Genomic DNA, 72,089 nt, shown 5'->3' with positions numbered 1-72,089 from the left:
TTCTTATTTATACCAAAAACATTACCAATTATTTGTATTGGTAGTCATGTTGCATTTTCAATGATTGGATTTTTAACATTACCATGGGTAACATTTAATGATGATGAATCACACCCATCATCAATTTTTTTTATTTACATATATTTATTTTATTTATTTACATATATTAGATGCACATAGGTTACCCTATAAGCTAGTACCAAATCCATTTATAATAATTGTATTGAATAATGTTAAAGTTGCACGTACTAAAATTAAAACTGGTACACAACCATTATGGGATGAAGAATTTATACTTGAAGATATACCATCAGATGTTATGAGTTTTTCATTGACATTATATAATCATGGCAAAAGAAGTAAAGATACTGAAGTTGCTGAGGTAATTGTTGAATTAACAAATTTACCAAATGGTGAAGAAATTGATGGATGGTATCCACTAGTTGGTGCAACACCAATTGGTGAATGGGGTGCATTACATTTACGTATACGTTATAGAAATGATTTAGCAATGCCACTAGAAGAATATAGTCCATTACAACAATTATTGCTAGATCCTGAATTACAATTTTTTTTATGTAGAAAATAGTGCAGTTGGTGGAAATTAAATTTTCATAACATTATGTATCAAAGGGGACGTGATGTAGCACTTCATCATCAATGTACTTGAAAATTTATAAATATATGTAATGAAAAATAAAAAACGACGAAATGTTTATTTTTCAATTAAAGTGTTTCCAGTCCTATATTAATCTTTTTAAGTTATCTTATTTTTCTTCTTGTTCTTGAAATTTAATTTTGAAAATTTGCCAATAGTTATTGTCTTCAGGTTGATCAACTAAAAGTAGTGTTGCAAGATTTTCAACAGAACGACATTGAAACAATCGTGCTGTGCCAGCTTTGGTATTTTTTATTGGATATTTATTGTTGATATCTACACAATGTGTATAAAACATCCAAAATTGGTTCTTCTGGTTTAATTTAAAAGAAAAAACTTTGCCATGACCAACAAAAATAAAAATATTTTTGGTAGACTCGTTGTCACCTCGAAGACATTCTCTTATACCATTAGATAGATTTGTTATCGGTTTTTGTTTAACAAAATGACCAGTCTTACCATCTTCAACTGTTATTTTAATTTTTTTTCCATGGACAGATAAACTTGTTATTAAATCATCAACATTGAGATGATCTTTTGATGCATCTTGTTGGTTATCTCTACACAAGTTACATATCGTGACATTTTAAATACTGTCTAAGAACATGCTAAAAATATTTGGGAAAAAATTTAAAATAAACACATTAGGCGAATATTCTGATTTATATTTGAAAACCGATGTACTTTTGTTGGCAGATATTTTTGGAAATTTTCGTCTCAGCTGCTTTTCTACCTATAGTCGAGACGCATTTCATTATATTACCGCCTCGGGTCTAGCATTTGATGCAATGTTAGAATATACAGGTGTAAAACTTGAACTTTTAACAGACCCAGCACTGCATCTATTTATTGAGAAAGGAATTCGAGGGGGTGTTCCACAATGTATGAATAGGTATTCCAAAGCCAATAACCGATATATGGGTGATAAATATAATCCAAATGAAGAAGAATCATACATCATGTATTTTGATGTAAATAGTTTATATGGTGCAGGCATGAGTCAATATCTTCCATATGGTGACTTTCAGTGGGAAAATAATTTAAGCATTGACGTAACAAAAATATCTGATGAATCTGAGATTGGTTATATTTTAGAGGTTGACTTGGATTATCCAAAAAATTTACATCAATATCATAAAGGTTTACCATTATGTCCAGAACACTTTACAGCACTAAATTCGGAACAATCAAAATTAATAACAACATTATATCCAAACAAAAACTTTGTGATACATTATAGAAATTTAAAATTATATTTAGAGCTCGGTATAAAATTAATGAATATCCATCGAGTGTTTAAACAAAGTCCATGACTCACAAAAATATATAGATCTCAATACTGGTATGCGTCAACAAGCGACCACAGACCTTGGCAAAATTTTTTTCAAATTAATGAACAACAGTGTATATGGAAAAACAATGCAAAATGTAAGAAAAGAAAAAGATGTAAAGTTGGTGACAAAATGGGAAGGTTGCTATGGAGCCAAGTCATTAATTGCAAAACCGAATTTTTACAGCTGCTTAATTGATAAAGATGACATTGCAATTATTGAAATGTCAAGAGTAAATATAGTCTTTAATAAACCAATTTATTCAGAGTTTACAATACTAGATCTTTCAAAAATTTGGATTTATGACTTTTACTATAATTATATGAAAAAAAATTTTAAAAACAATGACGCCAAAGCATTATACATGATACAGATTCACTCATTCTAAGTTTTAATGTTCCTGACATTTATGAGAAAATGAAGGAGCATTTAGAAAGATTTGACACATCTGATTATCCAGCAAACAATATTTATAATATGCCTCGAGTCAACAAAAAAGTTATTGGTCTCATGAAAGACGAAAATAATAGCAAAATTATGTCTGAGTTTGCTGGATTAAGAGCCAAATTATATAGCTATAAAGTCATGAATATTGATAATGATAAAATTTATAAGAAAGCAAAAGGTGTGAAAATTGGGGTTTTGAAAGACATAAATTTCGATAATTATATGTCTTGCCCTTTGAATCATCAAATATTGAAAAAAAATCGATATTTAATCAGAAGTAAAGATCATCAAGTAAGAACAATTGTACAAAGTAAAATTGCACTCAGCTGGGCCGATGATAAACGAGAACTTGATAATATTGGTGGAACAGATACTTTGCCTTGGGGTTATGATCCTGAATAAATATGAATAATCTTAGTTATAAATAATACTAAATAAATGGATAGAATATAATTATAATAATAGGTATGTTATGATAAAAAAAAAAAAGAGCACGTTAGCAATATTTATCAAAACTCATAGAAAAAGTGCATACGTCATATTTTTCAATTATTATATATTGTAACCGATTTTCTGACCTGCGCGGCGAGAACTATCGGCCAAGGTTAACAACGAGGATTTCTCACCATCCTCCTCAAAATCACCGGGGGGAGCCATGTTGGTTATCTCGGAACCCAACAACCGTGGGAGTCACGAGAATTAATTCGGGAGCCTAACTCAGTCTTAGAAATGGTAGAAGGGCGCGGTCCACCTGATTGGATTATGAAATACGTAACCAAACCTGAGGGAACTATCGTGAACCAAGCACAGTGTGTTACATACGCCTATATTACATTGCGACTATACTATAGCAAAATACCTACGTCACAAGTATCGTAAGTGTGGAAGCAAATAGTTTACATGTGAGATATGTATTTTGTATAGGGATCCATCCGTGACCAGGTCTTACACATACGTTGCCATTGCAATAATAATATATCTCAATATTATTATTATTGTTATTATTTACAGCGATCCATTCGTGACTCACATTTATGTGTGATGATGGTCTTACCATCACATACACATTATGTAGCGATAATATAATAATTATTATTATTATAATAAGAGAACCATATAACGTGATTGACGAGTCCGTCATTAGAAATTCAAGCAGAGTTTCACCAGGACTTAACGTCTGATACCCAGAGAACCTTTACGAGAGATCCAAACGATGTCGAGAGAACCAGTAGTGCAACGAGAGAGCCAGTCAAGAGAAGGTAGTGATCGGTTCAAGAGCCAGACAAGTTGTGTCGTCTCACGACGACGTTGAGTACTCAGCTGCTGTCAGCTTTCCCCCCACTCAGTAGCACTCTCCTACCTATCGCCTCGGACATGCGCTGCACGCATTCGGAACACGAATAGGTGTACGATCCGGCTTTGTACACAGCCTTCGTTGAGTTCATCGCGTCGATGGAGGAGTGGGGAAATCGCCACAATAAGGTTTGGTGTATCAAGACATCTATTATAAACATCGAACAGGCGCCCCATTGATGTCGATATAATAGTCTCGACCCTGTACATAGTTTCTGACCCCGTGATCGGAATTGTTTATAACTAACTCCCATTAGTTATTAACAACGCAAGCGATAGCAATAAATAACAATCAGAACTCATCCTGATAGTTATTCATTTCGAGAACCTACGAAATAATAAATTTCGTTACAAAATATATATAAATTGAAATTTGATACCAAAGTGCGCGCGTCTTTATTTTTTCGTATAAGAGTACCAAAGAAATAAAATTCAGCCTTGAATAAAATTTCAGTTATAATGGTTGAATATATTGTTGATGTTCAAGAATTTTATGATGTTGATCAAGGTTTTATTGTTAAAAATTTGCAATAGCAAATTTAAATCAAGAAGATGATATCAAGTCAATGGTATTCAAGCCTCCATGTGCCATGGGTACATTATCATCTGTTTGCAAACACACAAATAATTGGTTGACGAACAATCATCATGGACTGTTATGGAACTCGGGAGATATTGATTATAATGAACATGGAAAAATTATAAATGATAGCCTTGAGTCATCAATTTACGTATATGTAAAAGGTTATGAGAGAAAAAAATGGCTCAGCAATATTTTAAAAGACGATAAAACTATTATCGATTTGATTGATATGGATTGTCCAGAGCATGTCAAACTACCAACTAAAGTATGTCAAAAAAACTATGTTCACCATCTGAGTTATCATCTCAATTTATGGACTCAGACTTGTGCATTGGATAATGTACAAAAATTGAGAGCATGGTTCCGAACTAAGTGGGGATCAGTTTCATTATTGAAAAAATCGATTCAGCTATTTTGTCATCTCGAGAGTCTGGAAAAAATGTCAACAGCAGATATTGCGCATTTACCAGAGATAACTTTTTCTGCTCACACGAAACTCAATAAATTCCGTGTGGGGCAAATTGCCAGAAAAATTTGAAACAAAAAAAGATTTCATTCAATATAAACGCTGCATTGAACATTATCATCTTCAAGACGGAAAATCAGATAAATTTGACGGACCATCACCCATGATAAAAGATCGTAAAGAATGTCAAAATAAAAATAAATAAATGAAAAAATTTTTTAACGTACATTATTTGTTTATTTATTTGAATAATAATTTTGATTTTTCAGTAATATATAAAATAAGGCGAAAATAATATATACAACAATTTTTTTTTTTTTCATGTACATTATTTGATTTATTTATTTTGTTTTCATATTGATATGAGATAAATATAGGATTAGTAAGTTTACAGGTTAATTGAATATATAAATCAAGAGGCACGGTAGTGCCTCGCGTCAAGTATGAGAAAAAAAAAAGTGGGAGAAACGAGATTAACTACCATGCCTATATATAATCGGCATAGAGCTTACCCTAACCCTCCAATTCCTTGAGAAATTATTGCAAAATATGATTGATCAGATAAAAATGATATGTCTTCTGATCATTTCATTGAATCAATATCACACTTTTTTATAAAAAAAAAAACAAATTTTTTAGATGTATACTTTTTTTTTAAACTTTAAAATCAATTTCGGAGATTGCGTTTTTCTTGATATTTCTTTAAAACCTTACTGCACTCTAACAAACATTAGAAACCGAAATTGAATCAAAGCAATATGGCTTCCAAGTCCAGAGCAATTTAACAACATTATAAAATAAAATTGAGCAAGAATAGTAGAATGGTGTGAAAGAACCTTCATTTTTATGAGTACAGTATTCAATATTGCATCAATGGTGCGCGCGCCATATATCGTTGGGATATAGGCGCGAATCCTGTTCATCAGATGTGCTTATGTTACTAATCAAGAGGCACGGTAGTGCCTCTCGTCAAGTATGAGGAAAAAAAATAGGGGGAACGAGATTAACTACGGTGCCTATATATTATCGGCATAGAGCTTACCCTCCAATTCCTTGGGAATTTATTTTAAAATATGATTGGATATATAAAAATATATTGTCTTCTGATCATCCTATTAAATCAATATGAAGCTTTTTAATAAAAAAAAAAAGACAGATTTTTTAGATGTATACTTTTTTTTTAAACTTTAAAATCAATTTCAGGAATTGCGTTTTTTTGATATTCCTATTAAAAGTTAGGGCACTCTGACAAACATCAGAAACCGAAATTGAATCAAAGCAATATGGCTTCCAAGTCCAGAGAAATTTGACAACATTATAAAATAAAATTGAGCAAGAATAGTTGAATGGTCTGGAAGAACCTTTATATAAGTACAGTATTCAATATCGCATCGATGGTGCGCGCGCCATATGTTGTTGGGGATATTACAGTTTTAGAAATTGCGCTTTTTCTGAAATTTCTCTCGAAAATTAGGGCACTCTGACAAACATAAAATCAAATCAAAGTAACACAAAGCATAATTGCTTCCAGGTCCAGAGTGATTTAAAATAAAAATAAAATTGATTAAGAATAGTAAATGGTGTGAAAAAATCTTTAGGTATATTTACAGTATCCAATTTCGCATCGATAGCGCCAATTCAATAATAATACTATAAGCTATAACTTAACTGCTTTAAGCTATGTTTTTTAGTCGCATGTTGTTGTTATTGTTTCTTTTTCTTTTCATCAAGTTTAATGAGTTTTTGTTTTCACATTAAGTTATATGTAAAAGGATTTATTTTTGAATATCTAAATCACTTGCCAGAAGCATCTGCCTATATAGAACAAAAAAGCTATCATATTTTTAAATACTATTTTTGACTTGTTCATCTTTTTGTGATGCACAACTATTTAGTAAGTTTAAGTAACAAATGTTATTAATAATAAAATGTCAGATAAAGTGAATAATATTTAAAACAATGATGCCCAAGACATCATTATCAACGAATTTCTCAATGGTATAATTAATATATCACATGTTAATTTTGATGATGACAATGAAAGATAGTTGCTGTCAGCGAAGTAAAAAAAAAATCATTATCAAGTGTCGAAGATCTTCACGCTTGGTTAAGAAAAAATTTAACAGTAAGTTAATTTAATGATTTGTCGAATGATACAAATTATGCCACATTCACTGAACTAGTTGATGTTATATCAACAAAATATAACAAAATTGTTGATACATTTTATTATCAAATAATATGTCAATAGATAATAATGAGACATTTTCGTTATCATTAGATAGTTTATCAAAAAAAAAACACCATCAGTTAGAAAATCATTAATTTTTAATGCTACATATAATACTGATTAACCCAATCATTTAAGCTATACATTGTAACAACGGATTCAGACTCATATTATTATTTAGAAGAAAATGTAAACATTAATGATAGTATTTATTTACAACTATCTTCAAACTCAACATTCAACTGTCCTAAAAATCAAGATGATGATGAATGTGATGATAAAAATACGTCATTTAGATTTTTTTAGATGTTACATCAATAAATAGTTGACATTCAGCCTACATTTTATTGGAAAATTGAAATAATTATTGATCGACAATCAAAACAATAATTTAAATTTAAAAATTAAAATGAATCAATGAATTAATTCAACTATAATTAATTGTATATATATATAAACGCAAAAAAAAAAAAAAAAAAACTTATTGAACTTGATGGAAAGAAAATAAACAGAAACAACATGTGACTTTGTGCATTCGACTTACTAGCGCCGTTACTGGTGATAATATGCACTAATTTGCTCCGATTGCTTCATTCCACGAGCTTCAACAGCTGCCTATGGTAAAAGCTAATACACAATGTGACGTCACCGATTACTCTCCTTATAAAACTCCATGAGAATATATAATAAATTAATTCGTCAACGTATGAAAGAAAATATATTATTATTAAAACTTTACAAAAAGATGTGATATCATAACAAAAAAAAAACCTAGTTTTTTTCACAAAAAGAAGCGTCAAGTATTCGAAATCGTTTAGCTACTTTATTTTTTGAATACAAAAAGATGTGGTACCAAAAAACGTCAAGAATTAAATATATTTTTAATGCATATAATTAAGTCTTGACTGTTGACAAAATTTTAAACTTGACCCCACCTTTTTTTCCAAATTTGAATTTCATATTTATATATAATATATATTGAACCAGGTAGGGTTAAGTTTAAAATTTTGTTGACAGTTAAGACTTAATTATATGCATTGAAAATATATTTAATTTTTGACTTTTTTTGGTACCACATCTTTTTGTATTAAAAAAATAAAATAGCTAAACGATTTCGAATACTTGACGCTTCTTTTCGTAAAAAAAACTAGGTTTTTTCTTTGTTATGATATATATATATTGAATATATATTGAACGGGCTTGCGTACTGAACCACTAATTGGATTACATTCAACAATTCGATCATGTAAAATCAAACAATTAGCTGATGTTTGAGCTGGAAATTGTGTTGTTGATTCAAATTCAAGTCGAATATCTACTGGTCCAGATTTTAAAAATTCATTTTGCTTTGAACAATCTATGACAATAAGTGGATCTTCTTCCAAAAATTTTCGTCTCGTAAATAATGGTTGTGGTGTTTCTGTGTAATAGGAGGAAGCTTGGAAATATGCAAACATATCATATAATAATGAAAATTGATTATGAGCAAAATCAATATTTAAATTTCCATAAGGATATGATTGTGAATTTAAAAACAGCTTAACATCACGCAAGTTACAATGATCGAAAACACTTGAATTGTTTGTTACAGAGTTTTTCGTCCTACTTGAAAGCCTAAAATTATGTATCTCGGTTTTTCCAATTGTGTTGATGTTTTGACACTCCAATTTTGCTTTGTAGTTGCAGGTAATAGTGGATACTCATACAATTCCCATGTACGAAAACTGATTGCTATGGATGGATCATTGGCAATGTAATTTAAAAGTTGAATTTTCTGCTTATCAGACACTTTGATATATGGAACGATCCATTCCACCTTTTGGAGTTTAATTTGTATTTTTTCGCCACTTCCGCAGGTTGTTCTTGTAGACAGGCATTCACATCACTATTTGCTCTTATTAGGATGAGTTCATGTTTTGCATTGATAATTATTTTTTTGTAATCTTCAGCAAATCCTAACAGCAAGCTCAGTGGTACTGATATATCAAAATAACCTTTCGAATCGAATAATGATTCTTCATCAGACATTAACTATCCGGCATTCTCCAATGATGATTTTTGATTTGAACTTAAGAAAATGTATAAGTATAATAATTACTAATGTATATATGAATATTATTAAATTGCTTTCTTACCTTTTCTGACAGTCTTGATATTTAAATGATAAAATTTCACAAAAACTTCTCGTTTATATAGGGATAAATACAATAGTGTTCCATCGGAACATGTACAAAAAAAGGAAAAAGTCCGCCTGTCACGCAAGACGAAAGAGGACAGAGTTAATCCTCAGTAAACTCCAAGGGTGGCATTGCAAGGCCATGTGGTGTAGTCTATTCAGATGAATACCTAGACTTGGCCATTGCAATGTTACTTGAATTTACTGAGGAAGACGCTCGCCCCATACTCTTCTGTGTGTGAGATGGCCGCGCACACAGATGGGAATCAAGGGGCAACACTACCTCGAGGTCAAGCACAACTAATTAAGCAATTCTTCACGTTCACCAAGTTGAAACGTGAAAATGCCACACAAAAAAAAACATCTTGCTACAACCTTATTGTCAAACATTTGGCAATGGGTCCTACGGGGGTTCAATGAAACCTCCGACAAACATGTGAAAACAAGTTTATATCTTTCCGTCTAAAATTCAAGGAAAGAATAGGGAAAGTTTGGGGGAGTACACAGAATAAATATTTTGAAAGGAAAATAAATATATGCGACCCAAAACCTCGACATCCTCTGACTCTACCTCACTTCTTGTGCAACAGCCAAGACTGCAACAACATAAAAATTACACTTCAACATATTCAATTACATAATATCTAATAAACCAGTAAACAAATTAAATCAAATCAATTGTTTGTGTGTATCAGTTATTCATTCACCTTCACAAAATAATTAAGAGTTTGAATTTAATTATTCAAAATCTAAAAACCTATACAACATTTTGGTGCCTCCTGTGAGGTAGTGCTAAGTGCATTACACACATTATAAAAAAGTGCTTGTGAGCAACAAAGAACGAGAGAAACGTGTGCAGATCATCCACGCTCAACATTACAACTGGATAAACGTTAAAACAAGTAAGGAAAAATCTGTAATTTGACCAATTAAAAAGCTTTAATCATATACCGCCTCACCTTTGCCTAAAATCCACATCATGTCTCCAGAAGAAAGAGAAATATTTCTAACGACTAAAATCAAGTCCTTTGAAACTAAGTTAAAACGAGCCGAAGAAATAATTGCCTCACGTGATTATGAAATTCTAAGTCTAACAAAGAGAATTGACGATTTGAAAATAATATTTGAGGATTATCAAAATTATATCGATGAATTGTCAGTTCTACAACCATTTCATATGTGCGTCACCGAAACAAACAAAATTATTGACCAATATTATAATTTATATGGTGAATTCGATTCAGTTGCTAGACATCACGATGAGACGCGATCCCTCCATATGAGCAATAGTTTTAACGGACAAATTACTGAGCCGCGAGTAACACAATCATTAAAATTAGAGCGCGTCAAGATTCCGACATTCAGCGGGAATTACGAAGATTGGATATTATTTAAAAATGCATTCGAGTCAGTAGTAGACAAACAACCAATTCCCGACATAGAAAAATTCCAACATTTACAAACAGCTTTAAGAAACGGTAAAGCCAAAGGCAAAATCAGCGGGTTTGCTACCACCGGGGAGAACTATAGAAAGGTATGGGAATTACTGATTAAATCATATGAAGTAAAACGTCTATTACTCAATCGTCATTTATACTTACTTCGTGAATTACCAACACAAAAAGAAGAGAGCAGTGAGGGGCTTGATCAATTAGCGGATTTAGTGCAACAGCACAGTGCGACATTAACAAAACTGGGTCACCCTATTGATTCAGCCATGCTCGTGAACATCGTAGAGAGTGAATTACATAAAAAAACAGCCGAAAAATGGGAAGATTCTCTAACAAGAAATCAGGTCCCAACGATTGATGAGATGTGTGAATTTTTGTACAAGACAGCAGCCATTTTAGCTGGACGTAGTAAATTACAATCGTCAAAACGTGAAGCAATTCATGATCAAAATAATACATTTAAAAAACGTAGAGTTGAATCAGGACATACACTGGTTACGTCCACCAGAAACAACACCCAGCTAAAGTATCGCAACTGCGTCGTGTGCAAAAATGCACAACATCAAATATATCATTGTCCAAAGTTCGTAGAATTAAGCATACCTCAAAGAATCGAGTTAGTAAAAAAAGAGAAATTATGTTATAATTGCATGCAAGACCATCGTGGGCGTGAGTGTGTGTATGGTGGGTGTAGGAAGTGTGCAAAGAGACATAACACCATGATACATTATGACATGATCCCTCAAGAAAAGAAAGAGACAGAAAACAGCTTAGCTCCCGCTGCTCAAACGTCAATCACTCCAACAGCATGACTAAATTCCAAATCTATTTGTCTCACCGCTTCCCACCAATTTTCATCACAACTTATGGCCAGTGCCGTCACCATGGTACGAAATAGATACAATAAATTAATAAAGGGAAGGGTAGTGTTGGACACGGGTTCGACGGTAAATCTCATTACAGACGACTTTGCACGATATCTAGATCTACTAATGAAACCACTTTCTTTATCCATAATCGGTATTAATACAGATTGTGTAACTACCAGTAAAATCATGAAAGTAACAATTTATTCAGCTCATAACGCATATCAAAAAACCTTTACATTTATCACAATCTCCAAAATCACAGTAACACCATCTGAACCTGTTCCACGAAATTTGATTGAAATTCCGAAAAATATTAAATTGGCTGACCCCGCGTTTCATACACCAGCTCCTGTTGATCTATTACTGGGTGCTGGGGTCAGTCTTTCACTATTTTCCGTCAGACAAATAAAAATGTCAAAGTGGGATGATGATTTAATACTACAAAAAACTAGATTAGGTTGGATTTTGGTGGGTAGTACTCCTCAACTTATAAATCCAAATCGAGTCACTTGCAATCTAATTGATACTGATGATCAATCCGTCGACGTCAATCAAGATACTCGCGAATTAATTGATTTAGACGATCGAATTGATAAATTTTGGGAAATTGAAGAGGTAAACTTGGAAAGGGTAAAGTCACGTGAAGATATCGAGTGCGAGAAACATTACATACAAAATGTATCACGAGACTCGAGTGGGCGTTACACCGTTCGTTTGGCTTTTAAACCAAGTAGTGTCGATCCTGGAGAAATCCTCGGCAATTCTTACACGACTGCTATGCGACGGCTTCAATCTCTTGAAAGAAAATTCGAAATTGATAATCAGTTGCAAATTGAATATGACAAGATTATACAAGAATACCTCGAGCTTGGACACATGTCTCTTTGTGTTAATCCGAGAGAAAATGGTTATTATATGCCGCACCATGCGGTCTATAAAGAAACGAGTGCGACGACAAAGGTGCGAGTGGTCTTTGATGCATCAGCTAAGACGACCAATCGTACTTCATTGAACGAATTGTTATATGTGGGCCCGACGATACAAGACAAATTATTCATTCAGTTAATTAAATTTCGTTTACATAGATATGTTTTGACAGCAGACATCGAAAAGATGTACCGACAAATTTGGCTTCACAAAAATGATAGTAAATATCAACGGATATTGTGGCGAGTTAATGGCCAAGTTAAAGTATTTGAAATGAACACAGTAACGTTTGGAGTGTCGTCGTCACCATATCTAGCAATTCGTACAATACATCAATTAGCGCGCGATGAACAAACAAATTTCCCTATAGCAGCACGGGCATTGTTAAATGATTTATATGTTGACGATTTATTGAGCGGAGCAAGTACATTAGACGACGCAGAAACATTACGGGACCAGATTATTGCATTATTGTCTCGTGGAGGTTTCCATATAAGACAATGGGCTTCAAATAATGAAAAAATTCTGAAAAATGTGTCAGACAAAAATATTAATTCACATTTTTTATTAGACAAAACATGCACTTTGAAAACGCTTGGGATATCCTGGAAACCTCAGGAAGACTCGTTTAATTATCACGTGAAGCTCATTGTCATGAAGGAGACTCCCACGAAACGAAATGTATTGTCCGAAATAGCAAAAATTTTTGATCCACTAGGCCTCTTAGCGCCAATAATATTTCATGCGAAATTACTCATGCAAAAATTGTGGCAGCATAAATTAGATTGGGATGAATCTTTGCCAAATGATTTACACACGTGTTGGTCTGAATTCGTAAGTCAACTAACACATTTGAAAAATATCGAGTTCCCACGGAGATTAGTAGTCAATGAGCCAACAGAAATCCACATTCATGGATTCTGTGATGCTAGTAAATCCGGGTACGGGGCGTGCTTATACCTGCGTTCGACCACCCGGCAGGGAAACACAATATGCCGATTGATCTGTGCGAAAAGTAAAGTTGCTCCTTTGAAACCCACTACCATCCCTCGTCTTGAACTCTGTGGTGCTTTGTTACTAACACGCTTGTATAACGAAGTAATTCCATCACTAAACTTTCAATATAACAAAAAAATATTTTGGAGCGATTCCACTATTGTATTGTGCTGGCTAAAAACAGAAGCGTCGTCGTTAAATGTATACGTAGCCAATAGAATAAATGAAATCCAGAACTCCACTAAAAATATAGAATGGCGACATGTACGATCAGAATCAAATCCTGCCGATGCGGTATCAAGAGGCCAAACGCCTGAAGCGTTCATTCAAAATAAACAATGGTCAAACGGACCAACATGGTTGCGACTTAATGAAGAAAATTGGCCAAACGAAAATTTAATCACACACAAAATACCAGAATTGAGAAAATCTGTATGTTTAATCACGCAAGATACAAACACTCCATGCAACACATTAATTGACTGGTTTGGCCGATTTTCGTCATACGAAGTCTTAAAACACGTCACAGCACGTATCATGAGAATAATGCCCAGTAACGCTAAAGGTACTCAGATTGTACATGAGTTAAGTATTCGAGAAATTGACCGGGCTGAAATAAAAATATTAAAGGCCTTACAGGCACAATCGTTTGCAAGGGAATTAAAAGATCTTTTGACTCCACCTTACAAAAATAAATTATCCGCTCTGTGTCCATATGTTGACGACCAGGGCGTTTTGCGCGTAGGAGGTCGTTTAACTCATTCAAGTTTATCATATGCTCAAAAACATCCGATTATTTTACCTACAAGACACGCAGTGACTGACCTCATTATTCGCGAAATTCATGAACGAAATCATCATTCCGGTATCCAAACCACTTTGTATAATATGAGAAAAAAATATTGTGTGCTAGATGGGCGTAACCAAGTGCGAGGGGTGATCAGAAAATGTGTAACTTGTTTTCGTTTTGATCCGACGGCAGTCAAGTATAAAATGGGAGATCTCCCGGCTGTCAGAGTCCAACGAGCAATAGCTTTCGCAAACACCGGTGTAGATTTTTGCGGACCATTCTACATAAAAGAAAAGAAATTTCGTAATCGGGCCCAAATTAAGGTGTATGTATGTGTATTTGTGTGTATGGTGATAAAGGCGGTACATTTGGAAGTGGTCAGCGAACTGACGACTGAGGGTTTTCTTGCCGCTTTTCGAGGCTTTACCGCTCGCAGAGGGTGTCCGGCTCACGTGTATTCTGACAATGGTACGAATTTTGTTGGAGCAAATAACCAACTAAAAGAAATATACGAGTTATTTAATTCACAAAAACACAAAGACACAGTAAATAGGTACGCAAATATGAGAAAGGTGGTATGGCATTTCATCCCTCCTCTGTCCCCTCATCAGGGGGGTCTTTGGGAATCTACAGTCAAACTCTTCAAACATCATTTTAAAAGAGTAATCGGTCAAACATTATTTACTTTTGAGGCTTTTAATACGTTTGTAATTGAAATTGAAGGAATACTTAATTCAAGACCTCTAACTGCATTATCCTCAGATCCAAATGATAACCTAGCTCTCTCCCCCTTCCACTATTTAATTGGTCATCCAGCTGGCAACATATCACCAAAATACGTCAACATTTCTGGAACCGATGGATCCAGGAATATTTGAACGAACAAATCAAACGACTAAAATGGACCAAAGACGAGATCAATATTCAACCAGGAATGGTCGTGTTGGTCAAGAATAAAACAATTCCATGTCTACAATGGCCACTGGGTCAGGTTGTCCAAGTTCATCCAGGAAGCGATGGGGTCGTCAGGACAGCCACCGTCAAGACAGCGAGCGGGGAGTATCAACGACCAGTCAACGTCATGTGCCCCTTACCCTTTGCTCAGAATTAAAAAAAAAAAAAAATCATTCATAAATCCTATTTATCTCAAAAATGTATTAAAAAAAAAAAATATTTATATGTATGTAATTGATATTATAACCTAATCCTTGTAATTATGATCCGAATACATGCATTGCGACGACACACTTTTCAATAATGCGACGACATATGCATAGTTGTTGATCGATGACTCTCTCAACGGGGGGAGTTTGTTCCATCGGAACATGTACAAAAAAAGGAAAAAGTCCGCCTGTCACACAAGACGAAAGAGGACAGAGTTAATTCTCAGTAAACTCCAAGGGTGGCATTGCAAGGCCATGTGGTGTAGTCTATTCAGATGAATACCTAGACTTGGCCATTGCAATGTTACTTGAATTTACTGAGGAAGACGCTCGCCCCATACTCTTCTGTGTGTGAGATGGCCGCGCACACAGATGGGAATCAAGGGGCAACACTACCTCGAGGTCAAGCATAACTAATTAAGCAATTCTTCACGTTCACCAAGTTGAAACGTGAAAATGCCACACAAAAAAAAACATCTTGCTACAACCTTATTGCCAAACATTTGGCAATGGGTCCTACGGGGGTTCAATGAAACCTCCGACAAACATGTGAAAACAAGTTTATATCTTTCCGTCTAAAATTCAAGGAAAGAATAGGAAAAGTTTGGGGGAGTACACAGAATAAATATTTTGAAAGGAAAATAAATATATGCGACCCAAAACCTCGACATCCTCTGGCTCTACCTCACTTCTTGTGCAACAGCCAAGACTGCAACAACATAAAAATTACACTTCAACATATTCAATTACATAATATCTAATAAACCAGTAAACAAATTAAATCAAATCAATTGTTTGTGTGTATCAGTTATTCATTCACCTTCACAAAATAATTAAGAGTTTGAATTTAATTATTCAAAATCTAAAAACCTATACAACAAATAGAATAGTAGAAGGAGTACCGATTTGAATGACACGTATTTAGAGTCAGCAAATTCTCACATGTATATTAATTTTCTGCAATTAATATTTATTCTTTATCATAAACATTTATATACTACTACAGCATTTTATCAGTTTATATTTAAAAAATTACACATATAAAGAGTCAGCTAATTTTTTTGCAAAATTGTATTTATATATACATAGGTCGATTTGAAAAATAACACGTATAGAAAGTCAGCAAAATTTTTTTCTTTTTATTTCTTTCATGGTTATAAATAATGAAAAAAATTGGTCATGATTTGTTTTATTATAATGTAAAATATATTTTATTCTAATATAAATAAGTATCAAATATAATTCTAATATATATATTTCAAATATATATTTGTTCATAGGTCGCTGGTTCGAATCTAGCTTGGAATTTTTCTTTTCTTTTCTTCAAATGTATAATATACAGATACAACATAAAATTCTCCTATACCGGCTGATAATAAAAATAAATTATACTATTTTACCATCTCTGTTTTAGAGAGAAAGAGAGAGGTAGAGACACTACTGGCGTGTTGCTGTAATTTAAAAAAATAATAATAATTGGAATTAATAATGCTTGCCATTTATTTTCTTTGGCGACTTTGTATTCAAATGAATTGCATTAATTCTATTTGTTGAATAGATCAAATACCTAGGAAAAGCAGTAGCTAAGGAAAAGATAAAGCTAAGGAATCAATGCAGCCAAAGAAATTCAATGAGGTGTTCTAATTCATTTATTTGAGCCATATTTTTCCGGAAAAATCCATTGATAGATTGAAATAGGAAAGTCTGTATATTATTCAAATTTTTTTAAACCAGAAGAGAAGATTTTATAACAAAAAAAGGTAAAAACTACTCACAAAAAATGTGAATTTAAAAATGTGAATTTAAAAATGTGAATGTTTATTTAAAAAAATTAAAAGGTAAGCTACATTAATTCCTTAGCTTCATCTATTCCTTAGCTACTGCTTTTTCTTTGTAATTCATTTATTTATTTGACAAACAAAACTATTACAAATTGTTTTAATAAATTAAAATACTAAGGAAAAGCAGTAGCTTCGAAAAAAATGAAGCTAAGGAATCAATGTAGCCGGAAAAATTAAAACGTAAGCTACATTAATTGCTTAGCTTTATCTTTTTCTCCTTTTAGATGTAAGATTTACATATAATTCTTGTATTCCGACTAAAAGAAATTAACAACGAATTTCGAGTGATATTTACAATTATCTGATGTTCTGTTTACATTTTTTTTTGTTATTATATTATAAAAAATCGAGTTTTCAAACCCTAGAAATTTTAAGTAAAAATTAACATTTTTTTTTTGCAATACAAATTTTTGGTAACATTTACAATTTATTAATATTATAATTTTTTTGTTATTTGTGAATGTCAAGAAACTAGATTATTCAATAAAGGTTACAGATCAAAAAATTTTAAAAACATCAAGAAATTGTAATAAAGCTGCAGATTTTACCGAAAAAATTCAAATTCTTATTATGTTGTTTTTTTTTTTTTAATATTTAATAGTATTTTTCCGGCATTTATTTATAAAATTCGCTTTTCTAAAAAACATGATTCCAAGTTATTTGAAGTAAAATAAAAAAATTACTTTATGTTACAAGGGCAGTGGGAATAATGTGTGAATTTCCAAAGCGTAAGAGGGGTAGTGCGCTTTTTGGAAATTCACACATTATTACCACTGTCCCTAGTAACATAAAATATAGTTCGTTACATGTGCCCAATCAGAGAGCCCGCTCGCAACTCATTTGAAGGAGAAACACTCGCCAAGGCTCGTGCTTGCCTCTCCAAATTCGTTGAGAGCACACTCTCTGAGTGGGCACTTGTAACGAAATATTTTAACGTTATAACACGAAGAAAATGTCACCTTTTTTAGATGAATATATATGACATCTGTTTTATATTGAATTTTCCTGATAGCAAAATAGTACTTTTTTTATATAATCTCGTTAGTTTTTGAATATTGGTATATAAATTTTATTTTAGGGATATATTGTTTTTGTCCGCGAAAACCAGTCCATATTGGATCAAGGTGGGAAATCTTTTTTTAAAATCGGTGATTTTTACCAGTGTGAGGAATCAATCGAGTTTACTCTGTTCTTTCTGACAGGGTCTATGTAAGTTCTTATTCTTTGCAGTTTAATTATAAGGCACGTATCTTTTGATTAAAAACGATACAAAAAAATTATCACCAAAGAAATTTTCTAAAGAATCCACAATAGTTTGAAAGGCAATTGCTGAAATCGCTCCATTTTCCACGGAATATCCGGATTAATTTCAGACGGCGAGGCATGTTCATCCGAGTTCGCTCCCGTGTAAAAAAAATGAAAAATCCGAGTTCGCTCCAATCGTTTCCCCTACCACTCCCTCTTCACTTTCCCAGCTCACTCTTTCCATTTTTATACTTAGGACCCAAGTCGGACTATCACGAAAAAAATGCTGTCGTGATAAGTCGTTAGTTTTTTTACTTAGCCTTAATAGAGGACAAACAATTAATATCTTGCTTGTTTTTAGAAATAGTTGAAATTAATTTTAAAAAAATATAAAAACTAAATTTGAAAAGAAAAAACTTGAAAAAAAAAACTTTTCGGAAGGGAAATGTGAAGAGAGAAGGTACTTAAAACTGGAAAAGGAGTATATTATAAAGAAAGTGATTGGAGTGAACTCGGATGCAATAATAACGCCCTTTGGAGTATACTGGGATTTTTTTGTACCTCAATCCAGCTTTGAAGTGAACTCGGTACCAGCCTAAGATCCTCCAAAACTCTGTGAGAGCTAACATTATGGAGGACACGAATCTGAACAAAAGTTGAATATTTTTCGAATATTTTTTGAATTTTCAACGGAAGTATCTAAGATTGTTCTTCTTTTCAAGTAACAATAAGAAATTCCTGATAGTTTGAAATCCTTAAAGATCCTGTGGAGACTAAAACTATGAAAAAAGTCAACCTAGAAAAAATTTATCTCTTCACTTCCTCGCAGGGTCTCTGAAGGTTTTTAGGTTTCATAAAAGAACAAAAAAAAAATCGAATACTTAGTTGTCGTAGATTAGTTTTCACAATAAAAGGTGTAAAATAGTATAAAAGCAATTATCACTCACCCTTCAGATCGTTTTCGGTAATATCAATCTGTTCGAAAAAAGAACTATATCACAAAATTATCAAATATTTATGTAGTCAAGGAAATGATTACACTGAAAAAAAAACTTCTGTAAAATAGAAGTTTTCTTCTTGCAAATAATTTTCTTGAATCATGAACAATCTGTTCTTGATTTGTGAAGAATACTTCTTATTTTGAGAAAAAAAAATTTCTTGACAGATTGTTCATGATTCAAGAAAATTATTTGCAAGAAGAAAACTTCTATTTCACAGAAGTTTTGTTCTTGGTTTTAGAATTTTTTTTTTCAGTGTTTATAGATAATAAAATAATAAGTAAAAAATGAAAAGATTTTTCAGTAACATTTGATTTTTGATTTTATCTAATTACTGTAGAGTAACGGTTTCGTGTGTCATTTCCAGTTATTATTATTATTATTAATTGAAAAAAAATATTTTCCCTATCCGGGATTCAAACCCGGACCTTTCGCACGAATGACTAGCACGTTATCCTCTAAAACGAACAAGACATTATTCTATATCCTTTTAGTAAAAGAATATTTCTTGGTATATTACGGATTCTCGAATTGTTTTTATATTTTTCTTTATAAATTGTTTTAAAGGAAAAATTTAAAAAGTACTGATTGTTTATAAAAAAAATTTTTGTGAGCCATCTAGACTCGCGGGTTTATCATGTGTAAACATCTTCGGCGTGTTGTTGTAATTGTACAAAATAATAATAAGTACACATTTGAAAAAATTTTTTTCATTCATTTATGAAAATATTGTTTGTTTTTATTTTTCTTTTTGAAGTGAAACTTCTTTACGGAGGGTAGCGACAAAATTCGAGGCCCTGCTAGCGTTACGCGCTCGCGTTTACTCTCTCGTATGCTCTCTTGTAGATACTCTGTCGTATATTCTCTCGTATACTCTCTGCTATACTCTCTGCTATACGCTCGGTCACAAGCGGATAAAGTGAGAAGAATTACATAGAGAGAAGGGAAGCCGGCAAGCAGTATACATGCACTATATATAGCGTATAAAGTCGGAGCGTCATCCGAGTGGAAATTTCAGTCCGATTCGGATCCAGGACGGATCCGGTTTACCTGATTACATATCCGAATCGGATCAGGCTGGCCGGATCCGATTCGGACTGAAAATGTAACGCCGGCTAGGCTCCGAATCGGATCCGGTTACAATAAGGACACCGTGGCTAAATCGGATACCAAATTATGTATCCGAAATTACATTTAAATCGGATCCGATTTTACATCCAAGTCGGATCCGATTTTATATTTAAACCGGATCCGAATTTTGTTTTAAAAAAATTTTGATTTAAAAAAAAAAATATATTTGCTTTTTTCAATTATTTTTTTCAACAATCATTATTAACAATATTTTTATCTTAGAAAACTCAACCTAAACTAAACTAAAATTCCGGATTTTGCGGGGATCGATCTTGGGGCTATTCTGTTCAAAGTCGGCAACTCAATCCTATTGACCACGGCGGCGTACGTGGAATCTATAAAATCAAAAGTCCTTTACAAGTGTAGAAAGTTATTTCAAAATTACAATAGGAAAACTTGATATGATTAATACTATATATATGCAACAATGTATTTATTATTATCAAAAAATAAAACGACATTCTGAAATTAATTTTTTTTTTTTTTTTTTCAAATACTTCTAAGTTGGATCTGTTTCAAATCAGGGAAACCGGATCCGGCTTACCTTAGCCAAGCCTGACCAAATCCGGAAGTTAACTTTGACAAAAAAAACAAACTTCAATTAAAGTCCGGCATTCCGGATCCGATTCGGATCAGGATAGGGTAAGGAAGACCGGATCCGGTTAGCCTTAGCCAAACCTGACTAAACCCGGAGATAACTTTGAAAAAAAAAATAAAGTCCGATTAAAGTCCGGCAATCTGGATCTGATTCGGATCAGGAAAGAGTGAGGAAAGCCGGATCTGGTTAGCCTTAGCCAAACCTGACTGAACCCGGAGATAACTTTGAAAAAAAAAATAAGGTCCGATTAAAGTCCGGCATTCCGGATCCGATTCGGATCAGGATAGAGTAAGGAAAACCAGATCCGGTTAGCCTTAGCCAAACCTGACTGAACCCGGAAATAACTTTGAAAAAAAAAATAAGGTCCGATTAAAGTCCGGCAATCTGGATCCAATTCGGATCAGGATAGAGTAAGGATAACCGGATCCGGTTAGCCTTAGCCAAACCTGACTGAACCCGGAGATAACTTTGAAAAAAAAAATAAAGTCCGATTAAAGTCCGGCAATCTGGATCCGATTCGGATCAGGAAAGAGTGAGGAAAGCCGGATCCGGTTAGCCTTAGCCAAACCTGACTGAACCCGGAGATAACTTTGAAAAAAAAAAAAAAGGTCCGATTAAAGTCCGGCAATCTGGATCCGATTCGGATCAGGAAAGAGTAAGGAAAGAAGGATCCGGTTAGCCTTAGCCATAACGGATCCGAAAAGGGTCAGCAAACCCGGATCCGGATTACCTTAGCCATACTGGATCCGATTCGGATCAGGATCCGGCCAAGCCGGATTCAATTTCCACTCGGGGCAGCTGCTATGTGTGTATGCGTGTGCGACTTTTTTCAATTTAAATATTATCAAACAGTATAACTGAATATTGATCATATTCAAAATATTAATATTGATAATATTATCAATATTATATCGTAATCAATATTATCATTTATAAAATTATCTTTATTATTATTATTTATACTATAAATATATATAAATGATGATAATTATAACAACAATAATTTCGATAATATTATCAATTATTCACAATAGTATTGATATTAATAATAATATCTATAATAATAATATTTTGATATTATGAATAATATTATTATAAATAATAATAACTCCAATAATATTATGATATTAACAATAATATCAATATAATATTAGTAATAATATCGTTGGTATCAATTGAGGGTCCGGATGCAATAACCGGCCGCACGCTCGAAGCCCAAGAAAACACGACGTTGCTCTGGGTGAAAAATCAAACGTAAAAAATTCAAAAAAAAAAAATACCATCATTCATAGAATTAAAAAATACATACTTTCGTTCAAATAAATTTTTTGTCATGATTATTAGTTAACGAGTTAAAAATTAAAAACAAAATTATTTTTTTTGAAAAAAATACTTTTTTTTCAATATATAACTTGGGATAACTTTCCTAAAAATCAATAAATCAATTTAAAAATTTAACAGTAGCTTTTTAATAATCTAGCGATGCCAACAGCATTATTAAAAAAATTATATATTTATATTGTTCAATTTTTTTTATTGATTGATTCATGTCCACGGAAAATTCCAATTTGTCTAACTTCCAACGAAAAAAGAGTCGGAGAAATTTGAAAATGTCAGTATTAATATTATTATTATTATTATTATTATTATTCAGCGTGACATGCAACTATTCCGAAAGAAGTTTCACTTCCCCCGCGCGTACTCGCAACACGCTAATTTTTTCTATTTCCATACAATTATTGTTGTTCAGTAATTTTCAATAATCAATGATTTTAAAATTTCGATATATTGGTTTTTTTTTTCCTTATTTTATATTAACGATTGATAAAACTCATCAAGTAGAAAAAAAAGTTCAAAAAAAAATTTCTTAATATATTTCGAATATTTTTCGAGTTATCGATATTTTTCTGGTATTGGTGGTAATTTGATTTGTAATTGATAATATAATAGAGCTAAGAAAAATATGTAGCTAAGTAAAATATTCTGGCTGGTAAAAATATGTAGGTATTTTTTATTTGGCTATAAATGAGACTGAGTAAAAAATATAGCTAATGAATAGATGTAGCTGAGGGAAAAATAAAGCTGGTATAAAATTATGTAGATATTGTGTGTTTAGCTATAGTTGAGACTAAGTAAAAGATTAAGCGGCTAAGTAAAAAATCTAGTTAAACAAAAAATCTAACTGAGGAGAAGATGTAGCTGAGGGGAAAATAAAGTCGGTAAATTGTAAAGATATTGTGTGTTTGGCTATAATTAAGACTAAGTAAAAGATCAAGCGGCTAGGTAAAAAATGCAGCTAAGTAAAAAATCTAGCTAAGGAAAAAATTTAGCTAAGGAAAAGATGTAGCTGAAGGAAAAATTAAGCTGATAAAAATATGTTTGGCTATAACGGAGACTAAGTAAAAAGTCTAGCGGCTAAGTAAAAAATCTTGTGGCTCAGTTAAACATCTAGCGGTTTAAAAAAAAAAAAAAAAATTGAATATATCAAAATTTTTATTTTGACGTTCTTTTTACTCGAAGAGTTTTGTTATTAGCCATTATTATATTTGCAAAAAAAATATATATATTGAAATTTATAAATTATTATCCAAATTTTCATCGAAACATTTTTTTTCTTTGACGAGCTTCATTGATTGATATTAATAAATTTTAGAATTTTGATTATTTTAATAACTATACGCTATATAACCGATAAATAGCCGTTTTTTTCATACTTCAACTCTATTTTTAACCGCTTTGCGCATGTATAGAAATTTTTCCCGTAATCGTGAGAAAATTTTCTATAAAAACCGAATAAAAAAACATGTTGTCTGGGTTATGATAATATCCTCTGAAAGTGTCGATATAATAGATTTGTATTTGTTTTATTAATATTTTTTTATTTTTATTTATATTAATACATCTTTACTCTTATACGCCGTGTAACATACATTACAGCACCTTGATAGTTCAGTTCCCAAACTATATTTTACAAACACTATTTCGCGTTTAGTATGTTCAACGAACTTGAATAATTTAAAATCAATAAATATCGACAGATGAAATATCATATGTAGTTGAATCCTAATAATATCCTAATAAATCAAAAATTATTTTTTAAACTAAAAAGTCCTTTTTTATTAATACACTATAAAAAACATAGTAATTATGAATATACATATTCATCAAATATACCTTTTTTCATTTACTCACTTTTCATTATGTAGACTGACAAAAAACGGATTCCTTTCCAGATCCGTTACCGGTCTAAACTTTATGTTTTTTCCTTTTACTCCATACCCAACCCGCGCCCAAAGATGTTTACACATCAAAAAATTTGTCTTGATGATAGTTTGAACTGAAGATCAATCAGTTTGATGGTTCGAACCTTAGCACTTGCATTATCAAGACGAATTCATCTAAACTTTGAGGGTTTTATTTTCTAAAGTAATAAAAAAAATATAGGTAAATTGTAGGCCCAGAAATGGCCCAACCAACCACTGTATGACGATTCAGAACAATCAACAATTCGAGAGACATTTCTTAATTGATAATTATTTTTTTTTTAATAATTATAATTATAATCGCTTAATACACATTTTATAATATGAACTTTTCTTCTAAAGATATTGCTCAGAGACTCGGAGACAGTTTAATGAAAATAAAGTTTTGAAAATAAGAATGTCCAAGGAAAAGTAGTAGCTAAGAAAAAGATGTAGCCCGTGTAGGAATCGCCAAGCATGGAAACATGGCCATACACTGGCCGATAAACGGCAGCCCATGATTGGTAGCCAAGCAAGGGCCATTAATGGGATATACTTGGCAAACGATCGGTCCATTATTGTGTTGCCAAGATTGGCAGTCTTGTCTTGGCCAACGTCTGGCCATTTAATGGTTACCATTCATCGGCCAATTCATGGTAAATGCATTGCTGGCCATTTAATGGCTGCCGTTCATTGGCCGATCCTTGGCAAATTCATGGCTGGCCATTTAATGGCTACCGTTCATCGGCCAATTCATGGCATATTCATGGCCGGCCATTTAATGGCTGCCGTTCATCGGCCAATTCATGGCAAATTCATGACTGGCCATTAATGGCTGCCGTTCATTGGCCGATCCTTGGCAAATTCATGGCTGGCCACTTAATGGCTACCGTTCATCGGCCAATTCATGGCATATTCATGGCTGGCCATTTAATGGCTGCCGTTTATGGAGCATTAAAATTAAATAAATAAATAAATATATTTGTATTTGAATAATCATCTTCAAAAAAGTCTACCAAGTCTACGAGTGAACTTAATTACTACAAGAGAACAAAAAACTTCAGAAATATATATATCGCGCTCGTGGCTCAGTTAGTTAAAGCATCGGTTTAGTGTAGGTTTAGGTTTTCGGTCGAGAGTTCGCGCCCGGCGAGAGGCAGGAAAAAAAAAACATTTATTATAAAAAAAAACAGAGTTGGACTCGATAATCTATATATGCAATTGAAAAAAAAAATATTTTTTTTATTTTTATTTATAAAAAAATTGATTTCGCAAGTAATGGGCCAATCTTGGCAAGTGTTAATGCGCCAATCTTGGCAAATGTTAATGGGACAATCTTGGCAAATTTTAATGGGCCAATCTTGGCAAATGTTAATGGGCCAATAATGGCAGCCAATATTAGAATGGTGTAACGCGCCAGGCCCGGCGTATGAGTGGCCCATTAATGGCAGCCCATTAATGGCAAAATTTCGCCATGCATCGGCCGTTGCATGGCCGTGTTGTAGTCTCCTACACGGGAGCCAAGGAATTAATGTTGCTTACCACATAAGTTTTTTGGAAACATTGATTCCTTACCTACATCTTTTTCTTATCTACTGCTTGTCTTTGGTATTTTCATGTATTTAATTCATAAAATACATGTAATTTATTTTTTTGAAAATAAAAATGTCCAAGGAAAAGATGTAGCCAAAGAATTAATGTTGCTTACCACATAATTTTTTTGGCCACATTGATTCTTTAGCTACTGCTTGTTCTTGTTTTTCTGTCATTCAATAAATAAAACACGTCATTTATTTTTTTTGAAATAAAAATGACCAAGGAGAAGCAGTAGCTAAGGAAAAGATGTAGCTAAGGAATTAATGTTGCCAATACATGTTATTTATCTATTAAATAAATAAAAGTACCGAGATAATTTTTACGTTCTTTTGTAGTAAATTTTCGAAAAAGCAAAATTTACTTTTTACATCCGTCGTCACGAAAGGTGCCTTCAAAAACGTTGAATGTTAAATTTTTCTTTTTTTCAATCTTCTTTTTTTCCGTTATTATTTATTGTTATAACGGTACATGATAAAATTAGAAATACCGACATAACCATCAAATAATTAAACCACAATAATCATTAGACAAAAATTTAGAGTATAAAAAAAGAAAGAATTTCTTAGATATACCTGTCGTTAAAGTCACTTCACATCACCTAGTAACTTTTTTTTTCAATATTTGTATTCTAGGCTAGAATTTTCAATGACATTTGATATAAAAAATTCGAAAAAACAAATTTAACAATGTTATCAAGAAAAGAAAGAATGATACTAATAATCGTATTGTAATATAATTATTTATAATTTTTTACACTTATAATTCTCTCGTATATGCAAATATTTTTATGTTTTTTACTTTTTACAATGTCGATATTAAGGCGATATCGACGTCGCATCGACCGTAAACCCGACTCATTAGAGATAGCTTATGTCGATTCTTTACCGCGAATTTCTACCTAGGCAGGCCAAACGAAAAAACTGTTAACGACGAGAGACTAAAAACTTTTATTTCGGGCGACAATGAGTTAACTTGAATGAGAATGATTGTCTGAGAATCTCTAGCTGAAGAAAATTCACAGAAATGACATCGTAGAAATTATTGGAGGGAGTGTTAAACAATCACATGGAAATTTTCGTTATCCAAATGTTCATATATTGGAATTCCACCTTCAGTTACCAAGTACAATAACGATTTTGAAGACCCATACTGCAAATGATTGATGTCATATCATTAATTCCAACGTATAAGTCAATCAATCTTTCACAAGTCATTTTCATTGAATGTCAATATTACAACGAATCAATAAATTTAAGAATTTCTATCATAATTATTAATGATTAAATAAACAAATTAGTTGACTCGAAAGGGAACCGAAAAAAAAAGCTAGCTTGAAATATATTTATGCAACGAGGGATCCTTCAAGTACTCTTTGTAAGAAGTACTCAAGAAATTTCACTTCCCTGTACGTACAGTAACACTCAAGTTTTACGTAAGCGAAGCCTATAGTATTGAATTCACTCGCGTTTTTTAAAAAATGATCATATCTTGCAAAGTAATAAAGGTAGAAGAATCGTGTAAGGACCAAATTATTCGTCTATGAAAATACTAAAACCGGAAACTTACAAAAAGTAATTTCAATTGTCAGTTAATTTATTATTAACAAAAAACGATCACCGTATAATTTTCAAAGTCAAATAATAAAAAAACTAAGAACAAATCATGGATGCGATTTTTCGCCAGGATATTAGGAATGACAGAATTTAAAATAATCGAATTGAAAATTGTTTTTAATGTCGTTAGAAAATTGTTAATAAACAAAAAAACGAAATTGCTGTTTTTTTATATTTTCCATAACTCTTTAAAATTTCAACTTACAAGCTTTCTTTATGGCTCAAATTAATTGTCTTTTTGATATCAAGGGGATACCCTTTCTTGATAAAATTTGCTCTGGTCATTTGTTAATTAGATATCAGCAATTGTTTATAACAATCACTATCATCCTTTATGTTACAATTGAAAATGGTAACGAAGGAGTGATTTCAGCGAATTTTATCAAGGCAGGGTGGCTCTCAGGAATTTAATATCAAATTTTTTAAGCTCAATAAAACTTTTTTGTGTTAATTTGTTTCAAAGTTATCCAAAATATAAACAATTACCGATTTTTATTTTAAAAAATTTTTCTCCAAAAAAGAGTTTAAAGCGCATGCGTAAAACTTTCTTTACTGTGGTTATAATTTGCTTCATCGATAAAATAGTTATTTAAATTATCATGTTATTGAAAAGAAAAAAGAAAACTACCATGGACAAATTTTTATAAATAAAAGTAATAAACAAGATGGTTCTAAAAAAAATTTGTTTAGATAAAAAAAAAGTAAATTGAACGATTTATTTTTTTTATATTTGTATTGATTTCATTTTGAACGAATCTAATAAAATCATTAATTACATGTGGAATTACCTCAAATTTTTTTCATCTGTATTTTGATTCATGTACATAATTTGATAGGTGAAAAACAGCGCGAAAAAAACAAAAAATATTCAATCATATAATTTGAAATTATTAATAAAAAAAAAAACTATAATGAATTTGGAATTATTAAGAGGAACCACACGGGCTTTCGCCGGAGTTTTGAAAATTTTCAATTTTTAATAGAACGAATCCGTTACTAAAATTTTTTTTTTTTAATTTTTTGTTGAAGCCGATTTTATGTCAGGAAAACGAAAAAATTGACGAAGAATCAAAATATTAATCGCTTTTCTTAGGTGATATGAACATTGATTTGACAGAGTATTGCTACCAGGGATAGATAGTTACATGTAATATGATACGGATGATATGTATAATAAAACTTAAATTATATGTTTACATATTCTTAAACATAGCAATCATGTCAGCAACAACTATAAGCTAGTTATTCTACTGCAGATATAAAAAAAGTAACTATTGAGATCACGATAACGGAATGAATGTGAAAAGAACAAAATCCCTGAAGTATTAAAATTTACAAAAACACTAGTTGTATATGATAAATACTTGAAAAGATAAGAAGCCCTGTGGTCTAGTGGTCAAGGCGTTTGCCCGGAAAGCAAAAGACCCGGATTCGATTCCCGGCGGGGGAACTTCGTTATTTTTTCTAAGTTTCTGGTTTTTTTTTTCTTATAGAAAAAATTACTTTATAGAATAGGTAAAGAAATTTGATATTATTAAAACAAGGAGTGCTTATTTCTAATGATTTTTTTTATAAAGAAAACATTTCCTACGCTGATTTTAAAAAATGTTATGAAATTTATCAGTATTATTGAGAAGTTTATTCTTTTACTTTTTCAACTATTGATTCAACGCAAACTTGAAGACTTGGTGTTCATTTGTTAATCACATTCAAGATAGTGGCATTTCTTATAAAACATTCAAAATGATCAAATGGAAAGATAAATTTAGCACATTTGTCTCTTTCAGTCAATAATAATAATAAACTTGTTTTACCAATTGGATAAACAACTGTTTATCATATAAATTAAAAAGGTAAACCGGTTAATTTTTATTAAAAAACTTCAGGAATTTTGTTTTTCTCATTCGTTCCAGCATACTCATTTCAAGTGTTTCTGTAATCATCATTTGATTCTCAATAAAATGGAAGGCAGCTTGAAGGTATGTTTTCTCAAATACTGTTATAAGAAAATTAACTATTAATTCAGTTTTCAATGCAGTATCTCAAAGGTTTTGGCAATGAGTTTGCCAGTGAAGACTCTAGATGTACTGGTGCCCTACCTGATGGTCAAAATACGCCGCAGAAGTGTCCATATGGTTTATACGCTGAGCAATTGTCTGGCACGGCATTTACTGCTCCCAGAAGTGTCAACAGGAGGACATGGTTTTACAGAATAAAACCATCAGTTTGTCATGGACCTTATAAGTCTTTTGGAGATAGTGGGCTCACTCACGAATTTACGAAAATAGATCCCAATCCAGTAAGTAGAATTGTTATAATAGTTTTTCTTATTGGTGATTTGTGTGATTTTAACTCCTGAATGTTTGAAGCTACGATGGGGAGCATTCGATTTACCATTAAGTGAGAACGTTAACTTTATCCAAGGCATGAATACTGTCTGTGGCGCGGGAAATCTCAATACAAGAAATGGACTTGCAATTCATGTCTACCTGTGCAATTCCTCTATGATCAATTCAGCTTTCTACAATTCCGATGGCGATTTTCTTATTGGTAGTTATATGAATTGATGGCATTCAAAAGATATTGAGTAAATTGTTAATCAACGTTCTATATTTGTTAACAGTGCCACAACATGGAAAGATACATATCACGACTGAATTCGGCAAAATGAATGTAATACCTGATGAGATTTGTGTCATTCAGCAGGGAATGAAGTTTTCAGTTAATGTTGAAGGTACAGCGAGAGGATATATCCTTGAGGTTTTCGATAATCATTTTGAGCTACCGAATCTGGGACCTATTGGTATGTTAAAATATTGTCAATGATCTTTAATAATTCTGCAAGGTCACAAAGCTCATTTTGAAGTATATAATATTTGGGCAAAAATGATCAAACGAAAAGTTTTATCAATGAATAGCCGTGCTCTACAGAAAATAAAGAAAATATCAGTTGGAGTTTAATTTTGAAACTGATATATTTATTGGGAACGTTTTTATTTTATAACAGAGTACCTGGGTTGACGGAACTTTTGTAGTTTTAATATGAAAATTACTTGTTAAAAAAAAAGTTAATTTATACTTGGTTAAATCATTCTTGTATTTGAACACTGATAAATTTTTGAGATTAATATATATGAGAAAAAATAGTCTTGACAATAGAAGTCAACTTCTTGGAAAAAAAGTAAAATAATAAAAAAAAAAAACAGCAATACAGTGTATAAAAAAAAATTATTTTAATTTCTCGACTAAACTATTTTTTTCTTAAAACTACATAATTACTGAGTTCAGAAAATTATTTTTTTTAATATAGCTGTATTTTTTTTTTCGCGAATTAGAAATTTGAGTTCGTCATTGTCAACTAGAAAATACTCATGTAGTTTTTTAAGCACAAAGCTGGTTCTTTTATCCAGACGCTCAAACAGACCAGACTCTTCTCGAAATTATTATTTTGTTTATTATATCTTTTTTTTGTTAAGGTGACTTTTTAAAATTTTTTCGTCGATAAATGCCTTGAATAAACTTTTATCTGAATATGTCTGAAGACAATACGGTTTTTTTGGGCAATCGCCGAATTAGTTTTGGCTTCCAAGAATTGGCCGGATTAAGTTTGGGGACTGGAGCAGCCATACCCGAATTGGGTCCCATGAAATAATTCAACATATCCGAATGAGACCCATTCGATTTTCTTACGGCGTTCCTTTCTATTTCGTGTCTCACTATTGAAATTTTCAGTGGCTGATATTTTAAATTATCAGTAGAAAACATATGGATAAAATTTATATATGGAATATACATATATATATATAATATATATGTATATGGATTTTGACGTAGATTTCCAAATTGTATTTTATATGTATTTAAGATGTATATATGTTTTTGTTGGTAACCTGATGTCGCAATGTGATTTAGTTTTTCAAAACATTATGTCTCACCTTTTTTTTTTAAAGGAAGACAATAAAAACAAAAAACCTGAATCAAAAATATCTAACTCTATCACTCGGCTCGTCGTCAAGTCCCCGAGTGAAAATTCAAGTCAAGTTCTGATTCGTATCAGATTAGGAAACCTGGTCAGGAACGGATCAGTATGTGACGCTAAATCTTAAGGATCGGGTTTGAATAGGGTCAGGATACTTGACCAGATTGTAAGCTTAGAATAAGGATACCTGGTCAAGAACGGACCAGGAACTATGTTCAGAAACGGATCAGGAAACCTGAACCAAAAATGATTATTAAAAAAAATTATAAATCAAGGAAAAAACTATTTTTTCCATTTGTTTGTTTACTTATTTATTAAATATCAAATCAATGCAAACTAATGGAGGGAAAACTGTTTACCGAAACGACCTAAATTATTACCAGAAGTGGGGTGCGATCCCTTTAATTTCTGATTACTACCGATGGGTCTTAGTGCGCTTGGCTATTTCGACATTCGATGATTGGTAATATTTTTCCATGTAGGAACTACGTCAGTTAAAATGGACGTTGAGTTCTTGAAATTTTTAATTTATCGATAAAAGTGTTTCTACGGAAATCAAAAAAAAAAAATATACAAAATTATTCAATTGTTTATTTTTAACTTTTTTTTGAATAATAATAGTAAATAATTATTTGAAATGATGATAATGATGATAATAATAATTTGATTTAAAAAAAAAAAAATTATAACATAGTAAACTTAAAAAAAGAAAGCCATTTGACTAATTTATCCTGATTATATTGTAGTCAGGATAGGATCAGGTAATCCTATTCAGGATGAGTTAAGGCATTCAAATCTTTTCCTGAACAGAAAACTTCAATGAAACATAAAATTTTTAAAATAATTCATCCTGATGGGATTCATCGGTCGTGATTGAGTCGGGCAACACTTTTTAGGATGAGTTAAGGCACCCTAATCCTTTCTTGAATAGTGAAACCTTAATAAAAAATTAAAAATTCTTAGAATAATTAATTCTGATAGGATTCTGGTCATTATTGGGCCAGGCAACCTTATTCGGGATGAAGTCAGGTTACCTGATTTATTTTTGAACAGAAAACCTTAATGATCAATTCATAATTTTTCAAATATTTTATCCTGATATAATTTGGTCAGGATTAGATCAGGCAATCTTATCCAGGATGTGGTCAGCTTCCTTGATCAATTTCTGAACAGGAAACGTTCATGACGAATTTGAAATATTTAAAATAATCTATCTTGACAGTCTGGTCTAGTTTGGATCAAGCGACCCTATTCAGGATGTGGTCAGGTTTCCTGATCTGGTTCGGATCAGAATTCAACGAGAAGTACGGAAATAGGGCAATCTGATCTGTCAAATTGAGAAACCTGAACATTTTTCCACTTGGTTCGTAGTCATGGTGTAGTCAATCTCGTAACCGAAAATTTTTATCTATGATTTTTCGGAGTCACTTTCGTTGTCATTTAGAGTAGTCGGGCGTAGTCAACCGTAGTCCGCTGTCGAAAGTGGTAGCCAATTAAAGCAGTATGTAAATCCTAAGGTAGGATAATTCTTTGGGTTCAAAGAGGCACCCTTGTAACCATAGCTTAAAAAAATAATAAGTGCCCTCTAATGTCTAAAATTTGTATACTTTACTGACGCGTCTTTAGAAGTATGAGTGAGGGCGCCTCGTATGTACACACACTAATACTACTTCAGCAGATTTTCAATGCTTTGCCTGGTACTTTTTGGCTGTTTTCGACCCTAAATTTTCGTCTTAAATAATTAATAACTTTTGAAATTCGTGGTAGAAATCGATGATTTTTTAAAATTATTTTTGTAATTAAAAGAAGTATAAGCTGTAGTGAAATAAAGGTTTTCTGTGAGAACGTTTTTTCAATAGAAGTGAAAACGTGCCGATGCTTCCTATGCTTGTGTGTCAAAGTGTTAAATTGTTGTCAACTTCGACCCTAATTATCTCGGTCAAATCGTGGTAGAAAATTACAAAAAAAATTTGTTAAAATAGATCTTTATTTCATTTAAAAAATGGGCCTACTCTGATCAAAATCTGTGAGAGGGATTTTTTTTTCAATATTTTGACATACCGCCTTAATGATTTTTTATACTTGATGAGTGTTTTCTCAACTTATTATTGGTAGGCATATACTATAGCTTTTATCAAAATTCTTTTTTACCATGTATTTTTAACTGTGTCTCATAATCAAAGCTGTCAATATACGTCTTAATTAGTACTTAGTTCATTTAAACAATTCCAAAATTTTTAATAGTTTAAATATTGTCAGATCTCAAATTCTCAATATAATAAATACTAATGTAGCTAGCTTTTGTACCCAGCAAAGACGTCAGTCCCACCAGATTCTGCCTTTATCGAGTGCCCTCTGATACCAATCTTTAGGTAGAAAGTTATCTCCTGACCAGGACCAAGAAAGCAAGACAGTTTATCCCAAATAAAGTCAGGTTTAGGGATAGTCAAATCGAATGTACTTCCCTGCCTTGAGGTGACATCAACGGTTGATACGACAGGCTGCTTTACACGACTGTTTTTGCTTTTCCCAAATTTCAACGGGAGCAATCGGGTTTTACACACAGGTAACAAAAGAATGTCAGACGCTCTAGACGGAATTCAAACATGTGACTACTGCACTATGTTAACACATCATCGATGATTCCTCTGTCATCTAAAAGTTCATATTTCTCGTGAGTGTTAGCTTAATGTCAAGGTATTTATCTATAACCTAGGCTTATTGACTTAAATTTTAATGAAAAATAAAATAGAAAATAAATCTTTCATTGTGATTCAAACCCGGGCGTTTCTGGTTGGGAGGCAAGTACTTTACCATACGAATCCAGAAATCTTATGACAGATACTTATAAAAATATACAGAAGAATTTTCAATCCATGATAATCAATCCGTTTCAGTACTTTTTCTCCGAGAACGAGTTAAGAAATTGAACTAGTTATACATTTTTAAAACATGCATATCATTTTGGAAAGTCAGAGCTGAATTTTTTTTTCCCTATCAGTTAAACATAACAAAAAAAAGCCCCAAGTATTGGAAATCGTCAACAATTTTGTTTAGACTAATTTTTTAGCTAGTTTATTCTTTAAATACAGAAAGAGATGATATCAAAAAAGTCGAGAAATAAATATATTTTCGATGCATAGAATTAAGTTTCAACTGTTGACAAAATTTTCTTGACCCCACCTAGTCCAACATATAGATTAGACCTATTCATTTAAAAAAAAAATTAGTTTTTTTTCCTCCTACCCACTCAAATTGTTGTTTTCTTTAAAATTAAAAATTTCACATACGGATTTTCTTTTTTCGATTTTTTTTTAGTAGTAACCAACGACATTTTCTATTTTGCATTCAAATAACATTCGTTTGTATGCCATATATCGGCCTAAATTATATATGCCTAAAATTCAATACAATAAATTATTTCACTAAACAATAATAATGAGTAGTGATTTTCTAAAAATTTCTTCATTTTAAATATTGTTCAAAGAATTTCTAGTGTTTAAATAAATGATTTTATGTACGACTAAGGACGATATAATGGAGCAACTGTGTTAATTGAAAAAGAGTTACACAGAGAGTTGTTTTACTTACCCTGTCACCATCATATCCGAGAAATTCTTTTGCAAAATTTATTTTTTTTTTAAGTTTTTTCTATTCAATAAATTTCAAAAAAAAAATGAAAACTCATCGACCAATCAAAGTATGACACTGGTATAAAAGAGAAAAAAATAGTTGAAATGTTAGGCAATGTTGAAGATGAAATAATAAGTTTTGTAACTAAATAATTTCAGGTGCAAAAAATAATTTATTCTAATCGATTTACATCGTTATTTCAGATTACTTTTCATTTTTTCATTAGTTACTCATTATATGATTATTTTATTTATTTATTTATTTATTTATTTATTTATTTACATATTTATTTATTTATTCGTTCCGTGATTTATTTATTTATTCATTTATTTATTTATTTATCCAACATTATGGCTATCATTCTATTTAGATTGATAATCAACCACGGGGAGATTATCGTGAATTGCTAGCGTTTGCCTATATTTTTTTAAGAGGCATTCCACTCCGTGGTATGATGAATAATTGAATACTGATTAATCATTAAAAATATGAAAGGTTTTATACCAAATATCTGAAACAGTACAAATTAAGATGATAAGGCATTTGTGGTACTGCTCTGAAGATCTTATTGCTTTGGCCCTTTTCGATGAGAACGTAACGTCTTAGGTAAAAAAAAAAAATTAGCGTGTTGCGAGTACGCGCGGGGGAAGTGAAACTTCTTTCAGAGTAGTTTCATGTCACGCTGAATATTATTAATAATAATAATAATAATAATAATAATATTAATCCTGACAATAATATTCGAATATAAATATTATTAGTTAATAAAAATTATTAGTATTTATATTTCGAATATTATTATTATAAATATTATTATATATATCGACACATTAATGGAAGAAGGGCGTAAGTGCCATTTTTAGGAATTTTTTTTTTCTAAAAGGAAAAGGGCGTGAGTTCGGGCTTTGCATCTAATTTTATGGCTTAAAGAAAAATAAAGGTGCGTATGTTCAGGGACTTACGCCTTTTTTCCATTCTCAAAATCATTTTTAATAAGAGATGAAGATTTGCAATTATTTTTATGTTTTTCGTATTGATAATAAATTATGTATAATTATCAGTAAACAATCAATAATTTAAAAAATCCTGCCATTAAATAAATTTCATATAAAATTGAAAATATGCCTTTCATCTTTTATCAAAAATTATTTTGATAACGGGAAAAAAGGCGTAAATCCTTGGACATACGCCCTTTATCCTTTATCAAAGGTTGTTACGCCCATTTTTCCTTTTTTTTAAGTATTAAAATTAGATGAAAAACCCGAAAATTTATAAATTTGCACTTACGCCCTTTTTCCTTTAAAATTGACGTTTTTGGCACTTCATTCTTTAATGCGACAATATAATTGATACCATCGATATTATTACTAATATTATATTGATATTATTGTTAATCATAATATTATTGGAGTTATTATTATTTATAATAATATTGTTCATATATAACCATAGTATAAATAAAATAATAATTTCAAAAATATCATCGATGATAATAATATCAATATAATATTAGTAATAATAACAATAATATTATCGATTTATAATAATATCAGTGATATTAATAATATAAATAATAACATTGACAATAACATTTATATATAAATATTGATAATTATTAGTATTTATATTCAAAATATTATTATTATAGATATTATTATTAATATCAATATTATTGTGAATAATTGGTAATATTATCAAAATTATTGTTGTTATAATTATCATCATTTATATATATTTATAATAATTTTATTGTTATTATAATAATGATTCTTCAAACCCGCGAGATAACTATTGCTTAATACGTTTAAATGAATTTTTTTTAAAAATCAATTATTTAAGTATTAAACTCAGTTGAACTGTTTAATAATATTTAAATAAAAAAAAAAAAAGTCGCTCACGCATACACACATAGCAGCTGACGTTCCGAGTTTATCCGCTTGTGGCCGAGCGTATACCAGAGAGAGTATACCAGAAAGAGTATACCAGAAAGAGTATACGTGACAGAGAGTATAGGAGAGCGTGTGACAGAGAGTAAACGCGAGCGCGTAACGCTAGAAGGGCCTCGAATTTTTTTGCTACCCTCCGTAAAGAAGTTTCACTTCAAAAAAAAATGGTGATAGCAATGACGAGTCAAAACAATGTTAGTGAATACTCGAAAACATTTATAATTGATGAAAATGATTACAAAGAATTAATGTCTAAAGATTTAAGTTATTTTACATCTAAAAAATCAATTAAACTTTTTCAGTAACTTGGTTTGATGCATGATTTTATCGATTTCGATCCTGATGAATGGAAAAATAATATAAATTACAAACATGCCAAAACCATATTATCAAGTTTACAGGTGGTAAAAAACATTGCTGAAAGGAGAATTAGCTTGGTAGAAAGAATTAATTAATGCTTGACTCAATCAGAAGAACAATTGCAATTTATTCTACAAGTCAATCAAATGCATTGTATAAAATTCCCGAAGACAGACAAAAAAACACTTTCATCAGTTGATTCTTCTGATCGATTGTGGTTTTTATAAATTTTTTTGCTGAATGAAAAATATAAATTATGTTTACTATTTTAGTTATTTTTTTTTAAATTTTTATATTCGTTTTTTTCGTGTGAATAAATATAAACAATTAATGACAAAGATTTTGGATTTATTCTATGTGACTTACGCCCTTTTTATATATAAAAAAAACAATTAAATATTGAATGGAAATGTAGTTCCAATATTAGTATTTACTGTTTTATATAATATAATGCAAAATTCTATTTTTATTCAATTTAAACAAGATGAAAAAAATCTATAAGTATAAGAATTTAATAAATAAACAATTACGTCATGATTAAAAAATATTTTCCTTAACTTTTGTTTGAAGCATATTTAATAAGCTTTAGAATGAATCTAATATGAAGTGTCGACCTATAAAATTGATAAAGTTATTAAAATTTTACCGATATATGGCTTACAAACGTATGTTATTTTGATGCAAAATAGAAATTGTCATTGGTGACTACGAAAAAAATGACAAAAAAAACCCATATGTTTCATTTTTAATTCCATAGAAAACAACAATTTAAGTGGGTGAGAGGAATAAAAATAAATTTTTTTTTCAAAATAAATGGGTCCAATATACAGAGTGATACATTTTAATTTATCAATAGATTTTTTTCGAAAAATAAAGCTTAAATTGTAAAATGTTTCAAGTAAAAGTTGTAGGGTTTGGAGGGGGACGAAGAAAAAAAAAAAAAAAAAAATTCGAAAAATCCAAAATGGTGGAGTTTCTGGTGCAAACATAGTTTTTTTAAATGGATACTGCATTTTTTTTTTTGCACCAAAACGTTTTCTACATCAAAACTAACACTTTTTATTTGAAAAATTTTTCGATAAAATCACTTTTTTTTTCGGCCCTATTTTCTCGGTTTATGGATTTTCCTGAAAAAATATGACTTTAATTAAAAAATATTATTTAGAAAAGTTGTAGCGCTCAAGAAGACGAAAACAAAAAGAAAAAAAAAAAATTTAATATAAAAATGGCAGAGTTTCCGGTATGAACATTTTTTTTTTCGAGGTTAGGTGTAATTTTTTTTTATTTAAAAATTGTTCACATCAAGGCTCACACTTTTTCTCAATAAATTTTTCCGGAAAAATCGATTTTTTTTTTCAAAACTTTGTTAATGCTTCTAACTTTGCCATTTTGATTTTTTTTCGAAAGTTTTTTTTTTTTTTCGTTTTCGTTTTTTTGGGCGCTACAACTTTTCTAATTATCATTTTTTAATTAAGGCCATATTTTTTCAGGAAAATCCATAAACAGATAAAATCGGCACAAAAAAAAAGTGATTTTATCGAAAAATTTTTTAAATAAAAAGTGTTAGTTTGGATGTAAAAAACATTTCGGTGCAAAAAAAAAATGCAGTATCCATTTAAAAAAACTATGTTTTTACCGGAAACTCCGCCATTTTGGATTTTTCGAATATTTTTTTTTTTTTTTTAAAGTCCTCTTCCAAACCGTACAACTTTTGCTTGAAACATTTTACAATTTAAGCTATACTTTTCGAAAAAAATCCATTGATAAATTAAAATTGGACACTCTGTATATATGTTTTCTCCTTGATGAGTTTAATCGACTTCCATTATTAAATGAATAAATAAAAAAAAATCGATATATCGAAATTTTAAAAAATATTATAACTTGAAAACTATTCGAGATATTGAAATTTTTTTAAAAACATTTTCTTCTCCCCGACGATCTCTATTGATTGCCATTATTAAATTTGAGAATAATTCGTTATTTCAATAACTATACGACATATAACCGATAAATAGCCGTTTTTTTCATATTTCAACTTCATTTTTAACCACTTTGCGCATTCGTAGGAATTTTTCGTAGAAACACGCCGAAGATGTTTACACATAATAAACCCGCGAGTCTAGATGGCTCACAAAATTTTTTTTTTTTTTTTGTCATTATTTTCGGAGTTATTCTATGGGGAATTCCATCACATTCATATTTTTTTTTTTTTTCAAATCATTTTTTCAGACTTTGAGAACAAAATAAAAGTTTAATCAATAATATTTTTTTACGAAGAATTTCCTTAGCTTTTCATAGGAAATATTAGTTTTCTTGTATATTTATAAAAAAACTTTGAAATTAGAGTTCAAAATATAAAATGCAATTTTTGTGGGCTTGCCCATATATTGATTTTTTTGAAAATATTTTTTTTGAAAAGCCAAGAAAATTTCAGATTGATAGTGAGAAATTCAGGATGGGATCTCCGTAAAAACGGCCAGAAACAATAAAAAAGTAAAAAAATGAAATAAACAATTGTTTTTAAAAAATTTTTTTCATACCTCAATGAACTAAACTCATTGTATAACGATTAAAAATAGGCTTAATCGATTGGTAATGATGCCCTGAAGACGAAAATAACAATGGCCGACCATTCAGAAGAAACTTTTTAGATGGCCAACCGAAAAACTGCAAGTTCTAACAAAAAAAGTTGCTAAAATGAGATAAGTCAACTTACCTTATTGCATAACGATTGTAACTATGCCTAATCGATTAGTAATGATGCCTGAAATATTAAAATAACAATGGCCAACAATTTATAGAGAACTTTTTTGATGACCGAGAAAAAAATTGCAAAATTAAAAAAAAAAAATAAAAAAATAAGGTAAGTTCACTTACCTTATCTCATAACGATAGGAAATAGGTCCAATCGATCGGAAATGATTCTTTAAATATAAAAATAACAATGGCCGACTATTTAGAAGTTTCCTATCCTGATTCAACTGATCAGAAACCCCAGGAAAATCCTGGGAAGAAATCAAGACCATTAAGTACTGAATGTGTACGACAATATCGTGATAGACAACGTTAAAATAATTACAGGAAAACCCCTATGCTCTATTAGCTTCAATATCTTCACCTGTTTCAAGCACTCAATGTTTACGGCATACCGTGCTAGACAACGTGAAAAAAGTTAACGGGAAAATCCCGATGCCATATCAGCTCTAACACCTACCATTTTATCAAGTACTGAACGTTCACAGCGATATCTTTCTAGACAACGATAATTTATAACAAAAAAATTTATAATAAATATTTGATAGAATGAACAATAATATGAATACCGACCGTAATATAAATTGTCAAAAACAACAGAAAAATCAATAAAAGAAACTTATAGAGTCATAACCGCAATCACTCCAAAAGAAGTTTCACTTCCCCCGCGCGTACTCACAACACGCATAATTTTTTTTTTTATTCTTTTTCTATTTTCCCTTCCAAACCCTACAACTTTCACTGAAAACATTTTTCAATTCAAGCCATATTTTTCAAAAAAAATATATTGATAGATTAAAATGGGACAGTCTGTATATATAAATTTGATATTTGAATTGTGGAAAAACCATCATGTGGCAACTCTGTCTCATACGTGTAGGCTTAAAATTTTATTTCAGATTTTAAATGAACCAGGTGGGGTCAAGTTTAAAATTATTCCAACAGTTGAAACTTAATTCTATGAATCAAAAATATCTTTAATTCTTGACTTTTTTGGTATTATCTCTTCTGGTATTGAAAAAAGAAAATAGCTGAAAAATTAATCTACACCCAATTGTTGACGATTTCGAATACTTGACGCTCCTTTGTGTAAAAAACTGTGTTTTTTTTTTGTTTTGATATCACATCTTTTCGTGAAGTGTTTTGATCATATGAATTTTTTGTTAAAATCTTCCACATTCAAGGCTTTGATTTTTTTTTTTTTCAAATTCAATCAAGCGTCATAAAGGTCTCCACTGTAATTTTTACGTCGCTGCGATCTGGGGCAGCTTTCTCTGAAAATCGCTTTCAATCGTTTTGTTGAGCATAAAGATTTTTTTAGACCAAAAACAAGTTACCTTGTTGCTATATGACATACTGCTAGGAAGTAACTATTTTAAATGTCTATTTTTTTTTTTTTTTTTTTCGATGTTGTACAACATTTTTTTTTCTATGATATCACATACATATATAACATTCGAAAATCCAAGTGGCGTACGTAACGGGAAAACGGAGATGTATTTCGGATTGCAGCAACATAAAAATTGCTAGACAGTGTAAAAAACCCTTTATATCACTGAAAGCGTATATTCACACTTCACAGTGTAAACACTGAAAAAACAAGCAGTATTTCAGATGCACTATCTCTGAAACTAACCTCCCAGGTAGGAGTTCTCGGGCTTGAACAACTGTGCCAGGCTTGTGCGAGGGTCGTGTATCAAGCCTTGGGAGCACAGGCTTGACATAAGCTGTGCCCATTGTTTTGCCCGGCCTCACACGAGCCTTGTTAACACAGGCTTGACACAAGACTGTCCCCGTTGTTTTTAACTGGCCTCACACAGGCCTCAATAATCCAAGCCCGTGTCAAGCCTGTGTTTTTCGTTTTCCCCGGCCTCACACGAGCCTTGTTAACACAGGCTTGACACAAGACTGACCCCGTTGTTTTTAACTGGCCTCACACAGGCCTTAATAGTCCAAGCTGGTGTCAAGCCTGTTTTTTTTGTTATCCCCGGTGTTATGTCCGAATTTACCCGTAATAATTGTAATTGTACTTACTTTGATTCGATCCTAACCTTGCGGTCAATAGATCAGGTTCACGGCGCGAAAAAGGAAAGACTATGGATGAGAGAAAGGGATAGGTTGTTGTAATTATTACACTTGATTTAATAGTAAAATTATGAAGGACATTTATTTAATTATTAATTATTGCAGTTGTGTTATTACGTGTTGCGTATTGTGTATATAATATAAATTTTACAATGTTAAATGACTTACTTTGGTTGATTCGATTACAATGATTTCTGTATTACAATTGCTTTGGATCTGATTCTCTTGGTTACCCCTTTGACTACTCGAGTAGAAATTCAGGTCAGGTTCGGATCAAGCCCTGATCAGGCTTGCCTGATTTCAAATCCAATCTGGATCCAGATACTGGATCCGAACCTGATCAGGATGCGACGCTTTTTCGTAAGGTTCGGATCCAGAATGGATCAGGATACCTGATCAGGCTGTGGTAAAGATATATGATCCATAATGGATCCAGATGCCGTATCAAAACTGGATCAGGATACATGATTTATTCAAAAAAAAAAAAAAAAAATTAATAATTTCAAATTTATTTTTTTTTTAATTTGAAATCTAACGCTTAACAGAATACAGATAAACTTTATTATTACAAACTGACCTAATTGATAATTTACCTAACTAATTATTGCTACGACCGGGGTTCGAACCCTTCGACACGGGATTACAACGCTAGTACTTGACACGCTCGGCCATTGAGGCATTCGATAAGTCGTACTAACTTTTGGTCCTCATAGGTTCTACAAATCGCCTGATCAGGATAGCATCAGGCTATCTGTATTTTATCCTTAATAGGGATAGCCTGATCCATTCTGGAACAAGACTGGATCAAGAAAAAATTATTTGAAAAAAAAATAAATGCAATAATTTTTTCTTGATCAAGATTTGATCCAGAATGGATCAGGCTACTCTATTAAGGATAAAATACAGATAGCCTGATGCTATCCTGATCAGGCAATTTGTAAAATTCAAAGACGCAAATTTGATACTTGTTTCTTCATCCATTTTGGATCCAGCTAGCCTTACTCTATCCTTAATAGAGTAGCCTGATCCATTATGGATCAAGACTGGATCAACCTTGTTTAAGGCTTGGAATTACCGATTGACACAGGCTTGGTACAAGCCTGGACTAGCAAGTATTGTGCAATGACTGTAAATACAGGCTTGATACGAGCTTGGAATTTTTAACCTTGTGTAAAGCTTGGAATTAACGATTGTCACAGGCTTGGTACAAGCCTGGAATAACAAGTCTTGTGCAATGACTGTAAATACAAGCTTGACACGAGCTTGGAATTTTTAACCTTGTGTGAGGCTTGGAAATAACAATCGACACAGGCTTGGTACAAGCCTAGATTAACAAGTCTTGTGCAATGACTGGAAAAATTCTCCAAGCTAGGCACATTCTAGTCCACCAAGGCTAGGAAACACAAGCTTGTAACAAGCCTGGCACGGCCGTTCACCCTTGTGGGATCCTACCTGGGTAACTTTGTAAACTTATTTCTTCTGAATTTGTGCAGTGAAGTTGAAACTATTTGTTCAAATTGTTTATAAAGTCGAGTCCCACATGGAAGATTTAAAAACTGAATTCACATTTTTACTATTGTAATTTATGAATCCAAAATAATCGAACCCATCATCTATAGTTGGAAAAGCTGAGCATACCACGGCCTGTTATTGTAAGCAGAAGGTCATGAGATTGCGACTCCCTAAGGGTAATTAATTGAGATCATAATAGTCAATATTCTATTCATTCTATCCATTGCGTTAGTGCCATAAACAAATAAAAGGATAAATAAAAATTTTTCGGTCAAAGTCATATTATATTTTTGTTATCAGTTGTGGTTCGGGTTGCCTGATTTATTCCTGGTCATAAGGTATCTTTAGCCATGACTAATCAAGAAACCCGACTTCAACCTGATTATCTGGTTGGATCCAAACTCTTCCGAAGCCTCCGTTTCGCATCAGAATTTAATCTAAATTTTAACTTTGAAATATCGGGAAATCTTTTTGAGAAATATTTTTGTTTTTTTTTCCAGATAATATTTATCACACAGCAGTGAAGGGTTTTTCTCAAAATAAAAAAGGATGAAACTGCCTTGCGGGGGGAATTTTAATTTCTTTATTGAAATTCGTGATTACAAATTTATTTTATTCTCTATTGTTACAATGATTACTGTTACAACTAAAAATTATTCATTCATTTTGCTTTTTCCCTCCAATAAGTCATCTTCATATCCGGAATCGCTTTCTTCTAACTTTTTAAATTCTTTGTTTTTATTTATTTTGTTGTACCATGATTTTAGCCTTCAATGTTAAATATTTATTTATAAAATTGTCGAATTCGATTTTATTTATTTCATTTACTTTTTTCCCTCAGTTGAATCAGGATTTAACGTTTAGTTGTTGTTGAAGTCGTCGTTTTAATTTTGTTATATTCATTTATTTTCAATTTTTTTAATGCTATTACGTCACCGTTTTTCCCCTCGAAATTTTCTGCCTCTTTATTCCATATAGTTAGTTCAATCTGAAATAAATTTTCTTTAGTAAACTTAGTGACTTTACTTGGTTTATTAAATTTTTTTTTCAACAGGTTCACGCTTAGTCGCTTCTTTTGAATGCATATATCTCATTGACCGTCAAGGCAAAAGAAAATTCACCAATGATAAAAACGAGAATTTTCCTTCACTCTTATATCTTACCGACAGAGGGACCCATCTAATTATTACGATAACCAACAAGTAATAGGACAGCTAACGGAAGCAATTGCTGACAACGGCTATGATAAGGACGTTCGATGTAGCTCAGTAAAGAATGGTAGGCGGCGTGGTCAACCAGTGATGCCTTCCTCCCCCAAATGAAATTAAATTTACCATTGGACGTGATGAACAGATACATCATCGAATTCATGTGCAGCAAATTTTACAATTGCACATATTGAAAGAACTGCAATATCTTTCTTAGTCGAATCATTTCAATATTCAATTTCACAAAAATGCACAATATATTTATACAAATTTGCCCTTATTGAGAATGTCTCCGTACACAGTGGATGAGCCTTCAAATGACGTATACCTGGAAGGTTCTTTTTCACGGATTTTTATGCTTACATAACTCAAGTCATCCAGTGCATACCAATTAGCACTCAGTGTGCTCAGGCTGTAGGTTTTGACTACACTTAATGATTCATTTCGTTTTTCTCAACTTCGATTTCTTTCGCTTCTTCTCTTTTCTCCTGACATTCTGACGGAACATTTATTTATACACAAGAGTCTACTGAGTTACCGCCCAGGTATTTCATCACTGAGAATATCAGTCTATCGTTAGTCGTTCTTTTCCTAACCAGAAAGTAATACGAGAGCAGAAATGTCGCACCTTTCATAATTGCACTGGATTGCTTGTAGTTTTCCCGTCACGGGGTAACTCCGCCACCATGTGCGCGCATGGTTCTTACTGCTGTCGGATATCTACTTAGGAAATAGGTCGTTCACTTATTTTCCTTTGCATTCGGGCTCATAGATAGTGCCATACAGTTTTGCTCACATCTCACTCTGTATTTCTTACTTTGAAGTCATTTGTTCCCCGAGGGACGATCGATGAACATCTACGAACCATGACATGATATTATTATACTATTTTCGTTACGAGAATGAAACTCACAAAATGGAATAACTATTTCAGGTGCAAATGGATTAGCCGAGCCACGAGATTTCTGGACTCCAGTTGCGGTTTATGATGATCGCGATGTTTATTACACAATTCACACAAAATACCAAGGCCATTTATTTTCTTTCAACCAAAACCACAGTCCGTTTAATGTCGTTGCATGGCGTGGAAATTATGTGCCATACAAATACAACTTAAACAAATTCATGGTCATAAATTCCGTGTCTGTTGATCACTGCGTAAGTATTATTTATTGAAGGAATCAATCACTATTCGAACACTGAAAATACATTCGTTATAGGATCCATCAATATTCACTGTTCTGACGTGCCCATCATCAAAATCTGGTACTGCAATTGCTGATTTTGTTGTATTTCCACCGAGATGGTCGGTCCAAGAAAATACATTTCGTCCACCCTATTATCACAGTAAGAAAATTTTATTTTTCCAATTGTCAATGCTAATGTTATCAGTTGTAAAGTACTCATTTGAATATTTTGGATAAACTTTCGATGGAAGTATATTTTTCCTCGGATTAACTCTACTAATCTCCGAATACAATAACTATCCATTCAATAAAATTATTCCAAAGTCTTCACCCGTTCTAAAATTAAGATATTTCCTGTTAGAATTCACAACTTGACCCCTGAAGCATAAAAAGCATGGCGACATTTGTACTTAATAAAAAATTATGTATTTCTGAACTAAAATACTGTTTATATTCGTTACATTCTGTATTCAGAGAAACTTCTAAAACATGCAGTGACTACTAAGAATCTCACGAAAAAAATTAATATTCTTATACGAGAATAAATATTAATTCCTGAAAATCAAATTATTTATTTGAAAATTATATAGCTTATAATAATGAGAACTGAAGTTTCGATAAATATAATCTACCAGAAAAACAGATTATAAAACGTAAAAATACCATTTTTAATGAAATATTGTATATTCGGTTGACACATGAAACTTTCATCGCGGTCGGTAATGAAGATTCTTACTTTACTGACTGATGGAAATTTTCCAAAAATATTCTTTATTTTCACTCAACTTGTCAGCAATAAATTGTGACGGCGTTTAATAATATTGAAGGTCTCAATCTGAGAACTTTAAATGTATGTTAGTTCCGTATTGGCCAACAGGTGGCGTAAGTTTTTCTCAAGCACTTTGTACGCTTGAGACAATAACTGGCCAGCAAGTAAAGTGAAAAAGCACGATCTAGCTCGCCTAGCTTTGGCTACGACAAGAACGTTTTTTTAGACTTTTAAGTTGCGTGGATACACCAACTAAACCAAGACCCGGTTGCGTGGGTACACCAACCACTCCAAGATCCAAGATCCAAGACCCAGACCTAGTTGCGTGGATACACCAACATATTCAAGACCAAGTACCAGATCCAAGTCGCGTGGTGACACAGACTATTCAAGACCCAGATCCAAGTCGCGTGGTGACACAGACTATCCAAGACCAAGTACCAGATCCAAGTCGCGTGGTGACACAGGCTATCCAAGACCTAGACCTAGTTGCGTGGATACACCAACATATCCAAGATCCAGATCCAGTCAACAAGTGACCAGAGAGTTCCAATAGTGGGTTCTACTAACTGTCTACGTGTACTTGATAAATTGATAATTGAACGTGTGTACCGATAATTAAAATTGCGAATAAACATCAACTCTTTCATTTAAAAACTTGTACTCATCATTGATTTAACCAGTGAAGACCTTGGACCACCTACTTATACTGAGCCCGGCAATAATATAATAACTTTTTGTACGAACCTATCCATGATCCACGATTTCAAGAAAATATATTATCAAATAAATTTTATAAGTTCGTTACAAAATTTACTCGAAATAATAATTTTTTTTTATTCATTTATTTTTCAATACTCACATCAGACTGTAAGCTTACGTCATTATTCAGTTTTTTAACTTTAATATCAATTCAACATGAAATTACAAAAAATGATTCTTGTAGAAATTATTCAAAGATAAAAAAATAGACAGCAATCAAAAAAGTAAAGTCAGCTATATTTTTCATTTTTCTAAAAAAATATAAATCACGTCCAACGTGAAGACAATGATTTGAACGAGAAATCAAAACATGATCCATGACGTACGGCAAGCACGCGCGGTCATTCTCAATCATGCATCGCTTTTTATTTTTTGCTTACTTTGCTTACTTTGCACATTTCTTTTCAAGACAAATGTATTCTTCTTTTTATTCATTAAATATATTTCATGATGATTGCACGGTAAATTATTCATCTTTCATTAGTCAGTGGTCAGTTGATTTCGTGACAACTACTTCCTTCTAATTATTGAAAAATTATATATTTGAAAATGTATTCTATCTAACAATGACACCTTGTTTTTGTTATACAAGGCGCGTGGTTGTATATATTATTGTGTATTTTTATTACAACCATTTTATTCATCCTAATTATAATTTTTATCAATTATTTTTCTTATTTTGCATTTTCATGAATAACCATATATAGATCAAGTTAATAATCAATATTTATCATCGTAATGAACAGAAATATTATTTGATTAATTTATGAACAATCATTAAATCATTTTAGTGGCACCGTTGCCCGATCAAAGTATTGAAGTCATCTTACAGCTTTTTATCAAGTTACTTGTATTTAATTACATTTGATAAAAAAAAAAAATTAACAGTCACACGTTGCAACTAAACTTTACACACTAACTTTTTCTATTTATGTTTTTTTATTTATATAAATAATTACATTTTATACAGTAATAAATATGGTGACGTTTTTGATAAACATAATAACCAAACTAACTTTTTTTTATTTAATTATTAATTTATTTATATATATTATTTGTATTCATAAATACATAATACTTTCTTGATATTTATGAGAAAGAAAATAATGGAATATTAGTTATAAACAAATGCTAAAAATTTTTGACCAATTAAATCACGAATAAAAAATGATCAAGTGTCCTTTTTATGATAGGAAAAAAAATTATTAACAATATCATTATTATCATTTGATAAATCAAATAATTGACTTGTTAAATTATCAACTTCATACTAGACATATCTGTTGAAAATTAATTATTAAAATTCAGTACCACTATCAGGTACAAATGTTGTAATTTAATATGATTTCTTTTTTTGACAAAAAAAAAACCGATTATTTTGTTCAAAAGCTCCTGTTTTTATAAAAAACGTAATGAATGAATGAATAAATAATTTAAAGTTTATTTTCATACAATTCATTTTTTGTTCAATTAATATTTATAAAAATTATTTATTTATTCAAATATAAAAATTTTTAAAATTTCAATTAGTATATTTTATAAGGTTAAAAAAAAAATTAAGAAATTGTGAGTTCTACTGCTTGTAGCCATTTTAGCATTATTTGAAAGAAAAAAAAATAATAAAAAAATAGATGCACATATGAAGATAAATTATTGACGAAGTATAAATAGCAAAAGTCATTTTGAAAAAGAAAATTTCAAAAAGCTAAATGTCGACTTTAAATTTATAAAAAGGGCACAGTAGTAGTTAACTCTCATCAACACACATACATTTCTTTCTCAAACTTGACTCAAGGCACTACCGTGCCTCTCGATTTGTATTTGGTAATTGTTGTTGTGATTCAACTTGTTGTTGTTTATCATCTTTAATGTTATTATCTTGATCACCATTTATCATTTCAATAATTCACTTCTAGCACATTGAATATTAAAGCTGGTACAAATTCATCAGCTGATGCTGGTCCACGAACTGATAATTGTAATAATTTAAATATATTATTACAACAATAAATAATTGATCATTTGTTGTCTGTGGACTCATGTAGATTCAATTGATGGATTAAATACCCAGTTGGATCAAATTGTTCATACAAATCTTTGGGTTTTAATTTGAAATATTCTGGTGGTAAACTAGCAACACTAGTTATTGGTACACCAGCTGCAATATTACGTGGTTTTTTTGTACAACAGAATGATAGTGTCTTTGGAATGCAACAAGTTCCCTTAATAATGAACAATATGCATTACAACATTCTGGTTCATCAAGTTCTGGTTGATAAAAACCATCAGCAGAATTAGCATCAGTATCAAGAAGTCCCCCAATTGTTTTTGTTAGCATTATTATTTTAATAATACCAAGTAGCCCCAATGATCCATGATATTGTAATTGCAATGACATTGTTGCAATTCTCTTGATAAATGCTATTAAACGATTTTGTGTTATTTTTTTTTCACGATTAATTAACACTCGAATTAATATTTTAATGATAATATGACAATCATGTTGATTTTTCCCAGCATTAATTGATGATAATAAATTTTTATACAAATGTACTTAAAATCTGTATGAAACAATATGTAATGCTGGTCCTTGTTCAGACAACATTGTAAATATAGTTTGTATACAATGTAATTGTCACGTAAACCTAAATTTTTTCTTCAATTAGTGTACTTATAATATTAACTAAATCTTGATAATATTGAAGATTAATACAATGTGCAAATTTAGCTAGACTCTCTAAACAATATAGATAAAACTTGACTATTTAGTGCTTGTTTTAACATTCTAAAATATATTGTTAATACAATACTTGTTATTTCAGTGAATATTTTTTGTTTTTCAACTTTATTCCAATAGCTCTTTTTCAACAGCTTCTAATTTTTTACTTTTTTCTTTTTTCACGTTTACTCAATGCAAGTATACGTTGTTTATGGCTCATTATTTTTTTTTGTTTCATTTCATCATCACGTTCTCAATGACAATAATACTTTAACAAGTTCAGTATGAACTAAGTGACCACGTAATTCAATATATTGATTTAATTTACGAACAATAACAAGTGATAATTCACCACGTTTATTATCTTTAAATATATATATAATAATAAATATAATTGTTTTTATTTTTTATTTTTTTTTGACGTTTGACTTGAGAGAGTCAACGTAATCTGGAGGTTATGTATAATTAGAAATACTAACAAATTCTGCAGTGCAGCCAATATAGCAACACAAAAAAAGAAAGACGTCTAGGAGAGAGAAGAAAAATAATTGTAAAGTTTTATACCAACTGAACGAACAAAATGTAGTCAATTTGAGAAAAACGAAAAGACCGTAAATATCAATTTTGCTTAGAATATATATTACCGCAACGGAAAAATCTGATTTTTTTTTTAATAAAAAAGCTTTACATCAATTTATGGGATCATTACCAAACCCCAGCATCCTCATTCAACTCTATCATATTTCAATTCAATTTCTAATAGATTCGCGACGGAAGGGGACAAAATATTGAATGTATAATAAGGCACGGTAGTAGTAGTTAATCTCATCTCACACATATTCTCATCAACACATACATTTTTTTCTCATACTTGACTCGAGGCACTACCATGCCTCTTGATTATATCAAAAAAAAAAAATTCAATCACAATGATGTCAAAGCACTTTATATGGATATAGATTTACTCATTTTAAGTTTCAAAGTTCCTAAGAAAATGAAGGAAAGTTTAGAAAGATTTGACACATCAGATTATCCACCAAATAATATTTATGATATGCCAAGAGTCAACAAAAAAGTTATTTGTCTGATGAAGAATGAAAATAATGGTAAAATCATGACTGAATTTGCTGGTTTAAGAACCGAATTGTATAGTTATAAAGTCATGAACATTGATGATAATAAAACTTACAAACAAGCAAAATGTGTAAAAGGTTCAGGTCTAAAAGATATAAATTTTGATAATTATATGACATGTCTTTTCGATCATCAAATATTGAAAAAAAATCAACATTTAATACGAAGTAAGGATCATCAAGTACGCACTATTGTACAGAGAAAAGTTGCACTCAGCTGGGCTGATGAGAAACGAGCTCTTGATCAAAATGGTAGTACTGATACCTTACCTTGGGGCTATGACCCCGAATGATCATAAATAAAAATATATATATTCATTATAAATAATAGTTATAATCAGAGCCGGGAAGTTCGTCTGTTATTTCAGCTTGCCGTAAAAACCATGGCAACATGGTGAAATATAGTTTAAAAAAAAGACGGTCTGAACCTCGTACATGGAAAAAATGGCCTCAAAAAATAGCCTTATTTTTTTTGGCCTCTTAAAAATGGCCTCAAAATGGCCAAGAAAGATTTGACACATCAGATTATCCACCAAATAATATTTATGATATGCCAAGAGTCAACAAAAAAGTTATTTGTCTGATGAAGAATGAAAATAATGGTAAAATCATGACTGAATTTGCTGGTTTAAGAACCGAATTGTATAGTTATAAAGTCATGAACATTGATGATAATAAAACTTACAAACAAGCAAAATGTGTAAAAGGTTCAGGTCTAAAAGATATAAATTTTGATAATTATATGACATGTCTTTTCGATCATCAAATATTGAAAAAAAATCAACATTTAATACGAAGTAAGGATCATCAAGTACGCACTATTGTACAGAGAAAAGTTGCACTCAGCTGGGCTGATGAGAAACGAGCTCTTGATCAAAATGGTAGTACTGATACCTTACCTTGGGGCTATGACCCCGAATGATCATAAATAAAAATATATATATTCATTATAAATAATAGTTATAATCAGAGTGGAGTTCGTCTGTTATTTCAGCTTGCCGTAAAAACCATGGCAACATGGTGAAATATAGTTTAAAAAAAAGACGGTCTGAACCTCGTACATGGAAAAAATGGCCTCAAAAAATAGCCTTATTTTTTTTGGCCTCTTAAAAATGGCCTCAAAATGGCCAAAAGAGGCCAAAAACATACGGCCATTTTTTAAAGCCATTTTTAAGATCCAAAAAAAAATAAGGCTATTTTTTGAGGCCATTTTTAAGAGGCCAAAAATATAAGGCCATTTTTAAGAGACCAAAAAAAAAAAGCCATTTTTTGAGGCCATTTTTTCCATGTACGAGGTTCAGATCGTCTTTTTTTTAAACTATATTTCACCATGTTGCCATGGTATTTACGGCAAACTGAAATAACAGACGAACTTCGCGGCTCTGGTTATTAAAAAAAAGCGTTTTTAAATAATTAATTTTTTGTTTGATACAAACGATTTTTTTTTTCTAATCAAACGAATGATATGTTGAAAATGTGAAAAAAAAAATTTGTAAAATTAATTTTTTTTCGTTAATTATTTATTCTGTTGTTAACTCAATCAATTCTATGTGATTGAAATTTTTTTTTTTTTTTTTTTTTTCCTTTACTAAATGTCTGAGACGGGGACCGAACCGAGAACCTTTGTGGCGGTTATATATACGGTCATATATACAAAAATGCAAGTAAGCACATCTTTTGTTTGATTTAAAATATAAAGTGTTGACGTTTTATTCTTTAAATTATTTTATAAACAAAAATGGACATCTGATACTATGTTGCGCATGTTATATTGTTTATATTTCGTTGAATTTGAAGTAAAAAGTGCTGACGTTTTATTTTTTTCAAACTATTTTATAAACAGAATTAGAAATTTGATACCAAAGTGCGTGCAAAGAGATATATTTTTCTGCTTACACCAAACTCAATAAATGCTGTAACGTGACATGTTACCTTCTCACTTAGTTTTAGAAATTAGCTTAGGTCGAGGATCAACTAGCTTTACAGACAAAAAGGGGGACGGAAAATTTTATTCTACGACGCTAAAACTTACCCAAAAAACGTCACTAAAACTAACTAAATAACCAAATATCCAAATAGCCAAGTAACCAAATACCAAATACCAAATACCAAATAGCCAAGTAGTCACAAAAATCACAGAAATCACGAAAATCCGAATAATCCAATGAATCCAATGATGCTGATCCGTTTCCTGAAAATTCAATTCTAAAACTAAGTTGAGGGGTTTGCCTGGGTCGCTCAGTATGCTGGTTCGTGGAGAGAGGGCCGAGTAAAGAACGTTAAAATTAGGTCACTGAAAAGGTAAAATCAAGGGTAGCACAATAAATTAATCAACAAAACAATAATTATGGCACACAAACAACGAGATTATTTATTATAAAAACAATTTAAGTATCAAAATTATTACTAGTCGAAAATTATGTTTTATCAAAAATTATTAAATAATATTAAGTTGAACACAAATATAAAATTATGAGACCTGACTTCAAGTCATGGTCTTAACAAGAAAAATGATATATAAAAAAGAATAATTAACTGACTAATAATTAATAAGGCTGACCAACTGACTATACATGAAATAAGGGGTATTTTTAGGAGAGGATGGCTCCTGCTCCTTGGGTTTAGGTATGGATGGCTCCGATACCTGGGTGGGGAGAAGACTATTCGAGGTTCTGGGATGGCTCCTCAAGAACCTCGAACTTACTAATCGGGAGGCAGAAACCGAAGTGTCTATTCAGCTGGGTCGCCTACTTAAATAGCAGAGAAATTTCCCTTTCCCCAACAATATTCCCCTTCTTATTTGGCCAGCCCCACCCGATAACATAATAATAATAAAATTAAATAAAGTAATAATAGTAATAATATATAAATTTAAGGTGGGCGAGTACAACTCGTCACAAGGACAAATTGCCAGAAAAATTTGAAACAAAAAAAGATTTTCTCCAATACGAACGCTGCATTAAACATAACCCATTAAAGTCAAAAACTTTTAGCATTTGTTTATAACTAATATTTTATTATGTTGTCTCTCATACTAATACGTTGCTACGGGTTGTTATATGGTTGCTATGTTTGTTGATTTTCGGCAATTGATTTATTTGAGTTATCAAAAGTCATATTACAGCTTTTCGTTAAGCTCTATATATTCGAATTAAATAAAAAAAGTATTGTTATATTTATTTATAATTATGATTACAACTAATATATATTACTAAATAAATATTCGAATAAAAAAAAGTTAGGGTGGTTACTACGTTATGGTTACTACGTTTATCAAAAACCTCATCTTATTCATTAATATTACTTAGTTAAAATAATATATAGATTAAAATATTGTATAAAGTATAAATATTTATATAAATAAGTAAACAAATAGAAAAAGTTAGTGTGTGGTTGCTACGTACGAATGCTAATTATATTTTTTCATCAAAAATAATAATACAATTGACTTTATAAAAAGCTGCAATATGACTTTAATATACTTTGATTGAACAACGACACAACTACAAGATTTAATAATTGTTTATAATTAGATCAAATGATATTTTTATTCATTACGATAATTATAAAATTGATAATTAACTTCAAATAAATATAGTAATTCATGGGAATGACAGATAAGATAAGTACTTCACGTGATTAATAAAAATTATAATTATGATGAAGAAAATAGTATTAATAAACATATACACAATAATATATTCAACCATGCGCCGGAGGTTTGATAATTCAAAAAAATTATAATTCTATGTATTGAAATAAAATAAAACTTGAAATAAAAATTATTATTCTTTGTATTGAATAACAAAATTAACATTTAAATAATAAAGTCTGTCAATGTTAGTCTACCATTATGTTTTCTTTGAGATTGTTCAAATTATTTTATGGAAATTATAATAATAAATAATTTTTTTGAACCTAACCTTTTGTAGAATTTATATAATTGCTTCTTCTTTAATCAAAAAAATAAGCATCACAATTTGTCATTAGTTACAATCAAAATTTTATTTATCAGTTTCTGTACTGTAATTATGTGATAATAAAAATTATACAATCATTAAATAATAAAGAAAGTGTGTTTCCAAATGTTGAAACTTTTGATCAATCTCATACTCGAAATATGTGTTGTGTTACATGAAATTACATAAAAAAACTTTAGTGTAAACACCCAACTTCATGATATACTTCAGATAAATAATACGAAAATATATTATTTATACAAAAAAAACAAAACAAAACATATGCAAACACGTGCTGAAGGCGCGTAATCGGTCTCGTTGTTTAATAATCCATAATTAATCATATAATTTAAATGTTAAAATAAACAGTTTGTATAATAATAAATTTAAATTGTGTTATGTTTCATTTGAGTTATTCAAATAAAATGTTAAAATATAAATTAAAGTAATTTGGTAGCAAAAAATTTTAAATATCAATAAAAATTCGAAGAGTAAACAAACCGCAAGTTACAAATGGCTCCCAACTAGCGGCTCGAATCACGAGGTGAAAAGAAAAAATATCATTTATAAACTCGATGAGTGTAAAATAAACCTTCAGATCAAGAAAAAACGAAAAAAGTTGTTGGTAAAGAAAATATCGCCAAAAAATTGGAGGCAAATCAGCAACAAAATCGATGAATAAAATTAAAATACACATGGCAACTAAAAGTTCGATATGTCATATTATTGAATATTTCATCATAAAAATAAAATAAAAATAACAAGGTACATATAGATAATAATAATAATAATAATATTTTCAATAAAATTACTTGTATGAAAAGAATATTTGAAAATTAAACAAAACATTTTCATTAAAAGAAATATTCAATATAAAATAATTGATAATAGAATATTTAAAATATTGAAATAATTGCTGGTATTAAAATTATGATAAAATAGAAGAATTAAATAATATATTGAATTCGAATAGAAACCATTAGGTAAAATGTCTAAATTTGATAATCACACTTTAATTTCAAGCATATAAATATGGATAATAATAATTATAATTATCAATGTATATATGTATATTATTACATTGCTTTCTTACCTTTTCTCACAGTCTTGATATTCGAATGATAAAATTTCAGAAAAACTTCTCATTTATATAGGAATAAATACAATAGAATAGTGGAAAGAGTACTCATTTTAATGACACGTATTCAGAGTCAGCAAATTCTCACGTGCATATTAATTTTTTGCAAACAATATTTATCTTTTATCATAAACAATTAAATACTGCTACAGCATTTTATTAGATTATATTTGAAAAATTACACGTATTAAGAGTCAGCTAGTTTTTTTTGCAAAATTATATTTATGTATACATAGGTTGATTTAAAAAAACTAACACGTATGGAGTTCAGCAATTTTTTTTGCAAAATTGTATTTATATGTACTTAGGTCGATGTGAAAAAAATAACACATATGGAGAGTCAGCAAAATTGTATTTTGAAAATATTTATGTATGAGGCGTGAGTCATGAGAAATCCTACAAATAACCTTCAACGGCTCAGTTGGTAGAGCACTGGACTGTAATTGCATATTGTTATAAACAATTTAAAAAGTTATCCATTGGTCGTTGGTCCGAACCCGACTCGAAGGAATGTATTTTTGTTATTTAATGAAACAGGACATAGGACATAAGACATGAGAAATCGCACGTTAAAATGACAAAATTCAATTTTTCCCGAACGAGTCTGTATTACTGACACATGGTGATTGAGAATTCACACCATCAAATGATATCTTCAAATTTCTTTACTATCTCTGCATTATCAACGCATGACAATTTGAATGACAAATTTCTTTACTATCTCTTTTATACCAACCAAGTTGCAGTCCCTTGTCCCCTCGCCGGTCTACCTTTTTTCGACCACCCTATGGTCTAGAACGCCTATGACTGTATTACTATAGTTTCAATTATATAAAAGGAGTGGACTCTGAAGCCAAATGTCGAAAGTTTAATATAATATAAAGTTCAGGTCTTAGCACACAGCGATATTGGTTTAGGGGCTTATTCTAGGCATTAACTGTTTGCAGATGATTTGGTGATCTTTTTTAATCTAATAGTGTGTAATTATTGAGATTTATTAAAAGAAATAAATAATATTTATCCAGTAGGTGACCGAAAGACAAAGAGAGCTTCATCTAGAAAAAAGTTAGTGAATCGGTTTCCGTAAATAGTATATTATATAACTAGTACGTGAAGTAGGTGATTCTTGCATGATTTTAAAGGTGTCAATACGAGTCACCAGGAGTTGAGAACGAGCCGAAGGCTCACATTCTTCACTTACGAGTTATATACAATATTTTTTGGCATGAGGTTTGTAATAAGGACGCCATTTTGCGCCAATATCGTGCGTAAGGAGATACTTTTACGCACGATTTCTTGTTAAAAAATCGTGCGTAAAAGTATTTCTTTACGCACTATAATTGGTGCGTAATGGCGTCTTTTACAAACAGAGTGTCAAAAAAAAATATATGGAACGAAATTAAATCACATGTTTTACTGAATATTCATGTTGATAACAAATTTTCAGATTCTAAAAGAGCACCATTATATTTTTGTATTTGTATAGATGAATGTTTGACACAAAGCACAAGGCCTCGCATGTATAATCTCAGCTTTATGCCGAATCACCAGGTAGAAATCCAACCTCATTTTGACGTCGAAACGAGCGTATTTTCCGAGCTTGACGCTCGAATCGATGTCGGCGTCGAGCTCGATTCTATGTAGAAATGTTACACGTTTCGACGTCGAAACGAGGTCAAAACGAGGCGGAAAATAAAAATCACACATAAAGAGTTAAATAATGAATATTGTACTAGAAAATCAATATTATTAGTTATATTAAACAAAAATATGGCAATAAAAATTATAATAATAATAAATTTATAAGGTTTTTATGTATTTTAATTTCTAACCCGATTCAACCTCGATTCGACGTCGAAAAGTAACGTTATTCGACGTCGAAACGAGGTTGAATCGAGCTAGAAAATAAAATGCATAAAAAATTATTAAATTTATAATAATAATAATGAAAATATTAATAATAATGATATTATTATTATTATTATTGGCTTAAAAGCACCCCCTATATAAGGAGAATTATGTTTTAAGGGAATAATGTTGCTTAAAATATAATTTTTTGGCAACCTTAATTCCTTTACCCTTAGGTACATTCTTTCCGTAGCTTCTGCTTTTTCTTGGACATTTTAATTTATTAAATAAATAATATACATGTAATTTTCTTTTTTAAAAATAAAAATGTCCAAAAAATACATGTAAATTTATTTTTAAATAATACAAATGTCCAAAGAAAAGCAGTAGCTAAGAAAAGAATGTAGCTAAGGAATTAAGGTTGCCAAAGAATTATGTTTCAAGGAAATAATGTTGCTTAAGTTATAATTTTTTGGCAACCTTAATTCCTTAGCTACATTTTTTTCTTAGCTACTGTTTTTTGTTAGACATTTGTATTCTTAAAAATTCAATTTACATGTATTTTATTTCTGAATCAAATAAAAATGTCCAAGGAAAAGCAGTAGCTAAGGAAAAGATGTAGCTATTGAAAAAAAAAAAAAAAAAAATTTAAACTTGACCCCACCTGGTTTTTCTCAAATAAGATTCCAGTATTTTACATAAAGTGGGGTCAAGTTTGAATTTTTTTTTTTTTTTTCTTTTCAATAGTTTAGACTGAATTATACATGCGTCAAAAATATATATTTCTTTCTTGAATTTTTATTGTCATATCTAAATTAAAATACTTACAATTATAGTGACAATTTCGAACACTTGACTCTTTTTTGTAGAAAAAAACTTTGTTTTTTTTTTTTTTTGTTGTGATATCACATTTTTTTGTGAAGTCATTTGGTTATACCAAATTTAATAGATCCAGCCTCAAAATTATTGTTTTGTAACTTTGACACATTTACACATTTGTTTTGTATATAATATATAAAAAAGTTTGTTTATTATTTTCAAAGTCATCAAAGAAACAAAAGAAATTGATAAAATAAAAAGAAGGAAAGAGAGAGAGATATAACGAGTAATAAAAAAGTATGAGAGAGATGAAATTTTTTCTGTCCTAAAACGTAAAAACGCACAGTTGAAAAATTCATTTAATTATTAAAAATGAAATAAACTACTAAATGATTCGGTTTTTTTATTTAAATAAAGCTTGATACTATAGGTATAATATTAAATTTCTAAAAATCATTTATTTCTATCGTCACCATCATATTTTAAATAAATTTTGAAAATTTGCGAGGGATGAGGTTACCTCTATTTGATGTATAATAAGGCTCGGTAATTTATTTGCGTTTTTTTTTTATTTTTCGGTATTATTATATTTTTTCTCACACTTAACACGAGGCAATACCGTGCCTCTTGATGATGAATAATGGATTATTAAACAACGAGACCGATTACGCGCCTTCGGCGCGTGTTTGCATATGTTTTGTTTTTTTTTTTTTTTGTATAAATAATATTTTTTCGTATTATTTATCTGAAGTAAGTTTACACTAAAGTTTTTTTATGTAATTTCATGTAACACAACACATATTTCGAGTATGAGATTGATCAAAAGTTTCAACATTTTGAAACACACTTTCTTTATTATTTAATGATTGTATAATTTTTATTATCACATAATTACAGTACAGAAACTGGTAAATAAAATTTTGATTGTAACTAATGACAAATTGTGATGCGATTTAAACTACGAACGACACCATGACTCTGTGGAGGGTCAGGTCCTAGGATCCTCTGATGCAAACTCCTGTGAATATCTAACATTAACATTTTGTTGGTAGTAAATGAAATAGAAAGCTTTCACCCGATGGCATCGAAAAATTTTAAGATCAGATAAGGATCAGACAACTGTATCTCACCAAACCAGATTTAGATAAGGATGCCTTATTGATTCCAGTTAAAACATATTTTATTTGTTTAAAGTGACCATCGATTTGAATGAGGCAGAACGTTATGTTAATTTAGCAAATTTCGTCTGAATTCAAGTACTCGTTTTTTTTAATTGATACTCAAGTTAATTTGATCGATAAATATTCTATTCAAAAATAATCAATGTGGCAAATTAATTCTTAACTTCATTACTTTCTGCTTTGAATTAAACGACTTACTTTTTAAATTAAAATATAAGCCACTTCTCTGAAATTCCTTCTCCAATTGAAGAAAAAGATAGGTTTAAGTACAACCTATGTTTTCTTAATTTTATTTATCATCATTTTTGAAAATGAGATAATTAATCTTAAATCGAAATAAAACATCTCTTCTCAAATTGAGGCCAAAAATTTTAAAAGAAAATCTGCTTATTTTAAGGGAGTTCGAACAACACTCGATTATGTTTAACTTTTTTTTAAATTTTTAGAGTAGGTTTATGAAATAGTTATCCATCTTATGCTAAAATTTCAAAAGTCTATACCTGCTAGTAAAATAGTTATTAATGTTTATAGTCAACAACTTTTAACGTGTACGCTAACGTGAAAAACAAAAAATATTGAGAAACAAACAACATATCTCGAATTTTCACGGTGTTCTTGTCTTCACAGCTAAATAAAAAACTATCTGTATAAAACTTTGAAATCTTAGAATAATTATAAAAAAAAAAAATCAAGTTACCTGCTAGAAAGTTAAACAATCATTATATTGTTTAAAAAAAAAAAAGTCAAAGAGTGAAGGAGTGGAGGTAACAAAATATGTTTGTGTGCATATTGATACACACAACTGTATATGTATTGGTGAAAAACAGGACCCTCTACGCAACAAAAAGTGAGGGGTGCCGCATAAAATTTTATGAATTTTTATAATAGCATTGAGGTGACCACTAGGCCACATTTCTTGTTTGTAGTTCTTTCGTCCGAACTCCCTTAATAGATAGAATGTAAGATAGATTTTTTTTAACAACAGCAATTTTTCTCGTAGTGAACCTACCATATCAGACTTTGTGGAGAGAGACATCGATCTATTCCGTACCTATGATCACAAGTACTTTATATAATTTTATATTTTTTATTTAAGGAAATTGCATGAGCGAGTTCATGGGGCTTATAAAAGGTAAGTACGAGGCGAAGGATAACGGCTTCCAACCTGGCGGGGCGTCACTTCACACAATAATGACGGCACATGGACCTGATTTTTCTTGTTTTGAAAGAGCATCAAATGTTCAATTGAAACCAGAAAAAATTGCTGAAGGCACAATGGCATTTATGTTTGAAAGCTCATTGTGCATGGGACTAACACGATGGGCTGCATCAAGCTGCAAGCTCGATAAGGATTATTACAAATGTTGGGACGGATTAAAAAAACATTTCCACCAATCCTAAACGCAACTGGAATACAAATCTGGAATGAACAACATACGAATGTTTTAATTTTCTTTGTCAGTGATAATAAATTATTTATATTTTACGGTAATTTGACCGGCACATTTAACAAGGGATATTCTTTTTTATTTTATAAAAGGCAATACCTATTTTCTTTGACTGAAATTTATGAGGTGACACTAAGCGTAGCACGAGAGTACCACGGTTCAAAATAAAGAAAGAAGCTATAACGAACATCCATTCCTAAGGGTTGGTATTTTTAAACGTAGATACAACGACTTAGCCTGTCATATTGAAAATAATAAAATAATCAATAAGACAATAAAGAATAGGACCAATAGAACCTTTTGATACCATTCATTATTTGAATAATTAACCATAAATAATTTCAATTTTAATATTAAGTTGACTAAAAATGGCTAACTTATCAGGAGCTTAGGCAAACTTGCACTTTTACTAGAAAAGCCAAGCATTGCACCGAATGCAACCTCAAGTATCCGCAAGCGTAGAACGAGAATCCGTCAAAACAATCGACCTCTTTTGCCTTCAGCGCTGAACTAGGTCGGACTACAACGAATAATTATATAATTATAATTATTTATTGTAAATAGACATATAAAATGAGTGTACAAGTTTGTAAGCGTTCACGATTATGTAAAGATCTGTCAATCTCAGAAGGACGGGCACCGGATTCTCAACAATCACTAACGTAATTCATATATTTATATAATTTTTGTAGCTAATTTCTGGTTGTGTGAGTTTTTATCAATATTTTTCTTACTTTTATTTGAATCTTAAGCGGATTTTTTATAAAAACCTTATAAATTTTATTTTAAAATTAACGCCTACAGATCACTACATCATATAAATTAATTTATTAATTAATACCAAGTTCCAATCATGTTTGGTCATTCCACAACAATTTTACGGAGGCTAGGAGCCATTGGCTCAGCCGCAGTATTGAATTCATCGGCGAAAAAAAAAAAGCTCATAACTTACGAACTTAGTAACATAGACACTTCGTACTAAGCTTAAGGGATTACCATCACCAATCAAAAACGCAGATAGAGCCTTGAAATTTTTTGAGCAGATTAATGAAATAATAATACATACGCTCAAATTTTTTGATAATTTTCTTGTAGCTAATTACTTAGTAATTAATTACTAAAGCAGGCTACTTTTTTGAAGGTTATACATAGGTTCTTATGGAGGGTCCGGTTTAGTTTTTAGAAACCTGGTTAGCCATTTTATGGAAAACGCAGATAGCTTTTTCAAAAACTACAGATAAATAGAGGAAACAATAAGGAAAGTTTTGATATAAAAATTAATAGGGCTTTGAGACCTTTTTATTTTACAATAAATAAAAATAAATTTTTGTCTTTGTCTAAATACTCAAGTTGAAGTAAGAAACAAGATTTTCTCCTTCTATTTTATCTCGTTCGCACTCATAGAAATATTATGTTTCTAAATTTCATACGCAAGAGGTCTCTAGATATGCGGGGGTAATCCCTTAAAAGAAGGGCATTGAAAAACTCTATCGCCCGCAGAATGGGTTTTTTCTTCTATTGATAATAGTTTTGAGTTGAAAAGACAAAATATAAATTTTGAAAAAATTTTTTTTTTACTGTTACGTCTTGGTATAAATTAGAAGTAAAAAGCAATAATAAATAATAATTTAATAAATTCAACAAATACAAAGATGCCGAACAAGCAACAAAATTTTTCTTTTTTTTATAATAAATTATTTATTTTTATTTTCACACGGAATAAAAATTCATATTTTGCATTTTTATAAAACAATTTATTTTTATATTTTTTTATATAAATTTTGGTAAGCAGTTCTCAAAGTCACCTCTGTAACCCGAGATGCCACATCCGTTGAAGTTACTAAATTATTATTTATTAAATGTTTAAACAATTAGAATATGCTGACTACTATGGGAACCATTGAATATGATTGGTTCAAATATGGCACCACTTTTTCATCCCTACTTTAAGATATAATTTTATGGGAATATTTTAATTTTAATTTTCAAGGAGCGTCACTCTCGTGATAACTTTTATTCGGCCAACATCTAACTAAATTTAAAATCATTCTAATTGAATTAAATACTTAGTAAAATTTCATAAATTTATATTAAAAATTATTGATCATTTTAATTGATAAAAATATAAATAAAATAAATTTAATTCATTTAAAGAAATTAATAACAAATAAATAATATTATCAGTGCATTAAAACTTAATTAAATAACTGTGACAAATAATTATTCCTACAAATTTTACCCTTCCTAAATCCTAACATTGACTGTGAAATTTTCCGGGGTGTTATTTTTCTGTGCTACGAGTTGTGTTACCTATTGGATTATTCTAAATTATCAACATCATCAGGCGACCATCCGGATTGACACGCTCTCTATACTTTAATTTTGGATAAACCACAACAACAAGGTAGAATCTACAAAAATTACACATTCCCTCCTAACCCGTTACCCTGTAGGGAAAAACAAAACAAGAGGATTATAAAAATTACGTTAAATATCAGGCTCATTAATTTGTATTATTGCTAAATTATTATATTATTATTTTTGTTGTTTAACATTCTTTCCTTTTTTTTGTTACGAGATCACTGGGCGCGCTTCGCGCGCCTGTTTTTCTTATAAAAATGAGAAGATAGTTTTTTAAAAAATATTATCACAATCATACTTTCTCTTGATGTCATTATTCATTGAGCTATTTTGTAAAAATAGTAATTCACATCTATGTTTCAATTATTTTCATTGTTATTTAGTAATAATTTAAAAAAAAAAATAACACTCTGTTCACACGAATAAAAGACAATTTTTAAAAAAGATAGAGTTTAAACAAATTCGTACAGCCACTGTTGAAGCAAAACTCATTTCTTTATGACATTTTTGTGGATGTTTAGTTCGAATATTTTCTATTTTACTATTCAGTTTTTCATGGTTGAGTATTTTTGATAACTTAATCATTCAGTTACAAAAAGAGCAAACAATAATTATGATTTCTTATGTCTTTTAAAAAACCCTTCTCATAATTTACCCATAATACTTTATTCATCAAAGTCTCAATCACTTTATTTTCGATTCTTTTATTTCTGTGATACAATTCCCAATTAATTAATTAAACATTCATTTCAAAATTACTCATGTTCATAATAAAATATTTCTAAATAGAATTTTCCCGAAATCATGATTCCTATATTCAAAAAACACCTCATGAAAAAAACTACAGGAAAAAAAAAATGTAAATTTTATAAATTAATATGGTTAAGCTTGTGTTTTATTTTTTTAAATTGTAAAATTCATATTAAAAAATATAAAAACACGTCTCCGTTTTTTCATTTTATTAATAAGTAATTTTCACTTGATTTTGTCCTTAGATTCTTCTTTTCCTCCGTAAAATATTAATTATACAATTTTTTTATGATAAATTTTACTTTTCATTTTTGTCCGTGCAGTACTTCTATTCTAAAAAATTTTAAAATCAATTTTGACTTTTTTTTGTATTTGCTATAACTTGTACATGAAATACGACGTTTCCTGCTTCAAGTCATGTACATAAAACATATATTTCTGAATAGAATTTTTGTGAAACTATGAATCTGAGACTTCAAACTCACCCTCAATAAAAATCTCCGAACAATTTCGGCCAGCCTGATCAAAATTGATCGAGAAAACCTTAACTTATCCTTAATAAGGCCAGCCTGATCAAGAATTGATGAAGAAAACCTTAACTTCTCTTTATTAAGGCCAGCCTGATCAAAGAACTTCTTCAAAAAAATTGCCTAGCTTAGATACATGAAAATCTTGTGAGACTAATAAATATTTTCCAATGAAATTTTAGTGAGATCATGACTAATATCAAGACAACACCAACATATTATTACCTTTAAAGTTTCGAATCCTCATTTTATTTGTTACAATTTCTTTTCATTACATAATTCACCACAACTTCTAAACAAAGTGTGACATTACTCATTTTCGTGAATTATTTATAAGATGTGAAAGAAGAAATTATAAAAATAAACACCTATGCCATTAATCATATCAACATGAACAGTTCCATCAATAAATTATAACAGTCATATCTTTATCAATAGTTATACTGAAATAATCAGTTTTTTTTACTTAAAGAGACATGTATATATGTATATACATATTCTACTTTTTTGTCAAAATAGAATGATTACATTTTCAATTGTCAATAAAATTGTGAATAAAATGATTTCCTTTTTTTTTTTTTTTTTTTTGTTTCTAAATAGAATGTATGTGGATATTATATAGATACATACTTTTATTTTCTTGTACATAAGCCTATTGATTTTTCCATCATCATATTAATGAAGTTATATGTAAATCAGTTCATTTATTATCAATAAAAACAGTTATTATAATTTAAAGACTATTTTTTGTTCAAGCGATCTGTCAAATCTTGATTTGAAAATATATAAACAAATAAATTTATTGATTACCTTAACGACGGGAAAAAAAAAAAAATGTGAGTGACTGAGAAAGAAAATTTGTTTATTTATTTCATTAACAACCGACAAAGACAGAATGTCAAATGACATGAGAATGACAAAGAAAACCAAATAACCAATCAAATCTTAGGAAGATCGATGACAACTGTCCTTTTTATATAAGGATTTCATAAATAATACAAATTAATTAGCCTGGTACGTAACATTACATAAAAAATTAGGGAGTCTAAACTATCTGTCAGAAAGAATTTATCACTAGAGATTTATTGTTCGTAAAACTTCTCGGTTTAATATTTCATTATTCTTAGATCATTATTTATGTAACTTAAAATGTTACATACGTTTTTACGTGAAAATTTTACAAGTTATAAAAACGGTGTGATGAATAACTCAACGTCAAATAGAGATTTCGTTAAAAGCAATCCTTCATGTCTATTTTTTTATTAGAACATACCAGACACTACTTATTATTATAAACAATTGTTGATAACTAATTAACGCGAGTTCCGAGCGTTTTTTATCAAGACAGTGTGGCTCTCGGTATTTAAAAGGCCAACAATTTGAGACCAAATGAAAGTATATAAGTTAATTTTTTAAAAAGTTATGCAAGGTATAAAAAAACATAAATTTTGTTTTCTTGTTAATTAACAAATTTCTAATAATAGCAAAAAAAAAACTACCTCTTAATTATATAGATTTTGCAATTTTAAATGTCTAGGCAAAAAATCGCATCCACGATTCGTTTTTAGTGTTCTTAATATTTTGATTTTAAAATTTTTGCAAAAACATTTTTTGTTGATAACTAATTTATTAACAATGAAAATATTTTTTTCTCTATTCTCGGTTGTAGTATTTCTTCTGGGCTTTAATTTGGTTCTAATAAGAACATCCTATCTGTATTATTTCAGAAGATATGAACATTTTTCTAAATTCATACAGTGAAAACAATACTAGTAGGCTTCCGCCTACGTAAAAAATGGACCGAAGAATGTCATCATAGAGTTGAATCTAAAATGTTTATAAGGCTTCAAAAAAGCTTTGAATTGAATTATGTTATTTTTAATGAACCATTAAATTATATTTGAGCAATAATTTAAAATAACCATGGCCCTAGCCGGAGTATTGAAAATTTTTAATTTTCAACAGGTAACGCGGGCCACACGCCCCAACGAACGTTACGATGTCTTCTTCAATCAGTGTTTTTTTTCGATATCAATTACTTTTTTCTACTATATAGTTTACCTATTACAGTTATTTTTAGGGTTCCAGTGATTGGCTACCTTGCCACGTGTCGTATCATCTATCATCAAAAGTGTCAATTTAATTAATAGTTTCAACCGAATAATTAACAATTTACTACATATGTACAGAGTGTCCCATTTTAATTTATCAATGGATTTTTTTCTAGAAGTATAGCTTGAATTGTAAAATGTTTCAAGTAAAAGTTGTAGGATTTAGAAGAAAACATAGAAAAAAAATTACTTGAGACGAAAATTAAAATTTTCAATACTCCGGTGGGTCATGTGCAATTATTAATTGGTTCATTTTTTTTTTTTTTTAAATAAATGTCATATTGCTCATAAGTTATGTCGTTTTGTTTACTACGGAATATTATTATAAACATATGTTCATCTGTGTGAGTGCGCTTTACTAAGGAGGGCTGCCAACTTCGTGCGACTAATCTGCCTCAATATAATTTTGACAGATTCCAATGTTAATCATTTTTCGGTAAAATCACTTTTTTTTTGGGCCGATTTTATCTGTTTATGGATTTTCCTCAAAAAATATGGCTTTAATTAGGAAATAATATTGAGAAAAGTTGTAGCGCTCAAAAAGACGAAAAAAAAAAAAAAAATTTCAAAAAAAATTAAAAATGGCGGAGTTAGAAGCATTAACAAATTTTTGAAAAAAAAATCGATTTTTCCGGAAAATTTTCTTTAGAAAAAGTGTTAGTCTTGATGTGAACAATTTTTTAATAAAAGAAAATTACACCTAACCTCGAAAAAAAAAAATGTTCATACCGGAAACTCCGTCATTTTGGAATTAACAATTTTTTTTTTTTTTTTTGTTTTTGTCTTTTTGAGCGCTACAACTTTTCTAAATATCATTTTTTAATTAAAGCCATATTTTTTCAGGAAAATCCATAAACAGATAAAATCGAGCCGAAAAAAAAGTGTTTTTATCGAAAAATTTTTCAAATAAAAAGTGTTCGTTTTGATGTAGAAAACGTTTTGGTGCAAAAAAAAAAATGCAGTATCTATTCAAAAAAACTATGTTTATACCGGAAACTTCGCTATTTTAGATTTTTTAAATTTTTTTCTATGTCCCCCTCTAAACCCTGCAACTTTTACTTGAAACATTTTACAATTCAAGCCATATTTTTCGAAAAAAATCCATTGATAAATTAAAATGGGACACTCTGTATATCTTTTATACTGTGTGTCGTAACATTACTATACTTATCAAGTGATAATTATTTATTTTAGATTATTTCAAGATATTGCGGTTATCTATTTAAATATAGTGTGGTAACTCCGTAACACTTGGTGAATTAACATACTAATTTAGATGATATAAGTGCTCAATGCTAGACATAATTTGAAAGTTTTTAATAAAAATTTGAATGATTGAAAAATATTAAACTTACTCGAATAAACTATAGCAATCATCAGTCATCAAATTATTTTTTATTATAGGAGCATCAATGATAAGTCATCAGTCAGTTTGGTATCTATTTTATTATCTCGTATCAGTAACGCCATTATTTAATCTTCCACACCGGCTTTTGAAACCATACTTTACTTTGCTAATTTAATTCGGCTGTAAATTATCAACGTCACTCTTCATTAGGTTACCCACTGGTTTAAAATATCTTTCTGTCGAGTCTACACAGTAAAAAAAAGTTCGTAGTTCGTTTGTAATTTGCAGACTCTATTCGTTTGTTAAATTTTGTTTTGTTAAATCTTTCGACGAATTTTATTTGTTAACTTTACAAACAAAAAAATTTTACAAATTTTGTTTCTTAATTTTACAAAATTTGCTTGTTAATTATACAAGTGTTTTTGTGTTAAATTAACTCGTAACATATAAATGAAGAATTTCATTATTCTATCAGTTAGAAAAATCCAACTGAAATCCAACTTTTTTTTTTCAAAATTCGAAAATTTTTTGAGTCAGTCATTTAAAAAAAAATTTTCAAAACAACTTTTTTAAAAAATTACGTGTACAAAAAAACTTAGCTGCAACTAAATTCGGGTACCCTCGAAGGCGTCCAACTCTTTTTTTTTCAAAATTCGAAAATTTTTTCTGTCGTAATTTAAAAAAAAAATTAACAATTTACACAAGTTGCCCTGTTTTACCAGTATAAAGCCTATATGTTTTTTATAGATAAAAATTAATATATATTTTTTTCTATAGAAAAATATAGAGCCTTGACCGCTAAAACAGGACAACTAAGGTCGGCTTTTAAATTACTACAATAGGTTTTATTTTATCGCGCATGCGATGTTCACCCTGGTGAAAATAATTTGGCGGATTGTTTCATAATATGACATATGACATAATATGACAAAATATGCCATATTCCGCAGTCCAATTCACAGGGCAAAATAAATTTTACACTTTAGGGCCTTCTTTTTCCGATGGCGGCGCTTGAAAAACTTCTTGTCAAACCTCTATGCTAAATGTAAATCATCTAAACAAAAAAAGAAACACAGTTTTTTTTACAAAAAGGAGCGTCAAGTATTCGAAATCCCCACTAATTATGTGATTATAGTAATTTTATTTTATATTGATATTTATTAATTTTTTAGATACAAATAGATATAATACCAAAATAAGTCAAGAAGGAAATATTTAAGACTTAATTATAAATATCAATATAAAATGAAATTTCTATAATCACATAATTAGTGGGGATTTCGAATACTTGACGCTCCTTTTTGTAAAAAAAACTGTGTTTCTTTTTTTGTTTAGATATCACATTTTTTTGTAAAGTCCTTCAACAATTCGATAGAAAAAACCATAATATTAAAAAGTATATAAAATTACTTGGTACCATCCGTATTAATTTTTGTTCGTTCTAAAAAAAAATATGTAAGCATTTTTCGCATTACTTCGCCAGTTTTTGCTAGCAACGAACAAATTATCAATTTTTGTCTAGCTAGTATTCTTGCGGAAATAACTGACAAAATAACTACACTGAGAGAAATTTTAACTAAGAATTACAAAAGAAAAAGAAAAAATTACAAAATAAATAGTAAAAACTGCGTTCCCTCGTCATTTATAAGAATTATTCGTATATTGATACATAATTTTTACAATAAAATTATGTAAAAAATCTGGCCATTGACTATATACACTACTAAGCCATAAAATTTATACAATTTTATTGTAATTTCTGTTTAAAAAAATGACTAAATTCACGACACTCACAAGTAAATTCTAGCAGACTGAGAATTTACCCACTACCGGTTTTAGAATTTACTAAATTTTATTATAAATTTTATTTAAAAGTTGGACATTTTTTGTGTTAAGTTCGGCAGTTTGTGCTAGATTCACGGAGAATAGAAATCAATTCCCGGCAACATTTTTTCTTTTCTGTTTACATGCTCAAAACTCGAAAACTAGGTGATAAATAGAAAAAAGTTATTCTTGATAAATTGTTTAGAAATAAATAACTAATAATAAACCTCGCTTAACCCCATACCTAGCTTCAACAGATAAGGCTGTAGAAATGCTTGAAATTACATGACAGTTCAATCATTTGTTCAATCGGTCGGCCATCTTTGTGTTATTTCGCCCCACAAACAGAATTTTTACAAAGCAATATAGTAAAAAATATTTAAGTCTATGCTAACTTTTATATGTCTACATGATAATTTTTATTATATATATAAGAATATTTATTAAATTGTGCAGTATTTTTTATTCAGCCATATAATAATTTTTATTCTTTTCACAAAACATGTATGTCTTTATTTTAATTAACTCATAACTCATTATCTAAGAGATTAATCAAAAAAAGTAATTCTTTATAAATTGTTTAGAATTGAATTTTCAATAATAAACTTCACTCAACCCCATGTCCATCTGCAATAGATAACGATGTATAGAGGCTTGAAGTAACCCAACAATTTTTTGACATTTTACACATTTTACATAATTTTATTGTAGAATTCCATCTCTCGCGGCCAGTCCCAGAAATAAAACAAAAATTACAAAGCAGTATAGTAATTTCTATTCAACCGTGATTTTAATTTTTAGCTAATATTTCTCTCAGTGTAACTTTATACGTAGAACACAATCAGCGCCAAATTGGCAAATTTCAGAAGCTCAAGGTACAGGACATATTTTGTCCCATTTCCAATGTACGGAGTTGACTCTCCTTCTTTCTAGTCTTCTTGCTAGAACCACAAATGTCAATTTTAGAAGTGGGTATTCCTTTGATTAAGCAATTATCATTTTTACTTAACCATTTAAATTT

General features: G+C 30.3%; 1 protein-coding gene across 1 annotated transcript; it reads left to right on the top strand.

Annotated features, from left to right (window-relative positions):
* The first annotated feature begins 29,575 nt into the window (after window positions 1–29,575).
* Window positions 29,576–63,727, top strand: LOC122855000 (homogentisate 1,2-dioxygenase). Its single transcript, XM_044156066.1, has 7 exons — window positions 29,576–29,683; window positions 29,743–30,003; window positions 30,074–30,254; window positions 30,328–30,507; window positions 46,119–46,342; window positions 46,405–46,531; window positions 61,796–63,727. Exons 1-7 carry the CDS (start codon window positions 29,666–29,668, stop codon window positions 62,098–62,100), a joined length of 1,296 nt encoding a protein of 431 aa, XP_044012001.1. The 5' UTR covers window positions 29,576–29,665; the 3' UTR covers window positions 62,101–63,727.
* Window positions 63,728–72,089: the final 8,362 nt, after the last annotated feature.

Source organism: Aphidius gifuensis, linkage group LG4, assembly GCF_014905175.1.
Source record: "Aphidius gifuensis isolate YNYX2018 linkage group LG4, ASM1490517v1, whole genome shotgun sequence".
Lineage (NCBI taxonomy): Eukaryota > Metazoa > Arthropoda > Insecta > Hymenoptera > Braconidae > Aphidius > Aphidius gifuensis.
This window is presented reverse-complemented; position numbering and strand designations above follow the sequence as displayed.

Excerpts from the sequence above, each read along its gene's own strand:
- LOC122855000 (XM_044156066.1), top strand. Across the intron at positions 30,004-30,073 it reads CGAAAATAGATCCCAATCCA|CTACGATGGGGAGCATTCGA; the intron begins GTAAGTAGAATT and ends GAATGTTTGAAG. Across the intron at positions 30,255-30,327 it reads CGATGGCGATTTTCTTATTG|TGCCACAACATGGAAAGATA; the intron begins GTAGTTATATGA and ends ATTTGTTAACAG.